The sequence below is a fragment of the Mirounga leonina genome, unplaced genomic scaffold, assembly GCF_011800145.1.
Source record: "Mirounga leonina isolate KUSES-001 unplaced genomic scaffold, KU_Mleo_1.0 Mir_366, whole genome shotgun sequence".
NCBI lineage: Eukaryota > Metazoa > Chordata > Mammalia > Carnivora > Phocidae > Mirounga > Mirounga leonina.
In genome coordinates this window covers 14,663,394-14,735,482 of record NW_023270709.1, presented here as the reverse complement: position 1 = coordinate 14,735,482, position 72,089 = coordinate 14,663,394, and the positions used below count along the sequence as shown (strand labels likewise).

Below are 72,089 nucleotides of genomic sequence, written 5' to 3'. Positions count from 1 at the left end.
CCTTCAGCTCAGGTCATGATCCCAGGGTCCTGGGATCGAGCCCCGCATCGGGCTCCCTGCTCCGCGGGAGGCCTGCTTCTCCCTCCCCCACTCCCCCTGCTTGTGTTCCCTCTCTCGCTGTGTCTCTCTCTGTCAAATAAATAAAATCTTTAAAAAAAAATGAGATTCTGCCATTTGCAATGACACGGATGGAACTAGAGGGTATTATGCTAAGTGAAACAAGTCAGTCAGAGAAAGACAATAATCATATGATATCACTCATATGTGGAAATTAAGAAACAAAACAGAGGATTATAGGGGAAGAGAGGAAAAAATAAAACAAGATGAAACCAGAGAGGGAGACAAACCATAAGAGACTCTGAATCATAGGAAAAAAACTGAGGGTTGCTGGAGGGGATGGAGGTGGAGGGATGGAGTAATTGGGTGATGGATATTAAGGACTCCATGTGATGTAATGAGCACTGGATATTTTTTTTTTTAAAGATTTTATTTATTTATTTGAGAGAGAGAGAGAGAATGAGAGACAGAGAGCATGAGAGGGAGGAGGGTCAGAGGGAGAAGCAGACTCCCTGCCGAGCAGGGAGCCTGATGTGGGACCTGATCCTGGGACTCCAGGATCATGACCTGAGCTGAGAGCAGTCGCTTAACCAACTGAGCCACCTAGGCACCCATGAGCACTGGATATTATGAACAGGTATAGACCTGTACCTCTGAAACCAATAACACATTATATGTTAATTAATTGGATTTAAATTAAAAAAATCAATAAAATATTAAAATACGTAAAAGTAAAAAAATAAATAAAAATATTGGTAGGAATTTTTTTCCTTACACTGAGGAGAAATTTTACGGATGGGCTATAAATAAACTCTTTAAAAACTAGAAAAAAATATAACAATAAAGATTCATTTATTTAAGGGGGGAGGAGCAGAGGGAAAGGAAGAGAGGCAGACTCCACCCTGAGCAGGGAGTCCCACTCGGGGCTCGATCCCATGACCCTGAGATCATGACCTTAGCTGAAATCAAGAGTCAGATGGCTTAACTGACTGAGCCTCCCAGGCACCCCTAGAGTTTTATTTATAGACAGTTCACTTCAAATGGGAAGAGAACATGTGTGCTTTGTTTTAACATCCAAACTGTGCCTAGCCCAGTGTCTGAGACACAATAGGCACTCAGGATTTGTTGAATGGATGAGCGAGTGAATAAGTGTATGGAATGGATGATTTATAATCATAAATGAGGAGCATTTGAGACTGATCCAACTTTGGGTGCAACTGGAAGAAAGTCAGCCACAAAAACGGAAAGCTTCTTTGAAAATCCGCCATTGCCCTGTCTTTGATTTTTGAACAGTTATTGATTAAGCACTTGAAGCAGGGAGCTAGGGACTGGGAATATAATAACAGTGAATAAAATACAGTTCCTTTTTCAAGGGTTGACAATTCTTTAGGACAGATAAACAAAGACAAGTTTTTTCAGCACAATTAGAGCACAGGAAAGGAAAAACCTAATCCATACTGGGGTTTGAGGAATCCTTTCTCAAGGAGGTGACCCCAGAATTAATTGGGTCAGATGTAGATCAGATGTAACATTACCATTAATGCATTAAGTAGGTGAGTGAAGGGCGCCTGGGTGGCTCAGTCAGTTAAGCATCTGCCTTTGGTTCAGGTGATGATCTCAGGGTCCTGGGATTGAGCCCCGAGTTGGGCTCCCCGCTTGGTGGGGAATCTGCTTCTCCCTCTCCCTCCACCCCTCCCCGTGCTTGTGTTTTCTCTGTCTTTCTCTCTCTCAAATAAATAAATCTCTTTTTTTTAAGATTTTATTTATTTATTTGAGAGAGAATGAGATAGAGAGAGCATGAGAGGGAGGAGGGTCAGAGGGAGAAGCAGACTCCCTGCTGAGCAGGGAGCCCGATGCGGGACTCGATCCCGGGACTCCAGGATCACGACCTGAGCCGAAGGCAGTCACTGAACCAACTGAGCCACCCAGGTGCCCCTCAAATAAATAAATCTTAAAAAAATAAATTAATTAAAATAGGTGAGTGAACATCTGCATGCTAAGAAGCTTATGTTGTAACATTTACATCAGAAGTTTATGAAGTTTTTGGTCTCAGGACCACTTTATACTCTTAAATATGATTGAGGATCCTAAAGAACTTTGACTTAGGCAGGTTGCATCAATCTGTATTTACTATTAGAAATTACAACTGAGGCATCTTTATTTATTCATTCATTTAAAAGTAACAATACTAAATTTATTACCTGTTAACATAAATAACCTGTTTTTATGAAAAGCAACTGTATTTTCCAAAACAAGAATCAAATTTAGTAGAAAAAAGGCATTGCTTTATACTTTTGCAAATCTCTTCAGTGTCTGCCTTAAGAGTTCTGTTTCTGCCAAACTGAGGGTTGCTGGAGTGGGGGGTGGGGTGGGAGGGATGGGGTGACTGGGTGATAGACACTGGGGAGGGTATGTGCTATGGTGAGCGCTGTGAATTGTGTGAGACTGTTGAATCACAGATCTGTACCTCTGAAACAAATAATGCAATATATGTTAAGAAAAAAAGAAGAAGAAGAAAAAGGTAGCAGGAGGGGAAGAATGAAGCGGGGGAAATCGGAGGGGTAGACGAACCATGAGAGACGATGGACTCTGAAAAACCAACTGAGGGTTCTAGAGGGGAGGGGGGTGGGAGGATGGGTTAGCCTGGTGGTGGATATTGAGGAGGGCACATTCTGCATGGAGCACTGGGTGTTATGCATAAACAATGAATCATGGAACACTTCATCTAAAACTAATGATGTAATGTATGGGGATTAACATAAGAATAAAAAAATTAAAAAATAAAATAAAATAAATTTTTAAAAGAAAAAAAAAAGAGTTCTGTTTCTGCATTCAATCTGCTGTGTTATGTTAATTTTTTTGGAAGTATCTGCAGAAAATCCAGCCTCACAGAGATAAGCAGTTGACAAAGTGAAGAATTCACAGGCCATCTGAAGGAGAGTCAGTACTGTAGACAATAGTGGGTCACTGTACTATATCATATTTTGGTGGGTAGGCATGAAGCAAAGCCATGACTTGACATGATTTGTGTTTAAGGCAGATGATTGTAGCAACTCTGGGGCCAATAAACTTGAATGAGGGAGACCACAAGTTCAGAGGCTATTCCACATGGTAATGCAACAGAATTGAAAGGACAAAGTTACTCTTGGAAGTTGCAAGTGAAGGCAAGAAAAGAGGAGAGGTTGGCTGCAGGGAGGTGCAATACAGGTTTCTTTTTGGCATGACCAAGACTATACTGTTACAGGCCACCAGCTGTAGTAAGGATTACATTTGGAAGAGTAAATCTTTGCGAAGTGGGAGGAAGAGGTGTAAAGTTCTACTGGGAATAGGTTGAGTGTGAGTTCACGTGGAACATCTAGATGAAGGTGTCTGGGAGACATCCGATTATGTATACATCTGATGTATAGAGAAGATATTCATGGTGGAGATAGATAATTACAAATCATCAGCAAACAAGTGGTGGTTAAATATTTGAGAATGGAATACATTCTCCAGAAAGAATGAATAGAGTGAGAAGAGTGAGCAAGCACAGACACCAGGGAACAGCAAAGTTAGAGTTGGATGGACATAGAGAATCTCACAAAGTGGCCAAGAATGAGAATCACCAAGAAGGTGGTGTAACTAAAACTGTGAGAGTAGAAAGTTCATGAAGACTCCGGTTAATGAGCCAGTTGCATCAGAAAGATCAGGCAAGGTAATAACAGAGACATGATGATTTGTGTTCTTAGAACAGTATCAGTAAAACAGATTGGGGAAGATGCAGCTTATAACCTGGATTGCAGAAGGCTGAAGAGTAAACTGGAGGTGCAAACAGAATGAGTAAAAGTAACGTTGTCCTAGAAATTTGGCAGAGACTAGAATGAGGAATAATGCAGTAACCGACATTTAAGAGAGTTTGATTAGCATAGAGAAGACTTGAACATGTTTATGAAGTAAGGCAATGAAGCCAGTTGAGGGAAGAAGTTGAAGACATGCGTTATCAATCATCACAGAATATTCTGGGGAATAGAAGCAATTATCAGGAGACTAGGTAGTATATCTTTATCTTTCTTGTTCTCTTCCAAATATCACGGAATGTTGATCTTTCAGAGAGAATTACAGACAAGCTGTAAAGACTCAAAAATTCAGCAATAAACAACAAATTATTTCTGTGGTTACTAAAGGAAATATGAAAAACTTTTCTACATTGAGTGACATGGGGTGAGAAACAAGAAATAAATGCTCCATCACACACACACACACACACACACACACATATACACGTGTGTGCTCGCTCATGGATGAGCCAGACCTTGAAGAGGAGAGAGAAGGAGAAAAGATTATTAGGAAGAATAGCAAGGATTTCTTTACCCCACCCATGGGGTTCAGATTATTCCCTACTTCTTAGGAAGGAGGGGTTAGCCATGATACCAATGTACTTTTGCAGAGTAAACTTCGTGGACTTCTCATTACAGAGAGCAGGTGTGGTTTTTTTTTCAACTAATCCTTTTATTGTCCTCAAAAAGAGCTGAAATAAAGAATAAACTCCTTAGGGAACTTTTTCTGGATGGTGCTCCTTGGAACATCAGTGTCCTTTGAAATGTTAATAAATCATCAAAAATAAAAGGGGGTGGTAGTCTATAAGTGAATTAGTTTGGGAAACACTGAGTTAAACAAAGCTGAGCAAAGCTTTCTTAACAGAAGGACTTCTCAGAATCATTACTATGATTACAGGCATTGGGAATTATTCAAGTGGGTGATAGAGTAGGCGCTATTTCCCAAACTTACTTAATCACTGTTTTCATTGAACACTTACTGACTTCTTGCCAGAAACTGGTGTATCAAGGAGCGTAGTTTGGAAAACACTGCTCCAAGGTATTGTTAAACTCAGAAGTGCCTACCTGATTCATTAGGGTCATGATCCTTGTGTTTAGAAGGATAGATGAGCAAGATACCACGCCCACCCCCCACTGCCAACAAAGACACTTGAAGAACTTAATCTTAAAGTTTATTTGAAAAAAATATACACTGCAAATCATATTAACCCATCACAGTGACTTCTAGTTTTGGTGTTTTAACATTCTGTTTTTGATTTTATAACACCTACTCACTTCTGAAAAATAGTCCGTAAACACAGTAGTCTCTCAATAACAGTGCTGATTGATTACTTTATAGTAGATGAATTTTTAAGTAGTTTTGCTTTTGAGGTCCGTGGTAGTATCCAATGGTAAGGAAAACCAGAGGAAGCCATCAGCCATGTTTGTGTCCCAGGAAGAAGCATGCTGTGCCCAGCACATCTGTGAGAAAAACATAACAGACCAACAATTGCATTGCCCATCCAAATAGGATTTTGCCATTTGGTTCCAATACGAACAAGATAAGCTTCTGGGAAATGTTTTATCTTGATTTTTTTTTTTTTTGTAGTTCATGCTGTTCTTTCATAAGACGAATATCACATGAATTTTTTTATTCATTTGAAATTCAGAGTGTGTTTGAATTCCAATTCAATCGAGATGGGTATCACAAAACAATAAAAAGCACGATCTCTGCTCTTAATGAGCTTATAGCTGGCTTTGGTAGATAAGAGAACAAATGAAAAATCAAATGATATGAGTTTAAATTGTATTACACATTAAATATGAAGCATCATAAGGCAGTACATAGTTAATTGAAATAAAAGACCGTAAGTAGACTGGGCATATATGTGTATGTGTATGAATTGAATTGCCACCCACACGTGTACGTATTCTAAAAATGTGCTTACATTAAGTTGAAGTCCTACTGAGACAGGTGAGGCTACTTCTATTGTTTGGGGATGCAGAGAAGAGAATAGAGACAAATCTGCTTCTTACACAAGTCAGCTAACTGCTAAGAACAGAGCATTATCCCCATGTCCCTGGAATGCCCAATCCCATCTGGATGTCAGCTGGGGTCTCAAGTTTAAGGTAAGGTCTGGTCTAAAGGAGAGACTCTTTCCCTCAACCTGGATCTCAAGAATCCAGTCTGACACCCAAACCAGCCATCTGGTAACAGCCAGGCATTCCTGACATGATTCCTGGATGAGTCATTTTCAGAACTCTCAAGTCTGTGAAGTGTACTGCTTTATTTTCATTCGCATTTTTTTTTTTTTCAGCTAGAAAAGCTTCCTGGTGTTGCTCTTCCTGTAAAAACATGATTAATATTCAGTCCTTGATTAGATCCAAATTTCTATAGATGGCAATGAACAGGTTGTTTTGTTCTTTCTCTCCAGCTGAGAACTCAGGGAAAGAATGTCATTTAATTTCTTTTCGACCTCAGGGAAATTCTTGGGGACTCTGTCCGCTATGTTATAGACGTCCCAGGGATGTGTCCTGTGCTTTCAGTGCAAACACGCACACGAAATCCCTTTGAAAATGGGCCATAAGAATATATACCAAAGAGGGACACCTGGTTGACTCAGTTGGCTAAGCGTCTGCCTTCGGCTCAGGTAATGATCCCAGGGTCCTGGGATTGAGCCCCGCAAGGGGCTCCCTGCTCAGCAGGGATCTGATTTTTCCTCTCCCTATGCCTGCCGCTCCCCCCTCCAACTTGTGCACTCTCTCTCTTTCTCTGACAAGTAAATAAATAAAATCTTAAAAAAAAAAAAGAATATATACCAAACTGGTGGTAGGCTAGGGAGAGTTGAAAGATCATGGTTCTGAACCAGCAGCCCAATTTGTTATATAGAGATTGTTAACATTTATTAAAAAATATAAAAATATGAGAGGGAAGTGTTTCTAATTGGGCTAGAAATTCTAGATATACTAGAACTACCATTGCATCGAGACTATTCAGGATATGCTGGGTCTAGGCAAAAGTGAATAAACAGAAAGGAACTGACCTATGGAAGAATACTGTTCCTTGATGTATATTCCAGGCATCTGCTTTCAATACAATATTATCAATTATGACTTTAGTAACATATATGATATCTTGAACACAGTGATGCTGATGATTATGCTATAAATATACTTTCCATATTTTCTTAGGATTCATATTTTATTTATTGAATTTCTTTGTCTCATTCTTTCCAAAATGTCTTTAATTGTGATATTTAGTTAACAAGTGACACTCTAGATAGTGTGACAAGAAAGTGACAAGCAAATCAATAAATGCATGTGATTGTAAGCAGCCAACAGCCTTGGAAGGCTCAGATAGAGTTGATAGCTCTGGGAAAATAGAATAACATAAATAAGGATTTAATATATTTTTATAATTAGATGTAAATATATAATATTAATTTATAGTGGTCAAAACATATATGTCTACATAGTTATATGAACATAACTTTTATAATCTATTGTAAACATGTATATTAATAAATAAACACACACAGGGAAAAAGAAGAACATAATTTATTAGAACTGTAGGAAAATAGGAACGAATATTTAAGTTTAGTTCATGTTGAACGCAGTTGTACAAAAAGGAGTTCTGTGGAGTTTGGAGGACATTTTATTTCCCTAATTAACTTTTCCTGAGGATAGAATATGAAGTGCTCTTAATTTTTTTTTTTTTGAAGTGCTCTTAATTTTAAAGAGCATGAAGCAGGGGCACCTGGGTGTCTCAGTGGGTTAAGTGTCTGATTCTTGATTTCTGTTCAGGTCATGATTTCAGGGTGGTGAGAACGTGCTCCACATTATGGTGATCTGTGCTGGATGTGGAACCTGCTTAAGATCTCTCTATCCCTCTCCCTCTGCCTCTCTGCACCCCACTTGCGCGCGCACTCTCTCTCTCTCTAAAAAAAAAAAAAAAAGCATGAAGCAAAGTGAAAAGTTAGCAATTATCCTAAATGTGGGCAAAAACCACTTGCTTCCATTGATCATTCCAGAGTGTTCAGCTTAGATCAGGGCCTGGCAAACTAGAGCTTGTAGGACAAATTCGTGGCCTGTTTTTGTATAATCCATGAGCTAAAAATGGTTTTTACATTTTTGAGGTGGTATTAAAAATCAAAAATCAAAACAAAAAATAATACGTGACAGAGATTATATATGATTCATAAGGCTTAAATTATTTACTATCTGGTGCTTTACAGAAAAAGTTTGCCAAACCCAGGCTAGCCCTTGCAGTGATTTTTATAAAGGTGAATACCCTGTTCCAAATCCTTTTCTTTGTAAATTGGCTAGAGTGATTTACATTATCTACATTAATACCTAGTGTTTTCTCAGTTGTTTATGATTTTAAGTTACTGATTCAATATCTTAAATGGCTAGTTTATTTCAAGTTTTAAAAACATTTTAATTGAGTCAGATTCAACAACATATTTTTTAAAAACTGTTTTGTTTTGTTTTGTTTTTGTCTTGATCAGTTCAGCCAAGATACTGTCAATTTTATTAGTATTTACATGGAATAAACTTTTGGCTTTGTTAATCCTCTATTTTATCTCTACCTTGTATGTTACAAATTTAGCTTTATCATTCCTTTTTTTTAATACTTTTTCTGCTGTGTGCCCTTAATTTCTTAAGCTGGATGCTTATTATTTTGTTTATTATTTTATTTTTTTAAATTTTATTTTATTATGTTATGATAGTCACCATACAATACATCATTAGTTTTTGATGTAGTGATCCACGATTCATTGTTTTTGTAAATTTCAGCTTTTAACATTTTCTCATACAAAGATTCAAGCTCTAGACTTCTCACCATTGCTTTTTCAGTATCACTCATGTTTTGATACGTAGTATTTTTGGGTATTGGATAGTCCTAATTTTTTCCTTTCATTATTTCTTTTGTGACTGAGATTTTGAGCTCTGTTTTTCTCTTTTAAAAATTCCAGATATGAGGGACACCTGGGTGGCTCAGTCGATTGAGTGTCCGACTGTTGATCTCAGCTCAGGTCTTGATCTCAGGGTCGTGATTTCCTGCCCTGCATTGGGCTCCATGCTGGGTGTGGAGCCTACTAAAAAAAAAAGTTCCAGATATATGAAGAAAAAATTCCAGATATATGAAATATTACTAATTATACTTTAATTTATAATCTTGCTATATTGTGGGCAGAGAATTATGTCTGTATGATACTAAATTTTGAGATTTGTTGTTTTCATGATCTAAGCATATTATAGGCCAGATTTTAAAAATGGTGTTTTTGTTTGTTTGTTTTTTCATGACTAAAAAGTATGTTTTGGGTGCAATGTTCTAAATATCTCTCTTATACTGAACTTGTTAATTGTGTTACTCAAAATCTATATGCTTATCAAGTGGAAAGAGGGAGGTTGGTGAATTTATTTACTTCTTGTGGTTCTGTTAATTTTTACTTTACATGTTAGTGATATGCTACACATCTTGTCCTCCTGGTGAACTAAACATTTTATCTGATAGAGCAACTGTATCTCCAGGATTGCTTGCTATAAAGTCTATTGGATTTGATATAAATACAGTGATGCTGGGTTTCTTTTGGCTAATATTTGTCTTTTACTCTCAAATTTTCTGCATTATAATTTAAGTGCATCTCTTGTTAATAAGAGGATTTAAGTGGATCTTTTAAATCCTATATAATCATCTGTGCTATTTGGTGGCTAAATTTAGTTCATACATATTTATTGTGATTATTTACATACATGGAATTATTTCTACCATTATTATTTCTTCCCCTTTTCTAAATTTCTGAGTATATTTGTTTCTTCTCCTTTTTGTCTTTGAAATTATTTGAATTTTTTCCTCTCATCCCATCTTTTATTTCTCTACTGGTTTTAAATTATAAACTCAGTTTCTTTTTTGTTAGTAGTTACCGTAAAATTTTACCATGCTACTTAACTTACATTTTAAAGCATGATGGTTAATTTTATATGTCAACTGAACGGGGCTAAGGGATACCCAGAAAGCTGGTACAACATTATTTCTGAGTGTGTCTGTGAGGATGTTTTCAAAAGAGATTAGTATTTGAATTGACGAACTGAATAAAGTAGATTTTTCTTCCCAGTGTGGGTGGGCAGCATTAAGGGCCCAAATAGAACAAAAAGGCAGAGGAAGGGTGAATTTGCTCTCCCCATTGGAGTTGGGACATCCATCTTCTCCTGCTCTGGGACATCAGTGCTCTCCAGTTCTCAAGCCTTTGGCTCCTCTGGTTTTCAGGTCTTGGACTTGGACTAAATGATACCACCAACTTTCCTGTTCTCCAGCTTGCAGACAGCAGACTGGGGGGTATCTCAGCTTCCATAATTGTGTGAATCAATGCCTATAATAAATATCCTACTGGCTCTGTTTTTTTTTTTAAGGAGTACCCTAATACATAAAGTTAATCATTACCTTTGCCCCGCTACTTAACATTATAGGATCTAGTAGTACTATAATCCCAAATAATTTCTCCTTTCTTATATACCATTGGTGCACTGTGTCTTTGTTCTCTCGTGTATTTTAGCCAAATTAGAAAATATTATTTTATACAATCACTGTTTGTGTAAGTTGCTCATATGCTTTACCAATTTCTTTACTCATGCATTCCTTCTTGCATTGCAGACATTCCATATGAGATTATTCTGGCTAAAGGACTCTCTTGATACTTTTCTTTAGTAAATGTTACTGGTGGAAAATTCTTTTAAGATTTTTTTTCCTAAAAATATCATTACGAATTCTCTCACTTCAGTTTTTCCTAAAAATATCATCATTAAATAGTTTTTCTGGGTATACAGTTTTAGGTAAGTAATTATTGCTGTTGAGGTATCAGTTAGTCAGATTGTTGCTGATTTGTCAATAATATGTTTTCTTTCAGGCAAATTTTAGATTGTTACTTAGTCTTCAGTGTTTTTCAGTTTTACTAGGATAAGTCTAATTGTAGATATATTTTATTTATCTTGCATACAGTTTCTTAACTCTAAAATCTTCACTTTCTATAATTTTGAAAAACTCTGTTATTCTCTGTTCAAATATTTCCTTTCCATTCCTCTTTCTTCTCATTTCTCTCCACTTTACAATGCTTGTTTGGTATTAGACTCTCTCCTCTTCCCATGTCTCTTAAACTCTCTTTCATATTTTCTCTCTTTAACCCGGCATCCTGAATTCTGGGTAAATTCTTCAGGTCTATTTTCCAGTTCATTAATTCTTTCTTCAGTTTGGTCTAATATGCTCTTTAACTCATCCTCTCAGTTTAAGTTTCAATTGTTATTGTTTTTGCTTCTCAAGGATTTATTTTTCTTTTTCAAATTTGTTTGGTAATTTGTAGACATTTATTTATTAACATTTATTTTATTTTTTAAACTTACTAAGTATTTTTATTGAAAAATTCCAATATCAGAAATACTGGCTCATCTGATTCTCCTGTATATTGTTTCTGCTGGCTTCCATTGAAGATATCTTTTTCCTTTGTGTGTATTTTGTGATTTTTAACTGTGAATTCATGTTCTGTAGAATGTTATCTAGGGAAATATTTTATGGTCAATGTTGGAAGTGGATTTCTGCTTAGATTATTGTCACTTGATTTTGTGAGGTGACTAAGGCACTAGTGACCTAGAGATATGTTAAAATACATTTTTGGATTGAGATGCTTTGGATCCAATCTCAAGTCTGAATTTTGGGAGCAAATCCACATTAAAGACAGATTTTGATTCTGAATTCCCAAGGAAATATTTTTGCCCTTCACACAAGTTTAAGACAGGCAAGTTTTTGATGTCCCTTCTTTGAGTGTGTTTCTATCAGCCCGTGCCATCCAAGAGAAATTTCCTATTAGACTCTTCACTTTGGATAAGCCCTAGATTTTTTCTTCAGCTCCCTCTATTCTGCAGTGGTCAAAGCAGAGTGAAAACCACATTAGTCATTGTTGCACGCAAGATTTAACAAGGTATGCTATAGACATAACGTTGAGATACAACAAGACAGTTTCTTGGTTTTAAAGAATCTCTACTAAGATATCATTAATTATAAAGGGAAAATTAGTAACTTTATAGTGGAGAAACCCAATAGACTATACCTTAATCAAATTATCAAGGTTAACATCACTATGTAATAGCATCATGTTCCCTCTGATAATGGTGATGCACAGAGAAGAGAATCACTTCTGTGGCATTCTTTCCAAAAACATATAATCCCAATCTAATCATGAGAAAACAGACAAACTCAAACTGAGGAAAACTCTACAGAAGTAGCTGACCATTATCCTTCAAAATGTTAAGGTCGTGAAAGACAAGGAGAGACTAAAGAAGTATCATAGATTGAAGGAGGCAAAGGAGATGTAACAGCTAAATGCAAATGTGGAATCCTGAAAGAGAAAAATAACACTGAAAATCCAGATAAGTCTGTAGTTCAATTAATTTCTTCGTTTTGGTCATTGTACTGTGATTATGTAAGATGTTAACATTGGAGGAAGCTAGGTGAAGGATATTTGGGAATTCCCTGTACTGCTTTTGCAACTCTGTTCTTCAAAGAGTAGTTCGAGTGATACGATAAAAATCTTCCAGTAGTTTCCAGCTAATGACAAAGCCCCACATGATCTAGACCCATGCACCACTCTGAAATCATCCAACCATTCTGTCTTTCACATAGACTCCAGACCACTAAGTGATTATTGGTCAGATATAGCAACCTCTTACCTTAGGATCTTCACCCTTACTGTTCCCTTTGGTTGGAAAGTTCTCTCTGAGATCCCAGATCTCAGGATGACTGGATTTTTAAACTCATTATTCAGGACCCTTCTCAAGCATCACCAACTCAGAGTGATGAGATAAAATAGCTCTGCTAAAACAGCAGCCCTGTCCTGACTACCAGTCATTCTTTATTCAATTTTTCTACTTTTTATAGCAATTACCATTTTCTTAAAGCTATTATTATTTTTCTACTTGCTTATTTTATGCCTTTCCCTGTTATAATATACTCTTCAAAAGAGCAATTTCCTTATATGATTTGTTCACTCAGAATGCATAGGCCCCAGAACATAGTAAGCCCTCTAAAATACTCAGAAATGACTGAATAATTTCTTTTTTCCCTCCAAAAGCCAGTCACAATTACTTTCAGATGCTTTTTTTTCACATTGAGACATTAATTTTTGAATGGGAATAAGTCATTATACAAGCTTTCTTATACTGGGAGGAAATTAACCATAGGAATATATATATATATACATATATATATGTACACATACATATAAACATATACATAACATATATGAATATATGTAACATAAATATATACATAACATATATAAAAATATGTGTATAACATATATATAAAATATGAAGGACATGTATTAACTATAGAACAGAAAACAAATTCTGATTTTCAAATTCTTGCATAAAAATAGAATGCGTACACTGGAAAGAGGCAGGATGTACAGTACAGTAGTAAAAGCATTTGGGGCTTATCATGGATTGAACCCTACTTTGCCAATTACCACCGTTTACTTCTCATGACTTTGGGCAAGTTACTTAATTACTATGCTTCAGTTTCTTCACCTGTAACTTAGCAATACTATTAAGAGTGATAATAATCACAACATAACATTTTATGAGAAATAAATAAGAAATCATTTTAATAGGGATGCCTGGGTGGCTCAGTCGGTTAAACATCTGCCTTTGGCTCAGGTCATGATCCCAGGGTTCTGGGATCGAGTCCCACATCTGACTCCCTGCCTAGTGCGGAGCCTACTTCTCCCTCTGCCCCTTCCCTTGCTTGTGCTTTCTCTCTGGTAAATAAATAAATAAAATCTTTAAAAAATATATCGTTTTAATGGAGTAGACAGTTGACTCAAACATATTAACTCCATTTACTTTTCATTCCTTAACTTGTTTCAATCTTCCAGAATTGGTGAATTCTGAGACTCAAGAGTTAATTGCTTTAGCTATGTAAATAGTTAAGAATAGAGTTACAATAGCTATCTGGGTAATAATCTTTTCACGTGTTACTACTTCTGGAAATATTTATATTATATAATAAATTTAAGTGTCAAGGTAAGTGATAAGATTATTCATGATCAGATTCAGGGTTTGATCACTGGGAAACAGGAGGAATTTGGATGTCAAGGCTTACTCCCCAAGGGATTGGATTGGATTCAGTTTTCTTTGCACCAAACAGGAAGTGCAAAATTGGGAAGCAAACCTCCACATGTACCAGAGTGTGGTTATGAATTCTTTAGGGAGGATTCTTTCCCCTTCCATCCAATGCCAAGTCTAAGACAGGCACCTCTCCTCAATGTCTCCTACATGTGGGTGGATTTCTAGTTTGCTTTGATATGTCAGGTTCCAGTACTTGTTAGCTGATTATTAGCTATGTCATTCATGTATAAAACACATTCTTTTCTTAAATGTTGATACATGCACTCCATTGTCAGAGATTATTATTTTATCATTAGTGGCAAACTCCTTGACAATTAGAGCATAAAACCTTTGAAAGCCGATCTGAGGCATATGCAGAGCAGGAAAAGTATTAGTTCTGCTGGACAACATTCTGTCATATCCTTCCCCATGGCAATGACCTTTCTTTTCTTCATTGGATATTTTATGAAACATAAAACAGCCAGATCACAAAGACAGTTCTAGAGAGCATTGTCATCAGTTTGAGCTATCATTATTGAAACAGCTTCCAACAACCAACATCTTTGAGGTGAGACGTGTGAGGGAGAGTGGGCCAGGCTTTCCTTTTTTCCTGCTGGTATTTGTTTTTGCCTCTGATGGTATTCCCTGCTCAGTAATATATGCTTTGACTTTGTGACCTGTCTTCCTGCAATAATTCTTTGGTGGAAAAATCCACTAATACAGCCAAGAGTTAGTTCTTCCTCTGGCCCCACGTGCCTGGCCCAGAGATCACAGCTTTTCGGGTTAGCAAACATGTCTAGCCAGGTTACTGTATTAGTCATTAGGGACTCTTTCCCTAATGCTGGGCCAATGGGGCATCATTCTGTTTCCAACTTCAAGATTTCAATTAATTTATATATAATGGAGGATGAATATAACCTGGCATAAGTAACGACCAATGAAGCAGTATACTAATCTTCTGTATTTTTGGAAGTGGTGCTGGGGGAGACCAGTAGCAGAACTGAACAACAAGGGGGACATTTATTCTTTCAAAGGGTAGAAAAATCTATTGGCTAAAATTATTCCAGAGACTCTAACAGAGATGATCAAACTTACTGATGACAGAAAATAACATTTGCATTGCTTGCTTCACTTGGAGTTTTAATGCAGTAAATAGAATAATACAGGACACTGGGCTGTGTCAAGAAGGTCTGTTGGTGTGTTCCCAGTTGGGGCTGTATTATCTGTGAGGCTGCAGCTTGTCTTGGTTTCTGCATATATAATACATCATCTTTAGAGTATTTAAGAATTCAGCTTGGCCCTTGTACATTGCTGATGGAGATGTAAAATGTAAAATGGTGCAACCACTATGGAAAACAGTATGGTGGTCCTTCAAAAAAATAAAATTGAATTATCATATGATCCAGCAATCTCACTTCTGGGTATATAACCAAAATAATTGAAAGCAGGGTCTTGAAGAGATATTTGCACACTCATGTTCATAGCAGCACTATTCACAATCACTATGAATGGATGTAACCCAGGGTCAATCAATGGATGAATGGATAAACAAAATTTAGTATATACACAATAGAATCTTGTGTATCCTTAAAAAGAAAGGAAATCCTGTCACATGCTACAACATGGATGAACCTGGAGGACCTTCTACTAAGTAAAACAACCCACTTACAAAAACACAAATACTGTATGATTCCCCTTACATGTTAAATTCATATAAATAGAAAGTAGAAGTGGTTACCAGAGGCTGGGGTTAGGGACAAAAGAAGGGAACTTAGTGTTTAATAGGTACAGAGTCTCAGTTCTGCAAGATGAAAAATTTCTAGAGATCTGTTTCACAATAATGTAAATATACTCAACACTACTGAACTGTATACTTAAATATGGTTAAGAGTGTGCATTTTGTTTTTTCTTACCACACACACAAAAAGAAGAGTTTGATGTCAAGATTGGATGAAGGTAGTGCATGGAACAATGCATGGCCAGGGATAATTATTGTGGCATTGCATGCAACAGAAAATAATTGGAAACAATCCACAAGTTCATCAATAGGGGACTATTTACACAAATGGTGGTATATCCATGTATGGAAGACAATGTAGCTATAAAAAACAAATGATGAGAAAGCTCTCTGTATGGAAGTCTCCAAGAGGTTAAGTGGAAAAAAATGAAAAAAACAAACTACAGAACAAAATTGTAGCATGGTACTTTTTGTGTAAGAAATAAGAAAATATGAATATGTATTTGTATATTCTTGTATTTTCATGATGAAATTCTTGAAGGGTATCAAAGAAACTCAAAAATCGTTATCTGCAGTGAGAAAGAAATGAGTGGGTGGGACAAGGGTAGAAATAAGATTTTTCACACTTATCCTTTTTAGATTGTTTTGATTTTTGAAACATCGGAATGTATTGCCAATTTTTGGAAAACGTCATATGTGAAAAGGATCTTAAAAGCTGTAAAGCATTATATATATGTAAAGGACATTGTTATTTTCATGATTGATTATTAATAATGTATCAGTGATAATTATGTACTTTATAGACGCTTGATCAATCAATAAATCATCAACTAAATTCCTTCCTGCTGTGTGATATAACTAAAGAGAAAAGTTCAATTTAGACACTTTGCTCCAAACTCTTATAAAATTGGACCATTTTGATTTGTCATACTCTGATTTGCCTCCCCTCCCTCTCCCAAGGTCTCTCCTTTGCTCTAATAGTTTGATTCATAGATTTCAGTTGGGGGTTATACCTGTCACCCCATTGACAACCAGAGCTGGTATGTTGCCAACAAGATTGTTGGGCAATTGTCATCCTGCTTCCTAATTGGTCAGCCACTTCGCTTTTAGCTGCACAGTGACTACCTGGGGGAGGCAGTCTCCCCAGAGAGAGGAGAGCTATTCTTCTTTGATCATGAGAAATAGAACAAAGCTAACCCCAGCCTAAGGTGTTATACCTTCTAGAACAGTGGTCCTCAAAGGGAGGTGATGTTGCCTCCCAGGGGACATTTGGCCATGTCTAGAGATATTTTTTTTATTGTAATGACTATGGAGTGGGCTGTCACTGACATTTAGGGAGTAGAGACCAGAGATGCTGCTAAACATCCTACAATGTATCAGAGTCTCCCACAGCCAAGAATTATCTAGCTCAAAATGTCCATAGGTCGCCAAGGTTGAGAGAGACTCTCTTAGGAGAAATGGCATTTTACCTGGGGACTTAGAAAACCAGAGAGTGTTTAAGATGTATGGGAATGGCTTCTTAATGATGAAATGTCAGGACCGTGGCAGTTGGTGTCAGGATATCTCCAGTTCCTCTCAAAACATGTCACTGTGTGTGTCATCTCAATCTTATTCTTCATGCTTCCCTTGCTCACAGTTGATTGATGGGTTAGTTTGCTTGCTTCACCTGTTATGGTAAAAGGCATGCCAATTCCTAACATTATGAGTCCTGTTTTCCTAAAACGTTCTGCTACCTTCAGTATGCATTCTGCCACCTGAGTCAGAGACGATAACATTCTAGGCCCACACTCTGCCACCTCCAAGCTGATCATTTTCTTTGCTTCTCCAACTTACTTCATGTTACCTCTAGTCTCGTACGGGTTACATTGATGGGCTATGTGTCTGTGCTTCCTATTGTGATGTGAGCTCCTTAAGAGTGGACTCTTGGCTTTTACTCTACACATAGTAAATGTTCAGGATATTTGTTGAACCAATGAATGAACTTAGCTTTAAAATACAGGAAAAAAATCCTATTTCAGAGAGAATAACCATACCATACATTTTTCACACTGTCAATAAAATCACATTTTTTCTTAACGCACATTTGTTTTTTTTTCCTCAGTAGAATATAGTTAATCTACAAGAGTCCTTTTTTATGAGAACAAAGGTATGCTACTATTGCTGAGGAGAATCTCCTCTGGTGATGTGAGTTGTCAGATTCCCAGGTTTCTTACAGTTTTCCTTTTAAGCATTTTGTTCAGCACTCCAATAACTGAGTGCCCATTTTATACAAGCACTATACCATGTGATTTAGAGCTACAAGGAATCATTAGACATGGCTGATAGAATTTGACTTGTGGTTGGAAATATGAGGAATCTCAGTCTTAAAAAGTTGATGAATAATGGATGAATAACAAAAAGGGTGCATGTAAAAAATGAGTAATAGAAGTGCAAAAGTTTATTGACACTTAAGAGGCAGCCCTCAATCAGAAAAGATTTTTCTTGTGATTGCTGACACATGATGGCTGTGTTCCAATAGGTAGAGATCTTTCTACTCTGGGTTGCAGAGCAATTTGATGAGTGAGGAAGAAGTCTGTAAGTTTGTTGAGAGACACAATGAATAAACCAACAGGACTGGTCTGCATTAAGGAATGACATAGTGGGGCACCTGGGTGGCTCAGTCAGTTAAACATCTGCCTTCAGCCCAGATCATGGTCTCAGGGTTCCTGGGATGGAGCCCCACTTTGGGCTCCCTGCTCCCTGGGGAGTCTGCTTCTCCTTCTCCCTCTGCCTGCCGATCCCCCTGCTTGTGCTTTCTCTCTCTCTCTATCTCAAATAAATAAATAAATAAATAAATAAATAAATAAATAAATAATAAAATCTTTTTAAAAAAGGAATGATATAGAAAATATACTAACTGATAAATGGTATGGCCATTATCTCTCTCCACTTGTACCTCCCCTTGTGGGCTAGACCAGCAAAGGGAATGGGTCTAGACTCCCTTGCACTAATCCCAGGTAACTGCTCAATTATGCATTGTCATCAGTCTCTATGGAAAGATGTTTCAGGAAGAGGCCTTGACAAATTTGGCCTTGTGCCTACATCAGTGGTTTTCAGAATGTGGTTCCTGGACCAGCAGCATGGCTGTCATCTGGGAGGATAAAAAAATACAAATGCTCGGGCCCCACTTCAGGTGTACTGCAACAGAAACTTGAAGAGTGGTGTTGGAAATCCATGCTTTAATAGGTCTTCCAGTTGATTCTGATGTACTCTGAAGTTGGAGAACCACTAGGCTATGGTAAGTATATCATTAGTGATGTTATTTTTTATTTACCCAGTGTCATCTTTATGAGGACTTAGGAGACAAATTTCTATCTGGTGTGCTTTCTCAAGTATTTAAAAAAAACTTAGGCTGATGAGTTATGTAACTGATCAGTTCTCTTTTTCTCACTGACTGCTAAAAATCAAGGAATCAACATCCACATCGCTTGTAATAAGTGTAATGGTACACTTTGTTGGGTTAGCTTCTCTGTGTTTCTATTCCTATCCTTTTTCTCATGTACCTTTGATTTCTCTATTTTGTTGTATTGTATGTGTCCCCCTCAGTTATTTTTTTAATGTACATTATGAATATCTCAGTGTCAGAGTGTTTGGTATTTGTTATGTGTCAGTCAAAGTTAGCCAGGACTAGGGCATTTGATGTTCCAGTAAGGGTTAAAGTATTCTCTTCCTATTCCTATTCATCCCTCATCTCTAGACTTAACTGGCTGTGGAGCAAGAAGTTTCAAGTATGGTAGTTCTTAGGTTTTCTCTGATCTCCGGAGCTTGAAAGAGTCCACGTGCTTTACAGGGCTTTGGGAACTCTGGATCCTAATGCCCTGAGTCAGTCCTAATACATTCCACGTCAATTGGCTGCTTTGTTTATCCTGTCGTTGTATCAGAAGTTACCTCTCTTGCACAATAGATATGTTCCTAAAAAGTTGCCTGTAATCTGAACCACATTTACACTGTAGACCAGTATTTAAAGTACTCTTATGGTAAATCTTTCAGTACTGCAAAGAATTGGCCTCCCCTGTAGTGTATCTGCTTTGAAATCAGATTTTTTTTTAAATCTTTTATTTAAATTCAATATAGTGAGCATATATTGTATTATTAGTTGCAGGGGTAGAATTTAATGGAAATCGGATTTTTTAATATCAGAATTTATATAGTGAGATTTACCTACATATGGCTTGTGGTACTGTACTTACTTTTACTGTAAACTGAGGTAAAAGAGTTCCCTCAATTGTAAAGAGTAGGAGAAAGTTTGAGAATCAAAATAGCAAAAATTTAATAAGATGACACTTTTTCATTGGTGAAAGTTTGAGTCTGGTGATAACAATGGAGCATTTGTGAAAGGCTCACTTAGCCAAACTTTTTTTGTGAAAACAGAATTAAGTCAAACCACACTACAGCATACTAAGAATTTTTGGAAACACAGTGGAACATTCCAAGATAAAATATTAGGTCATTTCAGGGCTCGAGGTGGGGTGAAGTGAGCTAAATTGGTCCTCAGATTGCTTTTTGGATTTTTTTTTTTTTTTTTTGAAAACTAAAATGTGTGCTTGAATGGGAAGAACACGAGAAAGGGCACCAGAAATCATTCACTTATTCATTCAATAAATACACATGTTGAGTTTCTACTATATGTGTGGCACTGTGCTAAGTTCTGAGGATATGGCAGGAAAAAATGGACAAATGTTCTGCTCCTGAGAAACCCACAATCTTGATCTCCATGTCCTGGGATAGAGTCCCACATCGGGCTTCCTGCTCAGTGGAGAGTCTGCTTCTCTCGCTCTCTCCCTCTGCCCCTCCCTACCGCTCATTCTCTCTCTCTCTCAATTAAAAAAAAAATATTAAAAAAAAAAAAAGCCCACAATCTAGACTGTAAACCAGGGGAGGGTGGTTTTGGTCTTACCATTTACCCCCTTGGTTCTTCATTTGTTAATTTGTAAAATAAAGTTATTAGACTAGATACTCTTCCTCTAAAATCTCTTATAACTCAAGATGACTTTGATTCTTTAATCAGAGACCACTTCTTTGATAATGCAAAGAACTGGAAGCTTGGAATTTGCAGAGTAAGGATAGCATTTTAGCTGATGTTGAGTGCCATTCAAGATGATGTGCAAATGGAAATTAAACCAAGGCCCACATCCCCGGCCATCCTCTTGGCACCGCCTGTGCTTTCTCTTCTTTTATCCCTCTCTTTTTTTTTGCCTCTTCATCTCAGTCTGGTATGTGAGACAACTAAATTTGAGAACATAAGCTAGCAAAGCCAGAGCTGGTTCAGGGCAGGAGAAAATGAACTCATCCGTTTCCATTTTGGGGGATAGAGTGGGAAGAAACAGGGATGTGCTCCAACTTCAGAGTCAATTAACACGGAGAGATGAAAAGCCAACACAGCCTAAGTCTGGTTATCCTGAGAGCTGTCCGGGTCCAGGATGAGAGCAGGAGGCCCAGGGAAGTTTCAAACAGCCACACTTTCCTCTCCTGATGTCCCACAGAAGCAACAGACCAGACCAAGGGAGGCTTAAAGAATCATCTAAACCTAGATGCAATTTGTACTGATTGTCCTAATAGCATGCACCTTGTCCTAGTTGCACAAAAAATTCTCTGATTTTTAAACACCTCAAGGAAGTGATATTAAGAATGATAATTACATCCTTAGCCAGATATTCTGGTATTGAACAGTTTGCTTTATTGCAAATCTCATCCCCTTGGTTGACCCGAATCTCCCATTCTAGAGTTCCCTTCTATTTTCTCCTTCTTTCATTTGCTTTACTGACTAGAGAAAAGGGGGACCACCGTATACTCCCTTTCCAGTTAATTACTGTACATCCTACATGCTTCTTTGGAAACATTACTATAGTTGTGTACTGGTGACTTAGAGATAACATGGAGTTCATTGTAAACTCCAAACAACTCTCTCCTGACATGTTATTTTCTGTAATGTTTGCATTGCCTGGAAAATATCCTTAAATTTTTCACAAAGTTTCTCCCCCACCTTGAATAAAGGCATCCTGAATTTTAATTGTCTCTGGGTCGGCCTGGGGTCACCTGTTAACTTATTGAACACAAATATGTTCTTGGTGCCATCACTTAGTCGTTGCTGAAAATATGAAACCCCTACAGACCTAGGACCTACCCAATAGATAATCACTCCTCCACATTATCACATTTCCTTCCTGGACTCATTTGCACTTTATAACTCTCTTGCTCAGGAATTGCATTGCTAGTCCCTAAGGCTCTGGACATCTGTTTTCTTAACATTAATTTCATGTTCTTTTTCATATCCCCCAGCTCCTTCTTGCAAAGGATACGCCTTGACACCAGGGAGCACTGTCCTTTGGATGGAAGCGATTGTTCAAAAATGCTTATTTTGAAATCTTTCAAAGTTTTGTGCAAACCTCTTTAAATCTGTACAAACATGACTGATTTTTCAGACATTCACTCGGGACCCGTTACATAGCTGCAAATAAGCTTCTGCATAGGAAAAGCACATTGTGTTATGGTTGTGTCTCCTATAATCCAAGAGGATGAATCTGCTCTACATAATATTTAATAAAAACAGCAACTCATTAGAGAACGGTTACTTCTAGGCAAGAGTGTCTGGGAGATCATGTTTGCCTTTTGCCAGTTGGAAAAAAATACTTTATTTTAGATAGTAGCTTCACTCTGTCCCTTTTGTCAGAATTTAGCAAGCTGTTAAGTACGAGACAAGGTCCAAAGGCAATAGTAACTCGTCCCATGGTTCCCAGATAGGTGAATAGTTCCTCAAACTGCTTTAATGGGCTCCCTCACTTGTGAACCACCGCTGCCATTTTGACAGCAACTGAAAGATTTCAAATACGTTCCTCCCAATTTCACACCAGTTGTAGAACCCAAATGGAAACCCTGTACTTAACTTCAACAGATTCTATATTGACCAGATAACAGAAAAGTTGTCTGCAGATTGGAATATATGGAAACCAAGGCACAAAGGAACCTAAACACGGATCTAAATGCACACAATGAGTTACCAGGCAACCTTGGAAGTGAATCAAAATTCTTGCCTCATAATCCAAAGCTTACTGTCTCATGAACACAGGATAGACTAGAAAGAGATGCGTCTGGGTTCAAACCCCAGCTGTCACTGCTAGAGGATGTGACCTTTGATAAGCCACTTCTCTGAGCTTCTGTTTCCTTATCAATAGAATTGTAATAAAACCTCTTGTGAAGATCATTAAAGAAATGTTAGAGCATGAGGATAGTGTGTGGAACATAGCTGGATGCTCAATTAATGGCAGCGATTCCATCAACACATCTCCTACTTCTATTTATTTTCCTTAATGATTTCCATTTTAAAAATAAACACATTAATAACAAAACTTCACGTATTTCTAATTAGCTTCCAGGTGTCTAATACTACATACACAAAAGAGAGGGGCTATTGAGCAGGGCACTGTCATGAGAACTGGGGCCTTGATCTTGGACACAAGCTCAAGACTAATTCAGAGTAGATGTGAAAAAGCAGACTTTTCTGGAAATCAATCTCTCTCTCTGTATCTCTGTTTTTGTGTCTGGTTTTTTCCCCTCATATTCTCATATCCTAAGTTTCTAGTCACTACTTATTTCTGATTATTGTTGTGCTTAACTTTCTTTTTCTCTTATCATTTATATTCTTTATATACGCTTTTTATATCTTAGTTCTTTTTTAGTTTCTCTTGTTCACTCCCCGTGAATATATTAAGCCGCAAAACTGGTACATCTTCAATTGGTGAAGTCATAATTTGGGGATTCTATATCCTGGAAAAGTGTCTCACACAATTTCCCCACATAAAAGATTGACTTATTAACAATCCATATTCTTGGGCTCCAACCCATATCTAATGAGTCGAACTGAAGTGAAGGGTAGGTGGGTAAGGGTGAAGGGAATTTATATATATATATTTTTTATTCTTATGTTAATCCCCATACATTACATCATTAGTTTTAGATGAAGTGTTCCATGATTCATTGTTTGTGCATAACACCCAGTGCTCCATGCAAAGGAATTTATATTTTTAACAAATGCCCCAACTAATACTTCTGATCTGAGAAATTTGAGAAACACTTCTCCCTGTAGCCAGGTGGCTTTAAATGGTATTCTGGCTCTGGGCAGCCATTTCTAAAATCGTGAGTCTGGGAGAGCTAGGTGAGAGAAGTGGATGACTTTATACCAATTCATGCCCCTTAGAAGAAAGTGTGTTCTCTAATGCATATTCTATGGGTGTTGGATTGGAGGAATCATCTTACCCATCAGAGAGTGTGTTATGGAAGCTTTAGAATTTATACACAATAATATTCAAATGATTTTATTTTTTACATTGAGATGTCTTGTTGCTGTGGTTGGAATACTTCAGATGGTTTATGTTGTTATTTTCAATTGCTGGCTTTTATCTTGGACCCCATTCTCATCTAGGCAAAAAATCTAGTTAAAACATGATGGGCACAAGTAGAATGTACAACTTCAGTATTTTGAGGGTTGTATGGCTAAATATCCACAGGGATAGTGACATGATTTGGAGCTTGTCCTACCCACACTCAACCTTAAAAGAGATAATACCTCCTTAGGGGTGTCATCAAAGAACCTCAGTGGATTTGTCCATCGCAGTTTCTTCAGGCACCTAAAAGATCGTGAACATTTTGTAAAGTTAGCCTTCTTGCTATGATCCAAACATTATAACACCTAACTTTGAGGAAAAAAATATAGAACTACTGTTTAAATAGGTCAAAGTGGCTTTTGAGAGATGTCCTGCCTCATGTGAAACATGCTTTGACCCTAAGTAAGTTTACCTCAGTGGTTCACTCCAGGTCATCTTACCAATGAGGGATATTGAAACTCAAAACAGAAGCTCACCACCCTCCTGCATTTGATGGTGGGTAATTAAGAAGGGGGGATATAAAAGACCATCAGCAATTTGATGAGTCAATGCAGAGAAGGAGTAGCACATGGAGGCAAGCCAGTTCGTTCAGCCAAGGCAAGCTATGCTAACCAAATCATGTTCTGCTAGAAGAGCTGGAACAATAGAGGAACTCACCCTTCGGGGCAGACCACACACACCTGGTATGCTATGTGTGCCACTCAAGGAGATTCCATTCCCATGTGTCACCAATAAGAGCTTTAATTTCTGAACACTTTCAGAAATCAACTTATGCCATTTACTCCAGAGGGAATGGCAATCAGCCATACTGGAGAATGTTAAACAGTTCTATCCAGTCTCAACAGTGGCTTTATTGTCTCTGCATAAAAACATTTGTTTAAATATTAAGTAGTGAAATCTCGCCTGGTCATTAAAACCCATAAAAAAAAAGAACAGGATGGAAATTGGTTAATAATCTTTGATGTTGGCCAACTGAGTGGCTGGAATGCCATTTGTCTTGGTGGAATGTCACCCACCCAGAGGAAGCCCTGTGCATCACAATCCCAGCTTCGTCCTCACACTATGTTTATAGTGTTCTCATGATACGTTCTTTTCGTCTCCTTAAACGTGCGGATGCTCAGCAAAATCGTTTTCACAAAGGCTGTTTTGAATAACTGTGAGTCTGGATTCTTAATTTCTATTTATCACTTAAAAGCGCTGTGGTCTGGGAGAGACATGTTGAATAAAAAATGCTTCTTAAATCAAAAGCTACTCAGTTACAATCTACCAGGACGCTTATTTTTTTTTTTCAATTTTGTTCCATTCCAAAGTATTATTGGACAGCCACAATGAGCTTATCTTCTATTTCACAGAGAGTGGGAAGGCAGGGAAGGTTCCCCTACTGTGTGCTGCATATTATCTGACCAGATAATGTGTCATCCTGATCCTAGTGACCTTCTCTTCAAATGGCCTTACTAACATGGCTATCCACCCCTGTATCCATCACCGATATATTCCCAAGGGTCTTCTTACAACTTCTGTCAAACACAATGATAGGTAAAGAAGAAAGATGTCAGGCCATGCTTTTCAATCAAAGATCTACTCAGACTTGTAAGTCTTTCCCCTAAATGGGTAGTATTCTCAGAAGAATAAAATACTGTCATTGCTCTATCAATAAAAAATTTTACAGTTTCTTTAAACACCTTAAAGGAAGTCAGTCTATAGATAGCATAGATAGATAGATGAAAGATAGCTATTTTGTTAATGGTACTTGATATTTTTGCACTGGAATGTGACCATTTGGATTTTGGATAAACATATTTTTAACAAGCTTTCAAACAACATTTGATAGTATCTTGTAAGCAGTGGTGTGAATTTATTTTGTGATCCAGATGAGGTTAGGTGTCCCATTCTCCTTTATTTAAACACTTATTTACTGGGCACCAACCATGTGTCAGGCACAGTTCTAGGTATGAATTGGGACAAAACTCAAGATCCCAAGAAAGTGTGGCATCCTGGAAGTCAAGAAAGAAGGTATATCAAGGACAATAGAGCAAGCAAATATATCAGCTGCTGCCAGTTGTAAGTCAGGGGGCATGAGGATTGAGAGTTGAGCAGGGGTTTAACAACAAGGTCATTCTGACTGCTAGTAGCTGGAATGGGAGTGAGGAGGACGAAAGCCTGCTTGGAGAAGTTTGAAAGGGAAGAAAGAGGAGACATTGAAGAAAGTTCTGAAGGAGCTATACTTTAAGGAAACTTAACAAGCAGGACCATAGGGGGGAAATTTGGTCAAGAGAAAGACTTTTTTCTTTTTTTTAATATGAGAGAAAAATAAAAACTTGTTTGGAAACGAATGCAAATGAATCAGTAGAAAAAGAAAAATAGAAAAGACAGGAACAATTGTCTTTTACTCATTGTATGGTTGTTTGAAGATTTAGATGTGGAAGAATGCAAGAGCTCGTAAAGTAAGAAGGAAAGATACATGGCTTATAAACCACCTCAAACAACAGAAATCAAATTGTATAAGTGGGGGGTGGTAAAGCAAAATTAAAATCTAAACCATGTTTTAATATGAATTAATGTGCTGAGTCCACAACCAATATGTAGCTTTTACTGTAGCAATTTGAGTTGTAGGCTAGAGAATGTAGAGTACTTTCAGGTCAAGATTTTATTTATCCAGGATGATTGGGGACTGGGATATTTTGCCTAAGAGAATTATAATAAGTTTACCTGAAGTGGATTTGAGTAGTATAAAATATACTTAACCCTAAAACTGCATCAAGTAGCCTTGAGTCTTTTATGATTTATTTGACACACTAAGAAGTTGCAAGAAGTCTCACAGTTAATATTATGAACACTGTAAAATATTGAGTATAATACATAGGCAGATGGATTCATTTTATACTAACCCTTTTATGTGAATCTGTAAAGGACCAGACAGTAGGTATTTTCAGTTTTGTGGAGCATAGGGTTTCTGCTGTAGCTACTTTACTCTACCATTGTAGCTTGAACGTAACCATGGACAGTACATAAAGGCATGAGTGTATTCCAATAAAATTTTATTTATAAAAGAAGACAGAGGACTGGATTTGGATCATGGACTATAGTTTTCCAGCCTTTGCCCTAGAGGATGATTTATTTTTTTTAAAAAACCCCTTGACATTAGATAAAATTATATTATGGTTAAGGCTGCAGGGCCATAAATAGCCTTGGATGTCTCCCCTTTTTGTAAGTGGTGCATTTGATGTAAGTAAATCTCTGACATGAAGGCATATCACAGTATTGAGTGTTCAGGTTTTAAAGCCAGAGAAAGGTGATTTAGGATGACCTTGTACAGATCCCTTCACCTTTTTAGGTCTTAGTTTCCTCATCTGTAAAATGGGGATAACATCTATTTCATGAGGTGATTGTGAAGAGTTATGAGTTTCCTTTGGGTGTGTGTACATGCTTATTTTACTTATATCACCCTATTTCCCTGGATTTTGGCTCTTTGGTATCACATTGAGCATGAACTTTTTCACTTAAGAGTTTCTTTAGTGTTTGTTATTTGGATGTCACAGAAGTGGAGATGTGTTGTAGATCTATCTCTTAGGTAAGAGGCATCACCCACCAAATTCCACCTTCCCAAACCTCTTCATCCTACTGAGGTCTTCCAGGTCAAATGACAATTTTATTCTCAATATGGCAGTTTCTCACAGCTAGTGATAATGTCTTTGAAAGAGTTTAACCAACTTCGATCCTTTGGTTCATTAGGATGGCAAACAATTAAAATCCAAGTCCCCATCCAGAGATCTTCCTCTGTGTGAGCTACTGTGTTGAGACAGCAACTTGAGATGGAGCCATGGGGTAGAGCATCCTGGTCATGTGAATTACAGATGCTCTCAGTGCCCTTGGGTCTGTCCGGACATCAAACACTAGACAATTGAATGGTCACATTCTCATGCCTTCTAAAATGTCTGGAGATTCGGTGAACCATACTTTGCCCAAGGCCTGGCTGATGGAAGTTTGTATCTACCTAGCCGGGCGGGACTTGCCCCATCCACGTCTAACGTAATCCTACAAAGTGATGGAAGCTTCAGGAAGAGTCAGTCTTAACAATGGAAGAAAACCCAACTTCCCTTTCCTCCCCATTCAGCATCTTGAGCCACTGCAACTCAGCGAGCAAATGGGTCATCTCCTTGAACTTCCTGGGCCAGGAATGAGTTACAAGTAGAAGACAGTTACTTGAAATCCAGATCTAAATTCATCAGACACCTCCATGGAAATTCTAGTTTTGTCCCCATGTTACAGATGGGAAACCTGAAACACAGAGAAGTTAATAATCTGACCAGGTTGAGCGTCTTTTGGTTACTTTGTACTCAGGATCATCCTTTGGAGGCCATTACACTGGACTGTCCATCCAGATGTGGCAGTCACTTCCTCTTGTCTTCCACAGCTCTGACAGTTGGCACTGCAATGGCCTCTTTCCCTGTCGCACCCCTTTGCTCAGTGTCTCCTGCTTAGCAGGGGTTCTATGGACTTCTGGTGAATGCATGCAAGAATGAAAAGCATCAGTGACATTAGGTAAAAGCACTCATGCAAGAAAGAACTAGCTGAGACAATGTTTAAAACAAAGGGAATACTTATCTCAACCTCATCAAGATGTATCTATCGAACAAGCACAGCTTTGCTGTCTGCCCGTCACACCTCAATACGTAAAATAAAACAAAGGGGTGTCATTGCTGTGAGGAGACTCCTCGGTAAATGCTGCACTTTATTTCAGTCATATTCAGCAGTCCCCAATCGCACCATGGCATACCTTTATTACAGAACATAAAATAGATAAATTCAGCAGGATGGCAAAGAAACAACAGCAGGGGCCAAGCAGGACAGAGGGAAGAAACTAGCCTGAACATTTTTGTGTTATTACAGTTCTCCTTCATTTACTCCTTTTTCCCAAGTCATTTCCATTCTAAGGAAAGGAGCGGAGATGCTCCCTGAATTTCCCTTCTGTTGTTACTTATCTAGATGGGTGGTAAGTGCATTGGGCAGAGGTCATGTCTACACTCTAGGAGACTTTCAAAAATATTTACACCACAGGTGGGGCCGAGCCTTGTTCACAAACCCGACCCACCTGAGAAAAGAATGCAGAGTCTGTAGGAACCAACCAGCCTCCCCTTGTGCTCAGGTTAAACTTTCCATCCTGATGCCAGACCACAAAGAACAGAGAGCCCCAGAAGATTCCTGGAAATTGGGCAGCACTGAGATGACCTTAAATCAGTGTTGCCTTGGAGACGGTTGCAGTGTGTTGGAATCAGCCATGGGGCTGCGTGTATGCTGCTACTGACCTTGCTGAAGGGAAGGGCAAGGTCAGGAGGTCTCGGAAGAACCAATTCTGTGTGGCATATTGATTTGGGCAAATATGTTTACACATGAAACCTCTTCTTTTGGTGCTCCCATTTGCCAACTACATGATCTCCTCTTTTGAATTGCAGCATAGTCTCTTCGGTTCTCAGAGAAGGTGTCTCTTATGCCAGATGGGAAAGGCTGCTGAGATTGAAACTCTGGGTGTTGGACAGACCTAACTCTCTGTATCTGCAAGCTAGCCATTAGCAAGGTGATCAAATGCCAAAGGGAGAACCTGGCTTGCCTTTCTTTCATGCCAAGCCAAGACTCGCGTCCTCCATCCCATTGGTCCTTCTATACCATTAAAAGAAGACTGGGTCTCAGCACAAAGGTACTGCTCTTGGATCAGGGAGTCTACTTCCATTGCTCCTGTCTCCAGAGAAACCTTAGACATCTCAGCCTAGCTGGGCTATAACCTGGACCCTTAGGTCCTGGTTATTTACTTTTAGGGAACAAAGAACTTGCCATTGACTAGGTAGTCAAGAACACCCAGACTCCTCAAACATCATTTTTACACTAAGGGAAACACTTCTCAGACTCCAGTCATTTCAGATAGGATTCCTGAAAAAGACATTCTTTCATTCTCTCCCTACAGGCATAAACATTCTGCATTTTAAACTCAAAACATACAATGTTATCTACTTCTGGTGTCTTATGTAACTTTTCAGGAATGCTGCAAGACTTTCCGGGCTCCGTGAGGTTGGGAATGGGGAATGGAGAGAAGGGGGCTGGAGGTCCAGGGCGGGGAGAATGGGGAGGAGAGAAAAAAAATCCAGTGTTTCCATACATCAACTGAGTTGGCTGTGTGTGACAAGAAGTTACTGCAATTAAGATACAGGCCGGATGTGTGGGCTAAGCAATCTCAGCTGATATCGCAGGCATTTATTGATAATGAAAACTTCGAGGAAGGGAGTTGGAAAATTGTTGTCTTTAGTGGTTTCCGAGGCAAGAGGACAAACCATATGGATTAATCAAAAAAATTACAGCACCTTATCTAGGAGAAGAGAAAACTGTTTATTTTACTGCAAAAGGAATGTTTCTGTCAAGTTTTAATGTCAATCTTCTAGGTTACGGCTTTACATTGTCCACTCTACCACACAGGCACATTGTCCTGCTTTAAACAATCATTTTGGAGCTGCTGAATGAGCTGCCAAGTGGCCCCAGCTATGAGAATACGGGATATACATTCAGAGGAGGTCACATCCCAAATCCCTTGATTACATGGGCCACCTGAACCCAGCTGAATCTGAATTTGCCTATCAGGAGAAGAAGTAAATATCCCCTCTAGAACTAATGAAATAAAGTGGATTTCATTTGAAATGATGCTATTTTCAGGCAAGACATTATCAGGGAAAAAACTAAAAAAAAAAAAAAAAAAAAAGCCCTGGAATTTTCTTTGGAATTGCAGTGGTAAGTTAGTGGGAATAATTAGTAAAAATCAGAACTCTTGAGGGACTAGTTTAAAAGTAAAATATAAGAATAGAATACCTTACCTAAATGCTAAACAGAGAGTAAAAAATTCGGAAATATTACTATCATACATAGGGAAATACAATGACAGGTATAAAGAAAAGTCAGAAGCTTTCCTGAGAGTAAAATTGCAAGATCTTTTACTTAAAAACTACATGCTGCATATGAAATGAGCCTTCATAATTAGACAGTCACCACGTCTTCGTTGCCCTCCTAAAGAAGGCACTTTGAAAATTACCCCATTTCAGATTTCTCTTGGATGAGCACATTAGCATGTTTGCTGTATCATCCTCCATAGAATGAGTAAGAAAGTCAGGTCACCTATCACCAATAAAACAAAAATTGAAACAAACAAACAAAAAGAAAACAAAAATTGGATAGAGATGGTTCCCTGAAGCATATCTACCTGAAAAAAATTGGCCTGCTGGATTATTGAATCAATCTACATAGAGACTCATGATTATATGAATGGGTTAATATCTCATTTGGATTTTTATCAAGCTCAAAATAGCTCAAACCTGGTCGGCATCGGTTCACATACTTTCTAGAAATCACTCAGGTAAGTTGTTTGAGTTGGAAGCAACCTGAAACTACAATAAGAATTTAGGCTGCTTCTGGAAGACCTTCCAATAAAAGCTGAGTACCAGGGAATTCAGATGAGCGGTCTCAGCTTTAAATATTTAGATAACATTGTCAGGTCTAACTGGAAAGTCTGCCCATGTTGAATTTACCTGTCTCATAGACTATTACGATGCCCTCATGGAAGATGGAATGCCTGGCTATCAGAAACAAATATTCAAGCTTTGTTGGTCTCTGCAGAACTTCTAGGAAAGCGGAGTAGAGAGGACCCCTTGGTACCACCTGCTTTTTGTGAAGGATGGAATGGCCCATCCTCTGACATTGCATTCCCTCTCTCCGTGAGCAAGTTTTAATCAGGCAAGTAGATACAGTATTCTGTCTGGACCCAGGTGACAGATATGTTTGTGCAATAGATGCAAACGAAGAAATTAACTTTCTTAGAAAGAGATTCATGTGTGTCCACCAATCAAAAGAGCCAGTAACTGGGGCACTGAGACTTCGAGCAGCTGCATTCTGATGAAGCTCTGTTTCCCTGGCAACAGCAGCTCTGCAGACAGGAACCTGGAATTTCTTTTAATGTTGTAGAGGAGAACACATAAGCGACAACAGGGGGGCTTTTATCCAGGTGTGTTTACGAAACCTGCCTGTAGTTTCCCTTACAGGGGGAGAAAGAGGCGATTTGTAAAAATTTCCACATAGGGGACACAATAAGTTTAGAGGCTCTTATTCCAAGGGTGTCTATTCTCTGATTTCTAGAGTATCTTTGAGGGTTGGTATGGATGTTTCATAAAACAAATTAACCATTTAATGGGCCAACCCATTAGCGTGACTCATGCCACTCATTATTTATATGATGTGTCTACACACCTACATTTATATGTGATCATACTGTTTTGGAAATCGAGGGCAGGGAAGATTCTGCAGCTGTCAATATCTTACATCATCTCATACACTTAATACAATTTCCAGAAAAGAAACAAAGTCAAGGGCGCCTGGGTGGCTCAGTTGGTTAAGCGACTGCCTTCGGCTCAGGTCATGATCCTGGAGTCCCGGGATCGAGTCCCGCATCGGGCTCCCTGCTCGGCAGGGAGTCTGCTTCTCCCTCTGACCCTCCTCCCTCTCATGCTCTCTGTCTCTCGTTCTCTCTCTCTCAAATAAAAAAAAAAAAAGAAAGAAAGAAACAAAGTCAATAAAGCACCACTTCTCAGTTCTTCCTGCTCACCTCACTATTGAGCAAGGACTGCTACTCAGAATGACAGTCATTTCACATGCTTTGTTTGCTTTCTTTAGCCCCTAGTCTGGGGAAATGTGTCATCCTGACTTTAATTTATTCTATACAGCGTTCATTATACTTGTGGTTACTTTTCTGTAGCATCACGGGATATCAAAATTGCAGGTAACCTTAAATACTGTCTACTCCAGTGCTCTAACCTAACTGAAGTATCACTTTCTTCCACCAGTCATCATTCTGGGGAGACAGAGAGTTACAGCATGATCCTACCAATGAAAGGGGCCCACTCCCATATTTATCAACTTTCATTTTCAGCAAGGTCTTCAGTGCACCTATGTTTGATCCTTTGGAGGGGTACAGAATTAGTCTGCTCTTTCTTTTTTCTTTTTTTCCTCATGTTTTATATTTTAGAGCAGTTTTAGGTTTAAGGAAAAATTGAACAGAAAGTACAGGTGGTTCCCATAAACCCTTCTCTCTCTTGCATTCACTTTCCCTTATTACCAGCATTTTATATGGTTGTGATACATTGGTTATCATTGATAAGCCAATATGGATACATTATTATTAGCTAAAGTCCACTGTTTACTTCAGGGTCATCCTTGGTGTTGCACATTCTCTGGGTTTTGACAAATGCATAATGACACGTATCCACCGTTACAGTATCATAAAGAGTCGTTTCACTGCTCTAAAGAGCCTCCCCGTTCCAGCCATTCATCTCTCTCTCCCCCGCCCCTCAACCCCTGGAAACCATTCATCCTTTCACTGTCTCCACAGTGTTTTCTTTTTCAGAATGTCATATTGTCCTAAACATACAGTATGTAGCCTTTTTAGCCTGTTTTCTCTCACTTAGCAATATGCATTTAAAGTAACTCCATGTCTTTTCCTGTTTCATGGCTTGATAGCTTATTTCTTTTAATCACTAAATAATATTTTGTTGTTTGGATGTAACGCGGTTTATTTATCCATTTACCTGCTGCAGGACATCTTGGTTGTTTCCAATTTTTAGCAATTATGAATAAAGCTGCTGTAAACACTTGTGTGCAAGTTTTTATGTGAACGTACATTTTCAATTCATTTGAGTAAATACCTAGAGGTATGTCTGCTGGATTGTTAGATTGTATGGTGAGACTATGTTTAGCTTTGGTCTTCCCGTCTGTGCCAGGGTGGCGCGTGGTGCACGCTGATCGATTGGGATGCCCCGGCTGTGCCCTCAGGATGACCGAGTGGGAGACAGCTGGACCTGCAGTGGTGGAGACCCCTGACATCAAGCTCTTTGGGAAATGGAGCACTGATGATGTTCAGATCAATGACATTTCCTTGCAGGATTACATTGCAGTGAAGGAGAAGTATGCCAAGTACCTGCCCCACAGTGCAAGGCGATATGCAGCTAAGCGCTTCCGTAAGGCACAGTGCCCCATTGTCGAGCGTCTCACCAACTCAATGATGATGCATGGCCGTAACAATGGCAAGAAGCTCATGACCGTGCGCATTGTCAAGCATGCCTTCGAGATCTCCCATCTGCTCCCTGGTGAGAACCCCCTGCAGGTCCTGGTGAATGCAATTATTAACAGCGGTCCCCGGGAGGACTCAACCCGCATTGGACGAGCCGGAACAGTGAGGCGTCAGGCTGTTGACATGTCCGCCCTGCTCTGTGTGAATCAGGCCATCTAGCTGCTGTGCACAGGTGCCCGTGAGGCTGCCTTCCAGAACATCAAGACCATTGCTGACTGCCTAGCAGATGAGCTCATCAATGCAGCCAATTCTGTGTGGCATATTGATTTGGGCAAATATGTTTACACATGAAACCTCTTCTTTTGGTGCTCTTCCAGTTCCTAGGCTATCAAGAAGAAGGACGAGCTGGAACGTGTGGCCAAGTCCAACCGCTGATCACCTGGCTGTGACTTCAATGAACCTGTCTGCCTTTAGGGCAGCCTTAAAAAAAGAAAAAAAAAAAAAGACTGTGTTTAGCTTTGGTAAGACACTGCCAAACTGTCTTCTAAAGTGGCTCTAAGAAGCAGTATTTTGAAACTATTTTTGGAAGGAGCAAAAAGGCATATATATATATATATATGCCTTTTTTAAAAAGTAAGCTCGGGGCGCCTGAGTGGCTCAGTCATTAAGCGTCTGCCTTCGGCTCTGGTCATGATCCCAGGGTCCTGGGATCGAGCCCCGCATCGGGCTCCCTGCTTGGCAGGGAGTCTGCTTCTCCCTCTCCCACTCCCCCTGCTTGTGTTCCCTCTCTTGCTGTGTCTCTCTCTGTCAAATAAATAAATAAAATCTTTAAAAAAAAAAAGTAAGCTCAACGTGCAACACAAGACTCGAACTCACAACCCCAAGATCAAGAGTCTCATGCTCTACACACTGAGCAGCCAGGCACCCCACAAAAAGACATATTGTAGGAATGAATTCATTCGTCATTTGTATATTGCTAGATATTGAAGATAAATTAAATAATAGAAAGGAGTGTATTTCTTTCTTATATTAAAGGAAAGCCTAATACTATTCACACATGATAAAGACCAAATATATATTGTTTTAATTTATTACATAACTCTCAGTTCAACCAACCAATTCCATTGTGTATGTAACCCTAGAAGAGTGCCTGGCATATCGTGCGCCAGTGATGGGTAACTCTATTTGCAAATATTATTCAGGCCTTTGCTTTTATCTCATCCCATATCCTTCCTGAGTCTCAAAGTCCTTCAGCCTCAAATAACCTCCCCCTGCCCCCAGGCCCCGCCATTGTCATGGCATCAGCATCCTCTCTGCCAAAGAGCCATAAGAACAACAAGGGCGCGGGTGATGCATTCTGCCTTCCTCCTCTATTGCTGAGCTGGATCCATGTCCTTAACCTATGGCCAAATCATTCACGTGGCTGATTCCATTGTTGCTGATGTGAGGATCAAGCATTCGCATTGTCAGGGTAGGTAGCAGCCCTCACTGCTTTCCCCAACCACCCAAATACTATCCTACCCTTCTCTACAATAAATGATACATATGTCCTGGGAGCAGAACGTCTTCTCTTCCTCCTTCCTCCCATCTTGCTTTCTTTCCTTCGTTTATTGAGTGTGGTTTTGCAGGGTGAGAGATATAACTAAGACATCACTCTGTCTAGAAGAGCCTGTGTTTCATAGAGAGGGATAAACATGGAACCAGAAAAGTGCAGGGCCACGCGTTAAGTGAGATATCTCATCACAAAACTCCCAGACCACAGAGAGGTGCTGCGAGTTCCTCTGTGGTGTCATGGGGGTGGGGTGTGAGCTTTCAGCTGAGCCTTGAAGTGTGGGTAGGAGTCTGTTTAAAACAGATGGGGATGTGGAGGGAAAGATGGAATGAGAAGCGAGTCCTCCTGATCAACATATCTCTGCAGCAGAAGTTAAAAAAAAAAAAAAAAAGCAGCTGGCTAGAAAGAGGTAGTGGTGTGGAGGAAGCAAAGAACATATTAGAACATTTTCCACAAACCTTCCCAAAGGGGGAGAGACCCAGCACAGCTGGAAGCCACTGAGACCGGGGAATGCCTGCTGGTACCCTGGATACGTAGAGATGCGTGTTTGTTCGTGTGAGTGTCGCTTACTCTCTCATTTTGCACAAGGCAAGCCCTGCTCTCTGTGAAGACAAAGCCTTGGTATTCTGCACGCTCAGAATATGGAAGTAAGGCAGTCACTTGCTGGAAATCACTGAAAAGGAAATGCCCTTGGTTCTTCAGATGGAAGAACTAAATCAATGCTTTGCATTCCTGGACCATCAGCAGCAGCAGGAACTTGTCAGAAATGCACATTTCCGGGCCCCACTCCAGATCTTCTGGATCAGAGCCTCTGGAGGTGGGGCCCAGAAATCTATGTTTTAACAAGTTCTCCAAGGAATTGTGATGCCGGCTGAAGTTTCAGAACCACTGCCTCAGACAACTGTAGTTGTAGTAATCAAGCCTTTATCTCTGTCATTAATAAACCAGATTCGAACAAAAGAAAAAACAAACTGTAGGAAGGGGACAGTTTCAGGATTTTAGCACAACTGCTACTGAGTAACATAGTGAAACTAATCTAATCTATTGCTTCACTTTCTTGAGATAAAGCAAATCTTCTGGACCTATGCAAAAGTATAAAAAGCATAGGGTGCCTGGGTGGCTCAGTTGGTTAAGCGACTGCCTTCGGCTCAGGTCATGATCCTGGAGTCCCTGGATCGAGTCCCGCATCGGGCTACCTGCTCGGCAGGGAGTCTGCTTCTCCCTCTCCCGCTCCCCCTTCTTGTGCTCTTTCTCTCTCTCACTCTCTCTCTCAAATAAATAAATAAAATCTTTTTTAAAAAAAGTATAAAAAGCATAATAAAGATCACTGAACTATAAAAATGTACAGTGTTTTGTTTATCCACTTTGACAGTTCAGCTGTAAATGTTTATAGCACTTCATAAACCACATGAGAAAACACATCGATCCATGTGAAAGACATAACAGTAATCAAGGCTTGAGAAGTGTTGGCAGGGGCTGGGGGCTCCCCGTCATAAAGTCAGAGAAAGGGGGCTGAGGGCCAAGCCGTATTGATAAATATTTACAAGCAAATCACTGAAGAATGAGAGAGCCTCTATTATAGTCGAAAGGCAACAGGTCAGTTTTGAATAGTGGCATCTGAAACTGGAAACAAATTTGTTGCTGAAATACAAATTGGAGGAAATTGCTTTTGTGGGAAAACATTTCCTCTCCTCAGTGGGTTTCTCTTTTGTGTTCTGCCTGTTCTGATCGTGGAATTTTAGAGCGACTGGGATCTCCTGATAGGGGCCTGGCTTCTGTTGCAAGCTCCCCATGGTGGCCTTAGGCAAGGTGCCTTCTTGGTGTCTGCTTTTTCTCATCAACAATGGCTACCTCACTCCCGAACTCCCTGTCAGATGCTGTAAGAGCTCCAGATGATTGTTTCTAAATACAGAGCCCTAAAATAAAAAAATAAAATAAAATAAAATAAAATAAAACAAAATAAAATATAAAGTAAAATAAAATAATAAAATAAAATAGCCTGAGGAGCTCACTACAATCATCCCGATCTTCTTCTCCCTTTACCGTGAGTTCCTAATTCAGAAGATTTTAAATCGTGGTTTGGAGCTCAATGTTGTCAGGAATTTTTAAACATAGGAAGGAGGTTGTGTCTCTGAAAAATGTGAACAACAGGAAATAAGGGCTGCTGTCTTTTTCTTCAAATAATAAAAATTGCCAAATGGTGGGATCATGCACAGACTTTTCTTAAAAGGTGCCTACTGAGACCACCTCCTTGATGTCATTTTCAGAAGTCTTTTGAGCAGAGAGCTTGAACAGAGGTATCACAGGGCGAGGAGGAATGGAAATGGGGGAGAGCTGTTTCCCAAGTACAGTTAGGCTGGGAGTTCAGAGAAGATGAGCAAATACGGGCCTGGTTGCTGTGGGAGAAGGCATTAACCATAAGGGAACTAAGTATTAAGTTGAACTTCATCCACATTTAAAAACTCTGCTCTTCAAAAGACACCATTAAAAGAAAAGACAGCTTGGAATTAGAGAAATGATTTGGAAGACATATCTGATCAAGGATATCCAGCATCCTGTGTATATAAAGAACTCCTACAATTCAATAATAAAACAGAGAGAACCTAATTCAAAATATGGCAGAAGATTGAAATGGACACTTTACAAAAGAAGATACCTGAATGGCCAATTAATGTCTGCAAAGGGTGCTCAGAATCAATGATCATCAGGAAAATGGAAGTTATAACCACAATGAGATATCACTAAATACCGACCAGAATGGTTAAAATTAAATTTAAAAGATTGACAACACTGAATGTCGGTGAGGTTGAGAAGCAGCTGGAACTCTCAAACACTGCTGGTGAGAGTATAAAATAGTACAACCGCTTTGCGTAAAAGAGCTGGCATTTTCTTGTGAAACTAAATCTTCACCCTACTCTACCACCCAGCAATTCCACTTCTAAGTGTTTACCCAAGGGAGATAAAAATCTATGTCCACAAAAAGGCTTGTATAAAACTGTTCATGGCAACTTTATCCATTATAGCTTTATTTTTTAAAATTTTATTTTATTTTATTATGTTCTGTTAGTCCCCATAAAGTACATCATTAGTTTTTGATGAACCATAATAGCTTTAAATTGGAAACAGCACAGGTGTCTACCAGTAGGATAATGGATGAATAAATGGTAGTGTATTCACATAATGAAAGAAATTCATATAATTTATATAGTGATCAGCAAGAAGAAGGGACAAACTCCTGATACATACAACATTGTGGATGGATCTCGGAAACATGCTGAATAAAAGAAACTTTACAGAAAAGTGTATTTAATAAATGATTCCTTTAGGTGAAGTCCTAAAGGAGTGACGGTGATATGCTTCTGTCCTTGTCCGTTCAGGCTGCTATCATAAAAATACCACAGACTGGGTGGCTTAAACACTGTTGAAAAAGACAAATTCAACCAAGCAAATTTGAAGACCTAATTGGCTTTATGAAGTGATTCATGAATTTAGGCAGCATCCCATCTGGCAAGTAGAGAGATGCTCCAAGGAGTTGCACAAAATGGAAGAGGTCTTTTTTGTTTTGTTTTGTTTTCCCCCGGAAAGAAGATGGGACAAGAAGTTCTTAGCAAAAGAAAAGAAAGGCTTATTTCAGCAAGGTCATCTTCTCTTAGCAGGAAGGAGAGGGGGGTCTCCTTAGGTGTATTGCCTTATTTTCCTTTGGGGGGATGGGAAGAACCCATGTGACAGATTACCTCATTGGAACTGACCAGAAAATTCCAGATTGGTTGGTTTAAAATGCCACTGCTGGGGAAGTTGAAATTGCAATGGAGTCCTGGTTTACTGTCCTAGGGACAAGCAACTTGGGCTTTGTGGCTTTTTTTTTTTTTTTTTTTTATTCTTATGTTAATCCCCATACATTACATCATTAGTTTTAGATGAAGTGTTCCATGATTCATTGTTTGTGCATAACACCCAGTGCTCCATGCAGAATGTGCCCTCCTCAATACCCACCACCAGGCTAACCCATCCTCCCACTCCCCTCCCCTCTAGAACCTTCAGTTTGCTTTTCAGAGTCCATCGTCTCTCATGGTTCGTCTACCCCTCCGATTTCCCCCGCTTCATTCTTCCCCTCTCGCTACCTTCTTCTTCTTCTTCTTTTTTTTTTTTCTTAACATATATTGCATTATTTGTTTCAGAGGTACAGATCTGAGATTCAACAGTCTTGCACAATTCACAGCGCTTACCAGAGCACATACCCTCCCCAGTGTCTATCACCCAGTCACCCCATCCCTCCCACCCCACCCCCCACTCCAGCAACCCTCAGTTTGTTTCCTGCAATTAAGAATTCCTCATATCAGTGAGATCATATGATACATGTCTTTCTTTGTTTGACTTATTTCGCTCAACATAATACCCTCCAGTTCCATCCACGTCATTGCAAATGGCAAGATCTCATTCCTTTTGATGGCTGCATAGTATTCCATTGTATATATATACCACCTCTTCTTTATCCATTCATCTGTCGATGGACATCTTGGCTCTTTCCACAGTTTGGCTATTGTGGACATTGCTGCTATAAACATCGGGGTGCACGTAGCCCTTCGGATCCCTACTTTTGTATCTTTGGGGTAAATACCCAGTAGTGCAATTGCTGGATCATAGGGTAGCTCTATTTTCAACTTTTTGAGGAACCTCCATACAGTTTTCCAGAGTGGCTGCCCAGCTTGCATTCCCACCAACAGTGTAGGAGGGTTCCCCTTTCTCCGCATTGTGGCTTTCTTTTTAACACAAGGAATATTTACTTCTCACTGTTCTGGAGGCTGGGAAGTCCAAGATCAAAGCCTTGGCAGATCTGGTCCCACTGAGGGCCAGATTCCTGGCTTTCACAGAGCCACCTTCCTGTGTTTTCACGCGGACAAGAGAGACATGATTTCTCTTGTGCCTCCTCTTACAAGAAAATTAATCCCACTGATGGGGGCTCTACTTTCATAACTTAATTACTTCCCAAAGTGTCCACCTCCAAATACCAACACTTGGGGATTGTGGCTACAAAATGTGAATTTGGGGAGAACACGAACATTCAGTCCATGGCATATTCTGTATCCTGATAGGGGCTCAGACTGCATAAGGTTCGATGCATCTGTCAAGTTGGTGAACGTGCACTTAAGATCTATCCACTCCATGCATGTAAATTTACCTCAAAAGGGGAGAAAACACCATAAGGAACTACAGAGAAGAAATTTGTGTGTGTATGAATCATCTGGGAGATTTGTAAAAAGCATACATTCCTGGATCTTATCTCCAGGTAATCCGATGGTGGAGCTCAGGAAACAGAATTATCTAAGAATCTCAGGACGATCAGGAGCGGCTCTGAGGTGTATGCTGAGAACTAATTTCCACACCACATGGTGGACTACAATCTGAAATTATCCTATGGCCATTTCCTCCACTTTGTAATCCAACCCAAAAGGGTTAAGGACTAAGAAAAGGATTAGTGACGAAAAGGGTTAATGATTCCGTAAACTTTGAAACATTTTAAGCATTACCAAAAAGAGTCCATAAAACCTTGTATTTGTGGGCGCCTGGGTGGCTCAGTTGGTTAAGCGACTGCCTTCGGCTCGGGTCATGATCCTGGAGTCCCTGGATCGAGTCCCACATCGGGCTCCCTGCTCGGCAGGGAGTCTGCTTCTCCCTCTGACCCTCCTCCCTCTCATGCTCTCTGTCTCTCATTCTCTCTCTCTCAAATAAATAAATAAAATATTAAAAAAACAAAACAAAACAAAAAAAACCCTTGTATTTGTGTCCTTCCAAGGAGGAGATCTTGAACTTCCCATAAAAATATCTGAGTGCTGTGCTCTGAGCTTTGGGGACATTACTTCTTTAAGTCTTACTAAAATCTGATGAGGTAAGTTTTATCACATCCATTTCTCAGGTGAAGACACTAAGGCTCAGAATTTAGGTGACCTTTTTTTAGGTCACAGAGTCAAGGCCAGCTTCCTGGGCGTGTAACCAGCATAGCTATGCAGGGCCCCCTTCTTCCTGGAATCAAAGCTCTACTGTCTCCTCTTGACATTTTAATTATTTTATCATTAAATTTCTGTTTTTAAAGTGAAGTCCAAAGAGACAATGGAGTGTACAATGGGAGTTGGAGTTTTGGCTTAAAAGTGGTCTGGCTTCGCTCTTCCCTCTTGCGGCCATCGCTGAAGCGGCAGCGGCCAAAATGAAGTTTAATCCCTTTGTGACTTCTGACCGGAGCAAGAACCGAAAGCGGCATTTCAATGCACCTTCCCACATTCGCAGGAAAATCATGTCTTCCCCTCTTTCCAAAGAGCTGAGACAGAAGTACAACGTTCGATCCATGCCCATCCGAAAGGATGATGAAGTGCAGGTTGTGCGAGGACACTACAGAGGTCAGCAGATTGGCAAAGTAGTCCAGGTTTACAGGAAGAAGTACGTCATCTACCTTGAACGAGTGCAGCGAGAGAAGGCAAACGGCACAACCGTCCATGTGGGCATTCACCCTAGCAAGGTGGTTATCACCAGACTAAAACTGGACAAAGACCGCAAAAAGATCCTTGAAAGTAAAGCCAAATCTCGCCAAGTAGGAAAGGAAAAGGGCAAATATAAGGAAGAAACAATTGAGAAGATGCAGGAGTAAAGTAATCTTATATGCGACTTGAAATAAAAACTGTTAAAACAAAACAAAACAAAACAAAAAGAAGTGGTCTTGCTTCTTATTGCTTATCAGAGGCCACTGGCCTTCTCTCCTCCCATCCCTGCCATTGGCTCTACCCTACGACAGAGCAGTGACTGTCTGCAGGATAAGACCCACATTCCACGTGGCTGTTAGCCTCCTGGGGGTTCTGGGCATGAGCACAAGGAGGGTCGGAGTCCTTGAAACGGGCAAGGCAAGAGAGGTCTCTGCCCTCGGCTGACAGTGTCTTGCCATGTTTCATAGGTGATGGCAAGAGCCACTGACCTGTCCCCAATCCAGGTACAAATCCCATCCCAACAAGGAGGCTGTAATCCCTTGGAGATTGCCCATCAAATGTGGGTTGGGGAGTTCGGCCTGTGGGAAAAGAGATTGACTTCTTCACCCCTTCAGGGCTCACATTTTTATTTTGCCTTGCCTTCCATCCCAATTACGTAACCAGCCCTGCACTGCACTAATAAATGACAGATTAGATTTGGAATCCAAATCTGACTCACCCTGATGCTCTTGCTTTTAACAATAGCTATGTTTAAGGCATGGTATTAAGTTCTAGAAATTCTACAGATAAGAATCGATGGCAGTTCCTTCCATCAGGTTGCTTACGATGATGCACAAATTGCAATCCCTGCCCCTCACATAGAATACAGGCTAAGGAGGTCAAGAACAAGTAAAAAGCAGATTGCCATACAGTGTGACAAATGCAGTGGCAGGAATAAGCAAAGGGTACCATGGAAGAAGAGATGTGGTACATCTAACCTAAGTTTGGAGGTCAAGGAAAGCTTCCTGGAGGAGGTGCCCTCTTAACTCTAACCTAACTGATGAAATGGACAAAACTAATGAAGAGTGTAAGGGGTAACAGACAGCAAGGACCAGTGAGAGAGAGTGGGGAGGACACAGGATTCAGTATGTTTCCAGGTTGAAAATGACATCTGGGATGTAGGGAAAAGGTGATTAAAAAAGAGGATGGACAGGTGGCATGCACTGGATGATGAAGGGTCCTGCGAAGCAGAGGAAGGAGCTGAAAACTCACTGGCATGTTTTAGGGGGACAAAGAATATGATAAATTTTACATCTGGAAGAAATCATTCTGGTGATCAGGAGAGTGAGCTGAATTCAACCTCTGTTTATTGCCAGTCAAAAAGATGACAGCAGGAGAATAAATCAATAATAACATTAGAAAACAAGAAACAGTACCATTGGTGAACTGAGATTTTGAGGACTCTCTAGAAGATAGAAAATATGAAAAAAATAGTGGACTCCCCTGTGTCCAGACTAGAGTTCAGAAGTTGGAGTCACAGGACCTGGAGAGGAAGCATCATGGAGCTCACTTGGGGGCTGTGGTTGAAGCGGCTGGAGCATGGTCCTCCCATCTCTTGCATCCTCATCTGGGCTGCACATGGACAGTCATGGTGTGTACCCAACACTTGACCAAAGAGGGTGGGTGCTATAGCAGGAAAATGGAGCAATATTATAGGAAGATATTGCCCCCTCAAGGGAAGGACTCTCTTTCTTCTCCTGCCTTATCTCACTTTACATAATGCCCTCCAGATTCATCCATGTAGTTGCAAATGGCAGGACTTCCTTCTTTTTATGGCTGAATAATATTCCATTATAATACATTATATAATATATATTATATATATCCCATTTTTAATAGATTCATCCATGGAAGGACAGGTTGTTTCCATATCTTGGATATTATGACTAATGCTGCAATGAACATGAGGGTGCAGATATGCTTTTGAGATCCTGATTTCAATTATCTTTGGTATTTACCTGGGAGTGGGATTGCTGGATCATATGGTAGTTCAGTCAAATTGTTTTTTTCTTGAGAAACCACAGTGATGTTTTCCATAGTGACTACAGTTAACAATACAGTCCTGACTATAGTTAATAACACAGTACTATCGAAAGTTATTGAGAATAGATCTTAACCATTCTCACCACCACACACACACACACACACACACACAGTTACCTCTGTTAAACCTTGAGGTGATAGATATGTTAATTATCTTGATTGGGTAATTGTTCTACAATGTGTAGGTATATCAGATTGTCACACTGTGCACTTTAAATATATATATACGTATATATATATATAATTGCTTGTCAAAATTCCTCCATCAAGTTTAAAAAACCAAAAAAAAAACCAGGACTTTCACAACCAATGATTCACTTTTGCCACTGTCCTACCCTCACCAGAACCAGGTGCTGATAACTCAAAGGAGCCCAAGCAAGAGCTCTCAAATGCAAAGCCTAAAATGAAAGCAGTTAGAAAAAGAATAACAAAGGTGTAAGATTAAAAAGTAGACAGACTGAAAAATGAAAACGTAAATTAAAAAATTTCCCCAATAGCAGAAATGACTAATTAGAAAATGTTTTGGAAACAGAAAAAAAAAAAAACAATTGCAATAGCAAAAATAAAACTGGAAGACATAATAAATCCAAGAAATATACAAGAAACCATATAAAACAGAACCATAAAAATGTAGTGAATGATATTTAAAGATGGAAATAATTATCCCTGTTCTTGGGCAAAGGGATTCAGTAATGCAAAATAGCTATTTCTCCCCAAATTGTCCCATGAAAATAATATAAGCCCAATGAAAATCCCAATAGGACGTTTCATGATACTTGATAAGCTCTCAGTTTCATACGACAAATAAAATTTATGAAAATAATTAAGGAGGGCACGTGTTGTGATGAGCACTGGGTGATATATGTAACTAATGATTCACTGAACACTACATCAAAAACTAATGATGTACTATACTGTGGCTAATTGAACATAATAAGAAAAAATAAAAAAAAAAAGAAAAGAACCAAGAGAATTTTTTTTAAAGGAAAGGAAACTTGTCTTCTTAGATGTAAGAACATATCATTAAGCTATGAAAATTAAAACAGTGTGACATTAAAACAAAACATAAAAACATAGTATATATGAAAAAACATATTAATATAAAAGAACAGAGAGGCCAGAATCAGACCATGTATATGTGGGGTTGTGGTTTCTTGTGAAATGGTTTCACATCATTGGAAAAAAGACCAACTATGCAATAAAAGGCCTTTGACCATTGCCTATCTGAAGAAAAAAAGAAAAGATTGTATTTTCCTTCACATATAAACAACATGAATTCCCAGTGGATTATTAAAACACAATTTCAAGTAATTTTTAAATCTGTGGTTAGGACAGTCTGAGTCAGAGAAAAAAATCCAGAGGCTATATTAGATGAAAGAATGATCATCAATTGATCCATCTATAGATAGAATTCATGCAAAGCAATTTAAAAAATCTATTAAAATGAATGAAAATATGTATTTGTCAAAAGATAGAAGTAGAGATATCAGACAAAAACATAATATGTTTAGTGTTTCTGGAATTACTAATTCAAACAATAAATAAATGTCATATATTAACATCATAATGAAAACATTTAAAAGATAAAATCAGTTGCAGAAACAGGCATTTTTTTTAAAAAAAACCCTTCATTTTATTTTATTTTTAAGTAGGCTCCATGCCTAGTGGCGTTTGAACTCTTGACCCTGAGATCAAGAGTCACATGCTCTATTGACTGAGCCAGCCAGGCGCCCCCAGGCACTTTTGATGAAAGTACTAAGAGGTAAAGTGCTAACAGGTAAGAAAAGTTTTAGAATGTAATTCGGGGCAGTATCTATCAAAAACAAAAAAATGCATACTTTCAGCATTCCACTTTTAGAGGGTCTATTCAATAGAAATGAGTCTGCTATACAAATATGGAATTTGTTAATGGCGTGGAACTGTAATAAGCTTGAATGTCTATCAATAAATAAATCATAATATATCCATTCTATGAACTATTTTGCAGCAGTTTTTTTTTTAAGATTTTATTTATTTATTTGACAGAGAGAGAGAGAGGCGGGAGAGAGGGAAAACAAGCAGGGGGAGTGGGAGAGGGAGAAGCAGGCTTCCCGCTGAGCAGGGAGCCTGATGCGGAGCTCGATCCTGGGACCCTGGGATCATGACCTCAGCAAAAGGCAGACGCTTAACGACTGAGCCACCCAGGCACCCCTATTTTGCAGTAGTTAAACCTTATAAACCTAAATGGAAAATTCTCTGAGACAAATTATTAAGGGAAAACTAAAGCTGCAGAATAATATATATGGTAAATTATATTTTTGCAAAAACTAACAAAGAAAAAGGTGTATGGAAGTGTATGTTAAGAAGCATAGAAGGACACTGGAGAAATGCATGACAAATCATTTATAGTGCCTCTGGGGAGGGAAGTGGGATCTAGAATAGAGAATGTATAGGAAAGTGAAGAGCGGGGAGGCAGAAAAGAAATGTTTGGATAATTTGATATCTGAATTATCTACACTGAAAATATATTTATGCCGAGCATGTAATCGTATATTAACTGTCAAATTCACAGATTTTAAAAAGAATTATGGCTAAAGCATTAGCATGGATTTAGTATTGCAGCAGGATGATATGTGTAAGCAGAACCAGAAGCAATTAAACCGTTTGGAAGAATAGCTCGAAGCTGAAGTGGGCGATATTGGCTGCCTAAGCTGGGGAAATTAACTTGGGGACAGCCATTTCTCAAAATAGACAAATTCTAAAGTTATGAAGCAGGCAATATGGAAGGGATGTGATGATGATTACATCCAGGTGGACAGGGCATCTAAGATGATTGCAGCTTTCTTCCACTTGCCTTTGCGCCCGGGACTGCCTTAGATAGTCCCCATCCTAAATTCTCTTCCCAGGGGTGTTACTATTAAAGGTTTATTATGCATCCATGCCGTCTTTCACTCTACTATGTGTTTTGCACAAACCTACACACATACACACAATAGCTGTTTTTTTTTTAAGTGGGATTATACCTTATGTATTACTCTGCAAACTGATTTTTCATGTAATAAGATGTCTTGGAAAATTGTGTCATCTATCTATCTATCTATCTATCTATCTATCTATCTATCTATCATCTATCTATCATCTATCTACCATCTATCTATCATCTATCTATTATCTATCTATCATCTATCATCTATCATCTCTCATCTATTATCTATCATCTATCTATCATCTATCTATCATCTATCATCTATCTATCATCTATCTATCTATCTATCTATCTATCTATCTATCTATCTATGATCTATCTATCTATGTTTTGAGTTCAGAGCAGACTGCACAAAACAACAACACTCTATTAAATAGTTGATGTCATGGTTACAGGCAAGGGTTGTTTCTTTGGACCTTACTGTAAAGCCAAGAAGGGAGGGACAGCAAAAACTCACAAACTTGATTTAGTGGCCACACCGGGTAGGCTATGTGAAAAAGTGATGGGGAAGTTTTTAATGTGGCTTATAATTTATTGTCAAGTGATCATCTTCAGTATCTGAAAATTCAGGACACTCAACTGATGTGTCCTTATGCGACATAATCTAAGCAAACTCCAGAAGTACTTCCATTATTTCCTATTTACTCAATTAGAGAATTATTACTCAGGTTCTCTGGTGTCAGTCCAACTTCCATTGATGAATTACACGTGGTGGGAAGGACACACACTTGATTCTCTCTGTGAGTGTTCATTGGTTTCAAGGGTGACCCATCCAAGTTTAAAGAAATTACCATGGTTCATTTACTCACACCATTTGTGTTGTAAGGTATCTTCATCTCCTTGCATCATATGTTTTTAAGTTCCAAAAGAATAACAGATTTTTATATTTTGTCTCTGAGCATAGTCCATTTTTTTTGCTGTCTCTGCATTATAATTTGGAGATATTTGGGGGAATATGATATCAAAATATGATATCAAAATCCTTTTGATTTCTTTCCATTTCCTCTGTGATGTTTCAATCTTTTACTTGTTTGTGTTTGTCTTTATAAGTCTTTCCCATGTATTTCTAATTTCTGCTCAATTTAGTGAGAAATTAAAAATGTCAATTTCTTTGAATTTCATGTTATTTAGCAGTCAGTGATACTCTGAATGCTCGTCAGATGAGGACCAATGAGAATTCTTCAGGTGCTCTGTTCAAAAGTTTCTTGCTTTTTTTAATCCCAGTATTAGGGGCCATTGTCAGGATAGTTGATGATGAGAAAGAGGTGACCTTTGAAGAGTGAAGTGGATATTTACCAATACAGATGTAACATGTATAAGTTGTATACCTAAAGTACTTTAATAATGATAAAATTAATTTTTTTTCCTAAAGGAGTTATTCCCAAATTTTCTCTCATGGATTCTTCAGGGTCACTACCTAAAAATGATGTGTATCAATCAGGTTTCAGTTACAGATAACAGAAGCACTCTAGCTATTTATTTTATTTTATTATGTTATGTTAATCACCATACATTACATCATTAGTTTTTGATGTAGTGTTCCGTGATTCATTGTTTGTGTGTAACACCTAGTGCTCCATTCAGTACGTGCCCTCTTTAATACCCATCACCAGGTTAACCCATCCTCCCACCCCCCTCCCCTCTAGAACCCTGTTTGTTTCCCAGAGTCCATAGTCTCTCATGGTTCGTCTCCCCCTCTGATGCCCCTCCTTCATTTTTCCCTTCCTGCTATCTTCTTCTTCTTTTTTTTTTTTAACATATAATGTATTATTTGTTTCAGAGGCACGCTAGCTATTTTAAGCAGCAAGGGATTCAAAACAAAAAATCAGATACTGGAAGAGCAGGTTCTATTTCTACCACAGTCAAAATGCTTGGGAATCAGGAAGCTATTGCCTTAAATTTATCTGCAATCCAGGGGAAAGATTTTCACCATCTCCAGGATCACATGTTCTGAGCTACCTGGGGAATGAAGCAGCTGCCATTGGAATGACTGGCTCCAGAACTTGGTATCCCCGATGATATCTCTGTTAGAAAAATGGATGCCTGACCTGATGCTACCTGGCTCCCCACTTGGTCAGTGCTAAATTCAAGCCTTTCTTGAGTGCTTCTAATTAACAGAAACCTCAGCTGCAAGGAGTCTGGGAAATGTAGTGTTCCTTTTCTCATCACTGCAGTACGATAGGACACAATAGGACACACCAGACGAGGGTGGGGACCGCTATGAGGACAGCTTACAATGTCATGGATTCCCGTGCAGTCTTCCTTTTTCATTTTCTTCTGATGTCTCTGTCTCAGATTTCCTTTTCTCCTGCCCAGGGGTTACTCTCCAACACTTCCACTTTCCAAAATCATTTCTTTTATCCCTTTCTCCTCCTCCCCCTCCTCCACTCCTCTCCTCTTCTTCTCTTCCTCCTTCTCCTCCTCTTTCTTCCTTCACCTTTTCCACCCTTTCCCTTTCTCTCCTAAAAAAAAAAAAAATCCCAGACATCTCCATAGAATAGCTGGATTCTTGCAGAATCAACTAAAATTTCTAGTATCTAAACCTACATACCCATATAAGGCTAAAAACTAAACCTAGACGTAGGTAAAAATGGATTTCAAAGCAGAAGCTTGTTAGCTTGTCTTAGACTACATAATCACCCAATTCCATGAATTTTTTTAAAAAAGATTTTATTTATTTATTTGAGAGAGCGAGACAGTGCACACATGTGAGACAGAGTGCGTGAGCATGAGTGGGGGGGCGTGGGGTGGGGATGAGGCAGGATTGGCAGAGGGAGAAGCAGACTCCCCTCTGAGCAGGGACCCCGAGGTGGGGCTCGATCTCAGAATCCCAGGATCATGATCCGAGCCAAAAGCAGATGCTTAACCGACTGAGCCACCCAGGCACTCCCAATTCCATGAATTTTAAAACCGAGAATTGTGGGATACCTCCAGGGAGTTTTTTTCCTTCCTATAACCTTCCAATCATCCACAAAATGTCACTACACTTAAAACAGCATGTTGTGTGTGTTGTTTCTAATACACCTATAATATAATCATTTATCAGTTAAGATAATGCATTTAGTGAAGGTTAATTTGTGCTTACAGAAGAAAGGTCTGGTTAAAAAATCAGCTCTGCAAGGAAATGAATGGATGTTTTTGGGAATGAAAATTCCACCAAGTTGGATAAGGCTCTAAGAAAATTCAATTTGCAAGGTGTGGGCAATGAGGGCTATGTGTAGAGGACAAAGTCATCTCATACATTCAGCAAAATTAAAACTAGAGTACTCAAAAACTAGAGTATTTGGAAAAAGAGCCCATGTCTAATGCAAATATTTTTATATGCAAATACTCAAATTAAGTTACATCGAATAAATAACTATAGACACGCACATTTTAACTCTCTAGTGTGTTGAGTTAGCCTTCAGATATCTTTTAACAGCTTATGTGTATGTATGACCTTCATTGCAGTTGACCTCATAGTACTGATTGTGTCTATCTCTAGACCAGTGGAATCTGTCAATTAAAAGCATGATCTGCCCATCTTCTCTGTATGTATCCCTGTCCTGGGAGTTGGGTGTACATATGAGGATGTTCCAGAGGGTTAATAGAGGAGATATCAAAAAGCAATTCAAGGTATGTCTGGGGTAGAATACTTTTCAATATAGTTGTGGAAAGAAAACTCCTCTGAGTGAAATAAAAGGACAACTAAGTGGTAAAATAAATAGCACTGACAATCAGCACATTAGGACTTCAAAAAAGAGAATGTTAGCCATTTTCTAGCCTGGAGAATTGAAATAGTCGTCAATCCAGATTCTACATCCAATCTAGCCTTCCTCCATCCTCTGTGCTTCCTCCAGAGATTTTTTTTTTTTTAGAATGTTTATCTTCTCATTTATTCTTATTTATTTAAAAATTTTCAGTCACTCTCCACTCCCTTGAGGACAATGTCCAACTTCTGCAGAATAAACAGAAAACCATGAGGATTTGACATCTCCTACTTTTCCCAACTTATCTCTTGCCTCACCCCTCTGCATCAGGCCCACCCACATTCTTATAGCTCCAAACAAGCCAGGACACTTCACACTTTTGTGCCTTCATTTATGAGGTCCCTCTTTGAGGTCTATCCTTATCTACCATCATCCCCATTCACCCTACTTGCTGGACACCTACTTATGCATACAAAATATTTCTGTATAAGGATCAGGCTCATGGTTCCAGCTACAGAAAGTATTTTGTGGAATGTACCACCTTGACCAAATTGAATTGGCCGTTTGGGTCCCCTCTATAGCTTCTAAATTCCCTTACTCTAGCATCTACAGTATTATATTTCTGACTCTTCATTTTAGGCTATAAAACTGTTGAAGGACTCATGTGTTTTCTTTGTCTCCATGGTGGGTTCCCTGAGTCTAGCAGTCCATGCATTGACCAAATATGATAACCAAACAATTGCTGAGGGAGATAGTACTTGTTCTGGGTCTTGAGCTATTGGTACCTTTGCTCATACTTCTTCCCTTGCTCAGAATCCTGCCCAACTCCTACCAATGGATTTGGAAAAAGAGCCCATGTCTAATGCAAAGAAAGAAGAATAAAATCCTGATTTGATTTTGATTTTGAAGGAAGAAGCCCTACTGTCTCTTTCTTCTTGCTTATATGTCATATCCTTTTAGAAAATCTTCCTGCCAGTGGAATTAATATGTACATTAGAATTTGATGAAATGTTGGCTAAGTACTATATTATTGGAAAAATAAAACTAATAAAGCATATTTAATCTAATGCCTTTGATATTATGGTTATAATAAACACTTATATTCCATTATGAACAATTTGCATATCATTTTTTGATGATTGAATTCACTAATGATAGATACAGTTCATTATCATAGGACCAAAGAAGCCTAAAATCTAGTTGGGGTTGAATGAACTATAGGGAGAATTTATACTGAGGACCGACTGTAATCTAGAAAGCAAACAATGTATATAGTTTATCTAATTTAATTGTCATGACTACACTGGATAGTAGGAATCACTAACCTCATTGTAGACATGAGAAAACTAAACCTCAAAAAATTGAAACAACATCCCCAGGATTACTGAGTGATGAGTAGAGAAGCTTTTCATTAGACTGACACCCATAACACTTGAAAAGGAGAAGGGAAAGTCATTTATTTTTAGCATCCTAGCAAAATTATTAGGAATATTTCTTACACTAAAGGAATTTTTAGTGTCTTGGCTATCAGGAGAGTATTTATTAAAGTAAATTCTAGGGGCATCTGGGAGGCTCAGTTGGTTAAGTGTCTGCCTTCAGCTCAGGTCATGATCCCAGGGTCCTGGGATCGAGCCCCATGTCCAGCTCTCTGCTCAGAGGGGAGCCTGCTTCTCCCTCTCCCCTTGCTGCTCCCCCTGCTTGTGCTCTCTCTCTGTCAAAGAAATAAATAAAATCTTTAAAAAAATAAATTCTAAATCTAATAAAATCAGCTCTAATGCACAAGGAACATGCAATTTTTTGGTGATTAATGTGGAAATAAAGGCTTGGGGTAAGGGAAGGAAGACAGTTATCTGCCTAGAAATGTTGATTCAGTCAGTTTTTTTTTAGCCCCTAAAAAATTTGTGAAATTTAGCTACTTCAATCACACACTCCCTCCATAAGCCTTATCTTAGCATATTTAAGAGACTCAAATCTGAAAGTCACATAGTGGCTTTTAAAATTAAAGTGCAGAATTCTTCCTCAACTTTACAGGAAGACTGGGTATGTGACATTCTTTAGCAAGATATCTTTCCCTGTTGCCTAATTCTTTCACCCTACCCCGTGTACACAACTAAAACTACCCGGAGTTTACGAAAGCACAGAGTTTAGCACAGACAATTAGTAGAGCTCTTGGATATTCTGTTGTAATGCTGCCACTCTCCCAAGACCATTTGCATTTCACTCTTGTTGCTCAAAGACATAATGTAATTGAAATACAGGGGACCCTAGTGGTCTTAGTGCATGTATCTTTTTTTTTTTTTTTTGGTTGCATAAGGGAATTTTTTTTTCAAATTTTATTTTATTATGTTATGTTAATCACCATACATTACATCATTAGTTTTTGATGTAATGTTCCATGATTCATTGTTTGAGTATAACACTCAGTGCTCCATTCAGTTAGTGCTCTCTTTAATACCCATCACCAGGATAACCCATCCCCCACCCCCTCCCTTCTAGAACCCTCAGTTTGTTTCTCAGAGTCCACAGTCTCTCATGGTTCATCTCCTGCTCTGATACCCCCCCCTTCATTTTTCCCTTTCTACTATCTTTTTTTTTTTTTTTAACATATAATGTATTATTTGTTTCAGAGGTACAGTTCTGTGATTCAACAGTCTTACACAATTCACAGCGCTCACCATAGCACATATCCTCCCCATTGTCTATCACCCAGCCACCCCATCCCTCCTACCCCCCACCACTCCAGCAACCCTCAGTTTGTTTCCTGAGATTAAGAATTCCTCATATCAGTGAGATCATATGATACATGTCTTTCTCTGATTGACTTATTTCGCTCAGCATAATACCCTCTAGTTCCATCCACATCATTGCAAATGGCAAGATTTCAGTTTTTTTGATGGCTGCATAATATTCCATTGTATATATGTACCACATCTTCCTTATCCATTCATCTGTTGGTGGACATCTTGGCTCTTTCCATAGTTTGGCTATTGTGGACATTGCTGCTATAAACATTGGGGTGCACGTACCTCTTCAGATCACTACATTTGTATCTTTGGGGTAAATACCCAGTAGTGCAATTGCTGGGTCGTAGGGTAGCTCTATTTTCAACCTTTTGAGGAACCTCCATACTGTTTTCCAGAGTGACTGCACCATCTTGCATTCCCACCAACAGTGTAAGAGGGTTCCCCTCTCTCCGCATCCCCGCCAACATCTGTCATTTCCTGACTTGTTAATTTTAGCCATTCTGACTGGTGTGAGGTGGTATCTCATTGAGGGTTTGATTTGGATTTCCCTGATTAGTGTATGTATCTTTAACGGGAAGGATTGGTTCTATAACCAGTTTTCCATATCATATCGGGCAAGAATTTTACAGTCCTTTGTAACTCAGCTTCATTGTTCTCGATGTGGCCATATTTCTTGGTTGTAGGAATCAAGGGCTCTTAAGTAACAATGACTCACAATTTGGATAATATAATAAAACAGCCTTGTGCATCTATATGACTGAACGTGCATGTTTTGGGTAGACAGCAAGCCATTCAAGTAGATTTAATCCAAGAAAACAACTTCTCAGTATGCTACCAATTTATTGTGCATGCCCTTTTATGATATTCTTTCTTTTTTTTTTTTTTAAGATTTTATTTATTCATTTGAGAGAGAATGAGATAGAGCATGAGAGGGGGGAGGGTCAGAGGGAGAAGCAGACTCCCCGCCGAGCAGGGAGCCCGATGCGGGACTCGATCCCAGGACTCCAGGATCATGACCTGAGCCGAAGGCAGTCGCCTAACCAACTGAGCCACCCAGGCGCCCTATGATATTCTTTCTTAAAGGGATGTGTCCTTGAATAATTACAAAGTTGTAAACTATTTGAGTTTAAAATATAATTAAGCTCCATTGACGTGTATTACGGTGTGTAATGATAAATGTCCTTTTAAGTCTTCATGGCAGAATGGAGGGAGGAAGTTGGATTTTAGGAGATATCTTTTTTCCCCTCTTTCTTTTTTCCTAAATGTGTGTGGATATTTTTTAATATTTCATCATTCCGGCAGGACAGAGTTTATAACATTCATGACATCCCTGAGTGAACTCATTTAACACAGATAAATTCCACAAGTAGCTAGGAAGTGGCAGCCCCATTGATAAGCTTCCCCAGTCCACAGAAACTGAGCCATAACATTCCCATTAACTTTGTTTGGAGCAGTGATTAATGATAAAGGGTAGAGACAAATTCAAGTTAATATAGATAGGGAACTGTTATTTTCCTCATCCTCCAAAATTTGGCTATCATTGGATAAACATTCCCTTCTGTGGAAGCTTTTCTTCTTCCCTCACACTGGCATGCCGACAATGTTGTGGATACCCTATAGAAGGATACAGAATCTATCCTTGCCTGGCCTCGTGCTCCCAGCCTTCAAAGCAACTCTTCCCTCTACATGATTATCACCTAAATTTCCCCAATATCCACCTGCAATATCACAGTACTTTTGCTCACACAGCTTCTAAGCTTTCCTAGAACAAAAGTACAAAGAGGACTGCAGGAATTTAGAACAGTTTCCACATGGTAATATCTGAGAATTGCCTCCAGGGAAGCAGATCAGCAGCCCAAGAGAGCCTTGGAGAAATTACCCACCATGGACCTGAATCTGATGTTCAGCTTGTGGCTTCTGACCAGATTGTGTTAATTCAATGAGAGCGGGCTGACTCAAATCACCAATGTGGAATATCATTTATATCTGTCCCATGTATTAATTTGTAATGAGAAATAAAACTATCGGAAAACTGTATGCTCATGGTGGTATCGTTAGTGAACACTCCCCCTGTAGTCAAACCTCCATGGGGAGACAAATCACAATCGGAAATTGCTTAGATTCAGAACATAAAGAGATAGATGAACTGGTTGCTAAAATATATCAAGCTCTCAATAGGGACGGTCTGAGCTCAGCAAGGATTTCAGCATTTAATGAAGTATTTATTTGGGAGACTCTAGAAGAGTTGCTGAAGCATAAAACTTGAATTATATATAACTGAGCAATTATTTTCTGGTTGGCAAGACACGCAGAATGTTACCAACATACAGTGTCAAAAGACAGTCCCTGTGCAAATAAAGAAAGGTTTATGGACAGACAGAAAAAAAAAAAAATCCCAAGTATTAAACAATTCTCTGAGGCACTGACAAACCAGAAGGTAACCTCGAAAGCTAAGGCCCGTCAGTCGACTAAGAGTTGCTCTACCAACAGGAGAACATCAAGAGTATTCTACTTCCTAGCTTTGTGACTCCCTGTAATGGAGAGATGATGTTATCCAATCTCCATTCGCCTGTCCCCTACAGAGATAAAGTTCTAGAAATGCCACCTGCAAGTGTCAGGTAAATACACTAATAAATAAATAATAATTATGGTTTTCATGCTCTGTGACTTCTCTCTCCACCTGTTCATACCATTGTGGGATCTGATAGATATTCTCAACTAAGCATTTCCATTTGTGCCAAGAATATAGGGAAAGAGCAAAAAATGTTTAGCCTAAAGGACACTTTCCCCAGAAGGTTGACTTGAAAAATGAACGTAGACAATTCACAGCACTCACCATAGCACATACCCTCCCCAGTGTCTATCACCCAGCCACCCCATCCCTCCTACCTCCCACCACTCCAGCAACCCTCAGTTTGTTTCCTGAGATTAAGAATTCCTCGTATCAGTGAGGTCATATGATACATGTCTTTCTCTGGTTGACTTATTTTGCTCAGCATAATACCCTCCAGTTCCATCCACGTTGTTGCAAATGGGGAAGGTATGTGCTATGGTGAGCGCTGTGAATTGTGTAAGGCTGTTGAATCACAGACCTGTATCTCTGAAACAAATAATACATTATATGTTAAAAAAAAAAAAAAAAAGGAATTGGGCGCCTGGGTGGCTCAGATGGTTAAGCGTCTGCCTTCGGCTCAGGTCATGATCCCGGGGTCCTGGGATCAAGTCCCGCATCGGGCTCCCTGCTCAGCGGGGAGCCTGCTTCTTCCTCTGCCTTTCTCTCTCTCTCTCTCTCTCTCTCTGTCTCTCATGAATAAATAAATAAATAAATCTTTAATAAAAAAAAAAGGAAGAAGATATCAGGAGGGGAAGAATGAAGGGGGTGAAATCGGAGGGGGAGACGAACCATGAGAGACTATGGACTCTGAAAAATAAACCGAGTGTTCTAGAGGGGAGGGGGGTGGGGGGATGGGTTAACCTGGTGATGGGTTTTAAAGAGGGCACGTTCTGCCTGGAGCACTGAGTGTTATGCACAAACAATGAACCATGGAACACTACATCTAAAACTAATGATGTAATGTATGGTGATTAACATAACATAATAAATAAATAAATAAATAAATAAATAAATAAATAAATAAGATAGTAAAAAAAATGAACATAGACATATACCTCTTTGAGATAAACTTGAGCATTGCTCTTGCAGTTTACATCATATAGAATTACTTCACACACACACACACACACAGAGCTGGCTCTCTGAAGATGTATAGAACAAGCCAGCACACGCAGCCCCATTCCTGTTACTTTTTTCTAAGGTAGAATCAGGCACAAGAAGTTTCAGAAGTTGGAAATGGGTTTTTACGCCCATTATCTCCACATGCTTATTCATACATATGAAAAATACTCCTTAGCCATTGCCAGAAGGCTTTTTAAAATGTTTTGTAATGCATGGTTGCTGGGAGACGCTTTAATTTCAAAATAAATAGTTCCGTCTTGTCCAAAATGTGTACAAATTGCCCTAAACATAGATACTTCGCATCTTGCAAACCTCTAAGTCGCAAGGCCTGCTTCACATGCATTTTTGGCAAAGCCAAAATCCTTAATTATCTTTGAAAGAGTGACATTTTAGAAATGTGCATGCTATTATCCTGGCAATATAAAGAAGTCCTTTCTCTGCAAATATTCTAGGGGTGCCAACATGTGTGCGAGAAGGTATATGAGAACTCTCCTATAGACAGCAAGAGAGAGCGCGTCCTTGCTGGGTCTCATCCCCTCTGCTGCTGATAGGACTCAGCACACTGATTAAGGAGCAAAATTTCATGTTCTTTCTTGTAATCCGTGTTGCCACTGATAATAACTTGACTTCTGTCACTGTGTCCCTGCACAGAAGCGTGCCCGAGGATTCCTGCTTCAATCTAACATGTTTACAATCTTAACAACCAGAAACAAATTATAAAGTAATCACACATGGAATGTCTCAAGAGGAGTCCACATTTGTCAGCCCAGGGCTGGGACAGGTACCTGGGTACATTTATCATGGCTCAGATTTAAAAAAAGTGACGATTTGAGTATTTCTACCAATTCCTATTTTGGTGCAGTGGGGCATACAAAGGACACAATATGCAAAACAGACTGAGCTAGATGGTTAAGTGGTCTAATCTTTAAGACACCTCTTCAAGCCTTGCTTATCTAAGATAGCATGCCAGATGAATGGCATATAAACGGTTTCCAACGTATCCAAATTGAGATGAGTTGTCTTGACATCAAGTGCAATGTACAGTTGTGATGTTTCTCTGCCATCTCATCTGGGTTTTCCTGACCCTTTTGCCCATACTGACTTGCAAATCCTTTTTGGGGATTAATAATAAAGGGTGCCTGGGTGGCTCAGTTGGTTAAGCGACTGCCTTCGGCTCAGGTCATGATCCTGGAGTCCCGGGATCGAGTCCCGCATCAGGCTCCCTGCTCAGCGGGGGGTCTGCTTCTCTCTCTGACCTCCCGCCTCTCATGCTCTCTCTATCTCAGTCTCTCTCTCAAATAAATAAATAAAATCTTAAAAAAATAATAATAATAAAGACATTAACTTCAAACATGATTTCCCTATTTACCATGGACTTTTTTCTCTTTCACCCAATGAACTATAAATTTCAAAAACAGCAAAAACCTGAGTACTCTCTGTTCAACTCTGAACCCCACGCCTCCTTTTGTCAGGCTTTCAAAAGGCCTCACTAGTTACGTAATATGAAATCTCTGGCTGATTCAGAAACCAAATAAGCACATCTCCAAAACAGACAAACCACTATGTGTGAGCAAGCCTTCCTTCCTAACTGGGATTTCTGTCTATGAAGCTCACCCTGGTTAAGCAGAGACCTATGGGTTTTTTTTGAAGCTTGGTTTTTCTTTTCTCATCCAGCGTTCTGAAAGTTACCAGATTTCTCTCTGACAAAAGGAAAAGAGCTTCAGGTTTCATTTTGTATCAGTGTGTTTCTAATTAACTGATTTTAATTTGATTCTCTTTTTAAATCTTTGTAGGTGAGGGGTGCCTGGATGGCTCAGTCGGTTAAGCATCTGACTCTTGATTTTCGTTCAGGTCGTGATCCCTGGGTCCTGGGATCGAGTCCCTGGTCAGGCTCTGTGCTGAGCTTGGAGCCTGCTTGAGATTCTCTCTCTCCAGAGGGCAAGTGCCCCTACCCCCCCCACTCTCTTTCTCTCTCAAAAATAAATAAATAAATAAAACTGAAATCTTTGTAGGTGAATTATACCATTTCTAGTTTTTAGAGAATGGCCTTGCTTTTATTTGCCTGCCTACCACATAAATGTCAGAAAAAAGAAAGTCATTGGTAGGACCAAGCCACGGCCAAACACTTAGAGTTCATGTAACATGTTTCTTTCAGGTTCACAAAATGCAATCTTAGCTCAAGTCCATTTTCCAGTTGTGTTTGAGTTTTCAACAATTCTAGAAGTGCAGCTGTGTTGCTGTCTTGTCATCTCTATGTGCAAGAATCATAACCAAATTAGGTGACAGGGGGCTACGTGGAGTAAGGTGGTGATAAGCTCAGCCTCCTGAATCCCGAATCGGGTGGAGCAGGGTTAGGATATCTGTACTTGTGTTTGTTATCTGTGTAACCTTGTGTAAGTCCCCACGCTTCTCGGATGAGGTTCAGCTTCCTTCTCTGTGAAGTGGGGAAAACTCATGCATTCTGTAAGTTATTAAAGGGCATTTACAGGAATCATCATCTTAACATGATGACAGTATGTGTCATGTACAAAAGCAAAGCATCTTTGGTAATGCTTGATTAAACTCAAATGAAAGATTAAAGCAAAAATAAAGCTGAACAGTTTTCTTTATTGCAGACCTTCTAATTTATTAATACATAATATATATTAACATAATCTGAATCCCAATGGAGATAGGAGTTACCTAGCATTATCCAGACTTATTTGGAAACCCGTAGAATATATAATCAGAAGAGTTTACTTGCTTCCTATAATGTTGTGACAATTGAGCATAATGATAATAATAAAAACCATAAATCATGGTAACAAGTTCTATGTAGAAAAAGGAAGCAAGGAAAAGAAACAGAGAGTGACTTTTTGGGGTGGGGGTAGGGGGGGGATTGTGATGGTTGCAATTCTAAGTAGGACCATGCAGGGAAGGCCAGCTGAGATTATAGCATTTAAGCAAAGACCCAGGGGAAGGCAGCAAAGAAACCATGATATTACTGGGCGGGGGAGAGCTCCGGGCTAAAGGGAACAGTGGGTGAGAAGACTCAGAGGTAGGGGAATGCATGGTGTGTTCAGGATGCTGCAATGGTTTCACTTCCCTTCATTCCACTTCAAGGTTATGGAAAGGCATGGAGGTATACACACATGAGTGAGCCTGGCTCATAGACCTGCCTTCGTCCGCCGGCTGCTTGGAAGTGAAAGAACCATGCCATAGAATTTACTCTTTAGCCAGAGCAGAAATCATTCTTGGGAATAAAAATTTTAAGACAAATGAGAAAAATCAACTTTAAATGCAAGATAATTTTGTGGTATCTTTAAAATGTGATTGTGCTTAAGGGTTTCTGGTAGGCCTGAATTATTTCAGTATTTGCTAAAGTTCATGGTGATTCATAACAGATCATTTCTGAAAGTATTTGCAAACTGTCAAGCAGATGGCAAATATCAGGGATTATTTTTATTCTTAAAAAATGGACTTAAAAATTGCCTATAATGTTGCGTCTGTAATAAATTTTGGATATATTTTTAAATTCCTGGCCTTTCCCAGTAATTTATTTTTTTTAAAGATGTCTTCCTTCTTTCTTTGATCTTAAACAAAAAGATCTCAGTAGTTTGTTCTTAACAAATGCTCTGTTTACTGTAGTATACATTTTCACAGAACCATGACCAAATTAAAGAAAACTAAGTACATCTTTCTTGCTTACTTAGACTTTTGTTGAGGGTATAAATTGTTGCCACCTTTCTATTATCTGTATTTGGCAATATGCATCAAGAGTTCTAAAAAATTTATAACTTTGACCTTGTAACGTTACTCCTAAGGATCTTGAGGAAATCCTAAGTATCAAGGAAAGGGATATATTTGCAACGATATTTTACATAGAATTATTTATAATAAGAAACACTGCAAACAACTTTAGTGTGTCAATTCTAGTATATCCATATGAAATGAATCCATTCATAAAAGTGACCTTTGCGTAGAATTTTAATAGCATAGGAACTTGCTCATGACATGAAGGTGGGTGAGAGAAAAGCAGGATGCAAGATTGTGGATAGATGTGGTCTAGTAAAGATATAAAGTAAAACGCATAACAAAATATAGCAAAATGTAAGCATTGACTGAATCTGAGTTTGTGGATGGGATTTTGGTGCATTACGTTGCATTTTTACAGTTCTCTAATGGTTGTAACAATCATACATTCAATAAAGGTGCTAATCTTACCCTCTGTTATTGGTCTCAGTACCATTTCACAATTGTTAACATAACCACATATTAAAAATTCCTTAGTCTCTGCCTTCTCCACAATGGATGGTATCAATGATGTCTGAGCAAACAAGGAAACTGATAATCAGTCGTTATGATTAAAAAGCTGAAAACCATGACCAAAAAGAACTTTTGCATTATCACCTAAAAAATCCCTCAAGGCGTGTTTTGGGAGATTTCTGTCTTAAATGGCCCACTGGCTTTCTGACCTCACTTCCTTGTCTTTTTCAAAGGCACTGGAGAAGATAAACTTTAAAATGAAACACGCATACCTCCCTAATTATGTTTGCTGTTACAACATAACTTGGGAAAAGTTTGGGGAAGTAATATTGCAGTAGGCCAACTGGCTATTGTACTTGAATTTTAAAATACGTAATAAGCAAATATGCCCTGGGCTGAACTGAATAAAGGTATCTCCTTGCATAGTCAAAGGAATGATCCCAGTTCAGGCCACGAGGTGCTACTTTTTTCTTCCACTGTTAAAGAACATCTGAACTGCAGTATCTTTAGAGTCCCTTAGAAATTACTTCCAACTGCTCTGTAAATTGGCTTTTGCCCTGTTTCAAATTCACTATCTAGAATGTTCTTGGGGCAGAGTGGTTCTACCGGATGACCAGAGCTGAAACAGCTGCTCTCTGAGCAAGAACCTCTCTTCTGCCAACTTGTCGTTTTTTACCATTTTCTGGAGAAATGACAAATGCCTGTGTCTCCCCCACCAGAAATAGTAGCTACAATGTAAGTCACCCAGCCAAGACCATGCAATAGACAGTAATTTATATGTCATTAACAGTATTTGCAACATGCCTTCAAAAAAATCTACTATTCAGTTCTTATCTGGCAAACTGCAGAAATAGGAGTTTTGTTTCCTGTTATTGCTGTACCCGTGGAGTTGGAGAAATGCTTTTGATTTCCTTTCATAAAGTTTTCTTTCTGAAACAATCAGGATTGTAGTAAACACTGACCCAAAAAAGAGGGTTCATTTCATGAACTTCCAGTAATGCCGTGCTCTGAGCATTGTTTTTGTCGTAAAAGATATGAACGTTCAATTATTAATGTCACAAGGATATTTCATTTGTTTCGATAGCTGATATTTTCCCCAAAGATTTCCCATATGCAGGGCACTGCTGTGTTCCGGGAGAAATGGATGGGTGGGGCCCCGCTTTCGGACCCCACTCCCCGGGGCCTCAGTGAATCCATTTAGAGATGGCAGGAGTAGATGTGAAGGGATCCTGCAGTACAGCTTCCTATAATCTCACAGCATGGGAGAATTTTAGGCATTCCCTACTGGGTTTAGTCTCAGTGGGGTTTACGCCCACTGGATTTGAGGGATCCTCAGGGCTCAGGCTGAACCTTCCCTTTTAAAGTCTCTCAGAAAGTTATGTTATTCTTACTCCCAAGGCTTAGGCCACCTCTTTTGGTTTTAGGCCTAATGTCCCCGGTGTCCCTTGGTACACATGGTAAGGTTCCATAGATCTACTGGATTTCAAATCTGAGAATTAGCTGCAAGGTTGAACGTCCACCCCGATTTCCAGTGTCTGCTTAGGAGCTCCATCGGGTTTGACGGGATCTTCCCTCTGCCTATGCTTCATGCTGGGATTTCTTTTTTTTTATGAGCCCTTTGCCAAAGTTTTCCACTCTACTCTTTGCTCATTTCCAGCTCTCCTAAGTGGCCAGTCTGTGTTTCTCCATGGTTTCACCAAAATTGTCTCTTTTTCTTTTTAAATGGCTTGCGATTTCACAGTCTCATTCAAATGCTCATCCACATGTGACCACACCTTTTCTCACTCTGTGCTTGAAACATGCTTCTCTTTGTCAACAATGGAGTTCAAGAGACAGGAAGATATTAAAGATAACAGCCCTTTTACTGGGAAAACAATCCTGCAGATTTCTTCCCCCCACCCCTCCAATTGCACATTTATGACATAAAATATTCCTTCGGCTGTTAACATTCTAATCTTCATTTCAGAATTAGCTTGTCCCACCCACCGGCCTGACATTCTGAAGCCAATCAAGTTTGTCTTGCTATTGCTCCAAGGACCCTTACCCTGATTTGTCCTTCAGGGGGCCCAAACTCCCGTCTTGATAATAAGCCTTGGAATCCAGTGTTCCTGAGAGAAGGGTCTTGCTTAGACTTCATAGGGCTTGCCTGGACTTCCAGGCCTAAAATATGGTCCAAACCATTTTCACTGCCACACCTCAGACACAAACCCCCAGATGGCCAGGCAGGGCTCCATCCCTTGACAACATTCTCTTTTGCTGAAGTGCTCCACCTGCTGGTCCAGAATCCTTCCTGTCACCTATGGTCATCTCCACCCATTCTCCATTGGGCCCACCCAGCATGTGTTCACCTTCAGGCTCCCACCCTTCGCCCTTCTCTTTGCCTTCTGTCTCAATGCCAGCAGAGTCCTGGTTTGTACAGGTTCTACCTTGGCAATGGGATTTATTTGTAGAGTGTGGCCTCAGCCAAGTCTCTTCTCCTCTTGTGCCTCAGTCTCCCTTTCTATGGAAAAAGCCAGTTGTGCTGAGTGATAAAATGTCCTATCAAGGTCAATTCTGTTATGTATAAATTCTGCCAGAATCCAAGGCATAAGCCCAGGGCAGGTCTTGATAGATAGAGGAGTTATTTATTTTCCTGGTATGAGGGCATGATGGCCATAAAATATTCCCATGGATGAGCCACAGCCCCTAAACTCCCCCCATTAACCTCTTTGGGACAACACTGAGGTTCTCAAATACTAATTGTTAGCAAGGGCTGCTTTGGGATGAAGCATTAAATGATTTCTGGCAAATTCAGGACATTTCAGTGAAGTTTCCTCAAAAAGTTGTAATTTTTAAAATTATCACATTGCCCAATTTCAAGCTATATTACAAAGCAGTGATCACCAAGACAGCATGGTACTGGCACAAAAACAGACATACAGACCAATGGAACAGAACAGAGAGCCCAGAAATGGACCCTCAACTCTATGGTCAAATAATCTTTGACAAAGCAGGAAAAAATATGCAATGGAAAAAAAAGACAGTCTCCTCAGTAAATGGTGCTGGGAAAATTGGACAGCCACATGCAGAAGAATGAAACTTGACCATTCTGTAACACCACTCACAAAGAGAAACTCAAAGTGGATGAAAGACCTCAATGTGAGACAGGAATCCATCCAAATCCTAGAGGAGAACATAGGCAATAACCTCTTTGACATCGGCCACAGCAACTTCTTTCAAGATACATCTCCAAAAGCTAGTGAAACAAAAGCAAAAATGAACTTTTGGTACTTCATCAAGATAGAAAGGTTCTGCACAGCAAAGGAAACAGTCAAGCAAACAGAGGCAACCCACAGAATGGGAGAAGATATTTGCAAATGACACTACAGATAAAGGGCTGGTATCCAAGATCTATAAAGAACTTCTCAAACTCAACACCCAAAAAACAAATAATCAATTCAAAAAATGGGCAGAAGACATGAACAGACACTTCTCTGAAGAAGACATACAAATGGCTAACAGACACATGAAAAAATGTTCATCATCATTAGCCATCAGGGAAATTCAAATCAAAACCACATTGAGATACCACCTTACACAAGTTAGAATGGCAAAAATTGACAGGGCAAGAAACAACAAATGTTGGAGAGGTTGTGGAGAAAGGGGAACCCTCTTACACTGTTGGTGGGAATGCAAGTTGGTATAACCACTTTGGAAAACAGTGTGGAGGTTCCTCAAAAAATTAAGTATAGAGTTACCCTGTGACCCAGCAATTGCACCCCTGGGTATTTATCCCAAAGACACAGATGTAGTGAAAAGAAGGGCCATATGCACCCCAATGTTCATAGCAGCAATGTCCATAATAGCCAAACTGTGGAAAGAGCTGAGATGCCCTATAATAGACGAATAGATAAAGAAGAGGTGGTCCATATACACAATGGAATATTACTCAGCCATCAGAAAGGATGAATACCCAACTTTTATATCAACATGGATGGAACTGGAGGAGATTATGCTAAGTGAAGTAAGTCAAGCAGAGAAAGTCAGTTATCATTTGGTTTCACTTATTTGTGGAACATAAGGAATAACAGAGGACATTAGGAGAAGGAAGGGAAAAATGAAGGGGGGGGAATCGGAGGGAGAGATGAACCATGAGAGACTATGGACTCTGAGAAACAAACTGAGGGTTTTAGAGGGGAGGGGAGTGGGGGGATGGGTTAGCCTGGTGATGGGTATTAAGGAGGGCATGTACTGCATGGAGCACTGGGTGTTATATGAAAACAATGAATCGTGGATCACCACATCAAACACTAATGATGTATTGTATGGTTATTAACATAACATAATAAAATAAAATTTTAAAAAATTTAAAGAACTTTCTTTGAATATGAAACTAAATCCTTTCCAAATTTCTTGGTATTAAAATATCCTTTCTTTTATGACATTTTGGTGACTTCAAATAGTAGTTTTATTGTGGCTATTTTTAAGGTCCTTAACTTACCAAAATAAAATGCTTAAAAATCCTAAACCAATCCTTAATTTTTCCAATTCCCTTCCCTTCCTCTCCCCTCCTCTCCTTCTCCTCATCTCTACTTTCTCAATAGTGCTCTTCCTCTCATTTTGACAGTCTATGAAAATCTCAAAGTCTGGAAGCCACAAGGTGAAGGGATAGCTTCTCTTGAAACATTGGTAATATCTTATCTGGTAACAACACTCATTTTAGTTCATATTAATCATCAATTTCCCTGAAGTTCTTCAGGGTTTAAATCATAGGGTGAGTCATTTGGAGAAAGAATGAGGGATAACATGCTCATGTCATTATTCAGGTGTGGGACATCAGGATCAGATGGTTTGGGAAGCATAAGCACATTGGTGGGCAATGGGTAGAAAGGGAAAGAAAAGAGGACCACAGATACAAGAAATACTCAAACCCAAAAGTAACTGAGTTCACAAGCTTTTTAAAAAAAATTTCTTTAGAGAGAGAGATAGAGAAAGAGCAAGCACACAAGCCTGAGGATGAGGGGCAGAGGGAGAGGGAGAGACAGAATCCCAAGCAGGCTCCAAGCTCAGCGTGGAGCCCAATGCAGGGCTTGGCTCTCACAACCCTGAGATCATGACCCCAGCTGAAATCAAGGGTGAAAAACTGTTGGTAGTGTGTTCTATGCTTTATTGCTATACACACTGTCTATAAATGTAGGTGTTAAGGATAAGTAATTTCAAATTTATTCTATAGTATCAGAATTTAATAAGTTTCCTTTCACTGAATTTATTTTGTTGCTGTTGATTATGTTAATTGGATACTTTAACTTTTTTTGGCATTTTTCCCACAAAATGCCTTTATTCATAAGAAAGGAAAGAAGAAAGAAATTAAATCTCTAAGGGAGTTAGAAAGGGGGCAAAGTAAAGCATAAAGGACATACATCAAAACATCAGAATTATTAAACAAAATCAGTATTCAACTTTTTTGAAGCAAATTGGCAAATTTGGTTAACTTTTGATCCAAATTATTGGTGTTAATTAAATCAAGGAAGGAGAAGATATGAGCTCCCATTGTTAGGCAAACCTAGAGAGAACTAGTGAAGGTCATCAGGCTAAGATATGAAATGGAGGAAGTTTACATACATTTCTGAAAGGTGAGTTTAGTTTGAGCAATCAGGTATTTGTACTCGATGCTGGAAAATGGAGAATTCGTTTGATTCAATCGTGTGAGGTGACATAAGGAACTTGCAGGTGCACAAAATAAAGAGGGGCACATCTATATAGTGCAGTCTGGATTTGTGTTTAAGTTTTCAGGTACCTCTTGGGCTCCTGAATTGATCTGCTTGTCATCCATCACAGACGTCGAACGTCAGATACAGTTCCAAGATTGGCAACAGAGAACACTCTGCTAGAAAGACCCGGGCAGAAATGAAGGACCACTTGCCGAGTTGAAGAGCTGGGTGGGAACCACGCTGCATATTCATTGAAAAAATGAACATCTAGTGGGACTGAAAGATGGGTGGGGCTTGACCGACTGAGCCACCCAGGTACCTCCTGAGTTCACAATCTGATCCAGGGCCAGAACAATCAGCAAAGTACATGAAATTACTTGAAATTGAATCCAAGGCTCCACTCTGTAACTCACATATGACTTATGCAAGTCTCATCCAGAACCCTCTACTTCTCCAAGTGCTGTACTTCTGTACATGATGTCCTTCAGTGAATGCCCCATTAGGTTCTTCCCTTATGTGCGGTGAACATATGTTTTTCTGTATTTCTAATACCTCCTCAGAGAACCAACCTTCCCCCAAGTCTTTAATAATACCTCTCAGTGCAAGTGGTTCAGGTGATTCCTAACCTTTGTCTGATGCCCCACTAGTCTTAGGAATGGACTCTTGATCAATTCTGGCCACCCATCTTGCTGGCCACAAAAGATTGATTGGGGAATGGGCAGGAGATCCAACCCAAGTTAATCTGAGCCCTCTCTTGACCCTTGCCAGAACTACTGGAAGAGGTGGTATCTTTTCCTTTGAGATCACAAGTTCACAGTTGTACGTAGACTCAGGGTTGCAAGGGACTTGTGAGTGTAGGACTAGAACAGGCATAAGCACTGCTAAGGACAGCCTTCAAATCCAGGATCCATATATCTTGAATTCCTAAGAGTTCTTTCTCTCTGTTCTTTTTTATCTTCTGTTAAGCTAGATTGAGTTAGGTTTCTATCCTTTAACAGAAGTCTCATAGGAGTATACAGTTTTGGGTACAAGGGCCTTTCCTCTTAGAGATCTCTTGCCCTTGGAAGGTCTGTCTGAGATCCCTGAGACCTCCAGGAACATTCTCAGTAAGCTTGCTTTTATATGTGTCTCTAGCATACTTGTCCCCTTGGAGTCTCCTCAGGAGAGATACAGGGGAGCAGAGTGGAGAGAAATAGGTCTGTCTCTGGGTACCCCTTCCATCATCCGTTGATGTCTGGTTTAACCAAGAAGGAAAGCGCCATTAGGCTAGTATCTCAGAGGACCTGTTAGAAAGATGGCTGTGTGTAAAACTTATGACCAAAGACTAGAAAAAGAACTTTTTTTTCTTTTGCTCCTCTCTGGAATGATTTATATTCCAGTAAGAATTGACAGCAGAGCTGTTCTCTCCCTGCTAAGTGCCAAATCCTTACTTGGAATGTGCCCAGCCAGCTCACTAGAGATTTCCCTCAGAGTCCAAGGAGCCATCGTATGAGAAAAGACCCTGTTCTAGTAGAAAGTTGGAACAGTTCTTTGCCCACTGACAGCTGTCTTTCAGCAAACAGGGAGGATGGCTCCAGAGTGCAGATGGACTTAGTTGCTTGAAAGCTGGAAAACACATTGTTGCTTTCTGACTTGAACATTTTGGTGAATCTTTATGGCTGTTTTCTTCCCAAAAAAGAATAAGTCTTAACCACAATAAAATTTATGCTCCCATCAAGAATTTCTCAAGTGCTTTATCCAAGACCAAAAATGAAAGAAAAACAACAAAGCCCTAAAGGAAAGGGTGAACCACAGGGCCTAACTTTAGGATATTTTGTTTTGGTGTCACCGTGTCCCACATGCTAATTTGCAATGACTGACAGATGAAGTGCCTAGCTCAGGGGGAGGAGGAGAGTTGTTTATGCATGGTAGCAATGGACAGAAATTCATGCCCTGAAATTTTTAGTAAAGGCTATCAGGCTGTTTGAGCAACCAGAAAAGCCTCACTTGGAAAGGAAAGCCGCCACAACCTTGAAATCTAAAGCACAGACACAAATGCACAGTCAGAAACTAAACTTTCTAATAAAATGTGTAAATCCACTCTCAAAGAGAATCTGGCATCCTACTCATCATCCCAGAAAGCCTTTGCTCATATCTGAAATTAGCCAGGAACCTGGTAATAATGTCATTATGAGACAAGAAAGGGGTTGGAGAGGGAGATAAACTGAGGAAAACTCGTGGAACTCTCAGTTGCATTTGTTAATACAAGGAAATGGGCTATCTGGACTCGAAAAGCATGAGATAATTAAAATATTATCCTGATTTCCTGCTATTGCTGATGATACCCAGGAAAGATCTTCATAATGGGAATGGGTTGGAAGTTGTAATAGTGGATCTGGACCGATGTGGACTGGGGTGTGTTTCTTGTGGTTTCTCCAGAAGTACCTTCAGCCTGGATGGCAGCCTTGGGGACTTGGACCAATATCGAAATCTGACACCCTGGCTGTGAAAACCCAAACCTTCATCCTGAAGATCCGACACTAGCATATACATATCTTGGCTTCACAGGCTTCAGCTGTAACACTCTATGCAACGTCTCACACTTCCCTCTCTTACCAGTTTTCTTTCTTCCAAACCAATGTTCACAAAGCTTGAATACGAGGAGCAGATTGCCTTCTGCTGAAGCTCCTCAAAAAGAGAGTGATGATGACGGGGCTGCACCTTCTCATCATCAAACTGCTACCCAGAGAGAGGATGAGGGTGAAGCTAGTCACTGTGGATCCCCTACCAGAACTCTCCTGGTGTTGTGGTTTTGAAAAATCTGGAAATCAGTGAGCATTCCTCTCCCCGGCATCCGTCCCCTTTATAAAACAAAACAAAACAAAACAGAACAAAACGAAACAATAGGGTGCCTGGGTGGCTCAGTCGGTTAAGCATCTGCCTTCGGCTCAGGTCATGATCTGACCAGGCTCAGGGTCCTGGGATCAAGTCCCGCATCGGGCTTCCTGCTCAGCGGGGAGCCTGCTTCTCCCTCTCCTTCTGCCCCTCCCTCCTGCTCATGCGCGCGCGCTCTCTCTCTCTCTCTCTCTCAAATAAATAAATAAAATCTTTTAAAAAAACCCAAAATAAAAAAAAACGATTCAACCTCAGGCAGCTGTAAAGATGAAAATTAAAGGGTATTCTCGAGGACTGATAAAAAAAATGATCTGTACTCCTTTAAGCTCTCAGAGGAGCACTGTATGTAAGCATCACCTGGCTTGTTTTATTACTTTCTCCCTTTGCTAGAATTTGCAATGTCCATACAAGGTCTAGTAATATATTTCTTTGGGGCGCCTGGGTGGCTCAGTCAAAGATCTGCCTTTGGCTCAGGTCATGATCCCAGGGTCCTGGGATCGAGCTCCGCATCGGGCTCCCTGCTTGGCAGGAAGCCTGCCTCTCCCCCTGCCTGCTGCTCTCCCTGCTTGTGCTCTCTCACTGACAAATAAATAAATAAAATATTTTTAAAAAGAAATATTTTTCTTCAACTCTAGATAACCTTATGCTTCTGAATCTTCACACGTTGCTGCCCCTGACTGCCCTGTGCATACAGGTATTACGCTTCTGGCTGAGGGCACATCCACTTAAACCAAATGCAAGATTGTGATTAGAGTAGAGTAAGAGTCTGAAAACTCTATGTTTCTCCCTGCACTGTTGACAGATTTTCTTTCTGGGGTTGGGGGCGGGGTTGGTATGTATATGTACATATAGTTGTCTTTTAACTTGACCATGCTTTCTCGTGGTTATAATACTGCTGGGTAAGAGAAGCTGTTTTTGTGGCTTTTGTATGAGATATGGAAATAATAGGAAGGTAAAGTCATTTGGCTCCACTTCACGGAGCAAATTTACCATGGCATGTCCCTCAGCTAAACCTGTTTTCAGAGTCCCTATGCTCTTTTTACCTGCATCAAGAAGAGAATCAAGTGCTCCTTCTGGCCTGGGAAAGGTAATGGGATTTGATGAGGAAGAAAGTGGACATGATTATGCATGGTTATGAAACTAACCAGAGTCAGTGGAACTCTGTAAGTAGATGGAAAATTAACTCAGCCCTAACTTACAAGGACTTGGGTTTTATGACTTCACAGGCAAGCTTGGCCAGTCACCTGAGTGCACAGGCAACTGCTTGCTTTCTGGAATATTTTCATAGTTGTGAAAATCGATAATATATCACTGTCCGGTCTAATTTTGTTTCCTGTCCTGGGAAAAGGTCATCCCTCCCCACTTTCTTATTACATTTGAAAAATAAATAGCCACGGCAGTATCTCAAAAGACTTTATGTGTTTATTTTACACTCAAAGAATGTGAAATAATTGGGCAATGCGTCGCAGGAAGAAAGACCAGCAGAGTGGTTTGTTCTGTTTAATAAACTAACTCCGACTCTATCCGCTGAAAAGGTGGTTATTGACAGTTATATATCTTGTTCATGAGCACAGACCTAAAACTTTATCAGGGGGAAATAAAAATTGTAGCTGATGGAACAGCTTTACGGGCTTAGGGCCATTGCTTCAAAGAAAAAGTACAAATGTTTGAACTTCCTATCCATTTGTTATTGGACAAAGGAAGAAGGAAACATTTCACAGAGATAAGCTGCCCTGTTGAGAACTGAAGGAATTTAAAAGCAAAAATATCAGTATT

The 72,089-nt window shown here is 39.4% G+C and overlaps 1 protein-coding gene and 1 pseudogene across 2 annotated transcripts; both read left to right on the top strand.

The window, feature by feature from the left end:
* Positions 1-18,887: 18,887 nt before the first annotated feature.
* LOC117997417 lies at positions 18,888-34,737 on the top strand (annotated as a pseudogene). The gene is made up of 2 exons (XR_004675810.1): positions 18,888-19,024; positions 33,974-34,737. The product of XR_004675810.1 is annotated as a 40S ribosomal protein S5-like (transcript).
* Positions 34,738-41,975: 7,238 nt separating this feature from the next.
* On the top strand, positions 41,976-42,495 carry LOC118027279 (60S ribosomal protein L26-like). Its single transcript, XM_035030487.1, has one exon. The coding sequence runs from the start codon at positions 42,018-42,020 to the stop codon at positions 42,453-42,455; it is 438 nt and encodes a 145-aa protein (XP_034886378.1). The 5' UTR covers positions 41,976-42,017; the 3' UTR covers positions 42,456-42,495.
* Positions 42,496-72,089: the final 29,594 nt, after the last annotated feature.

What these genes read in the sequence shown, in the direction of transcription:
- LOC118027279 (XM_035030487.1), top strand. Translation starts at nt 42,018, where the DNA reads ATGAAGTTTAATCCCTTTGTGACTTCTGACCGGAGCAAGAACCGAAAG.